The sequence below is a fragment of the Pristiophorus japonicus genome, unplaced genomic scaffold (assembly GCF_044704955.1).
Source record: "Pristiophorus japonicus isolate sPriJap1 unplaced genomic scaffold, sPriJap1.hap1 HAP1_SCAFFOLD_162, whole genome shotgun sequence".
Lineage (NCBI taxonomy): Eukaryota > Metazoa > Chordata > Chondrichthyes > Pristiophoridae > Pristiophorus > Pristiophorus japonicus.
In genome coordinates this window covers 219,003-291,091 of record NW_027251299.1, presented here as the reverse complement: position 1 = coordinate 291,091, position 72,089 = coordinate 219,003, and positions in this window count along the sequence as shown.

Sequence of the window (72,089 nt, the reverse complement as noted above, 5' to 3'; positions counted from 1 at the left end):
CGGGGCAGTGTGATTAGTTTCGGGATTGATACAGGACTATGGGGAGAGAGCGCGGCAGTGGGATTAGTTTGGGGATTGACACAGGGCTATGGGGAGAGAGCGGGGCAGAGGGTTTAGTTTGGGGATTGATACAGGGCTATGGGGAGAGAGCGGGACAGTGGGATTAGTTTGGGGATTGATACAGGGCTATGGGGAGAGAGCGGGGCAGTGGGATTAGTTTGCGATTGATACAGGATTATGGGGAGAGAGCGGGGCAGTGGGATTAGTTTCGAAATTGATACAGGGCGATGGGAAGAGAGCGGGGCAGTGGGATTAGTTTGGGGATTGTTACAGGACTATGGGGAGAGAGCGGGGCAGTGAGATTAGTTGGGGATTGATAGAGGATTATGGGGAGAGAGCGGGGCAGTGGGATTAGTTTTGGGATTGATACAGGACTATGATGAGCGAGCGGGGCAGTGGGATTAGTTTGGGGATTGATACAGGGCTATGGGGAGAGAGCGGGGCAGTGGGATTAGTTTGGGGATCGATCCAGGGCTATGGGGAGAGAGCGTGGCCGTGGAATTAGTTTGGGGATTGATACAGGACTACGGGGAGAGAGCGGGGCAGTGGGATTAGTTTGGGATTGATACAGGACTATGGGGAGAGAGCGGCGCAGTGGGATTAGTTTGGGGTTTGATACAGGACTATGGTGAGAGAGCGGGGCAGTAGGATTAGTTTGGGGTTTGATACAGGACTATGGGGAGAGATCGGGGCAGTAGGATTAGTTTGGAGATTGATACAGGACTATGGGGAGAGAGCGGGCAGTGGGATTAGTTTGGAGATTGATACAGGACTGTGGGGAGAGAGCGGGGCAGGGGAATTAGTTTGGCGATTGATACAGGGCTCTGGTGAGAGAGCGGGGCAGTGGGATTAGTTTGGGGATTGATACAGGTCTATGGGGAGAGATCGGGGCAGTGGGATTAGTTTGGGGATTGATACAGGACAATGGGGAGAGAGCGGGGCAGTGGGATTAGTTTGGGGTTTGATACAGGACTATGGGGAGAGAGCGGGGCAGTGGGATTAGTTTGGGGATTGATACAGGACTATGGGGAGAGAGCGGGGAAGCGGGATTAGTTTGGAGATTGATACAGGGCTATGGGGAGAGAGTGCGGCAGTGGGATTAGTTTGGGGATTGATACAGGACTATGGGGAGAGAGCGGGGCAGTGGGATTAGTTTGGGGATTGATACAGGACTATGGGGAGAGAGCGGGGCAGTGGGATTAGTTTGGAGATTGATACAGAGCTATGGGGAGAGAGTGCGGCAGTGGGATTAGTTTGGGGATTGATACAGGACGATGGGGAGAGAGCGGGGCAGTGGGATTAGTTTGGGGATTGATACAGGACTATGGGGAGAGAGCGGGGCAGTGGGATTAGTTTGGAGATTGATTCAGGACTATGGGGAGAGGGCTGGGCAGTGGGATTAGTTTGGAGATTGATACAGGGCTATGGGGAGAGAGTGCGGCAGTGGGATTAGGTTGGGGATTGATACAGGGCTATGGGGAGAGAGCGGGGCAGTGGGCTTAGTATGCGGATTGTTACAGGACTATGGGGAGAGAGCGGGGCAGTGGGATTAGTTTGGGGATTGATACAGGACTATGGGGAGAGAGCGGGGCATTGGGATTAGTTTGGAGATTGATACAGGACTATTGGGAGAGAGCGGGGCAGTGAGATTAGTTTGGAGATTGATACAGGATTATGGGGAGAGAGCGGGGCAGTGGGGTTAGTTTGGAGATTGATACAGGACTATGGGGAGAGAGCGGGGCAGTGAGATCAGTTTGGGGATTGATACAGGACTATGGGGAGAGAGCGGGGCAGTGGGATTACTTTGGAGATTGATACAGGGCTGTGGGGAGAGAGCGGGGCAGTGGGATTAGTTTGGAGATTAATACAGGACTATGGGGAGAGAGCGGGGCAGGGGGATTAGTTTGGGTATTGATACAGGTCTATGGGGAGAGAGCGGGGCAGTGGGATTAGTTTGGGGATTGATACAGGACAATGGGGAGAGAGCGGGGCAGTGGGATTAGTTTGGGGTTTGATACAGGACTATTTGGAGAGAGCGGGGCAGTGGGATTAGTTTGGGGATTGATACAGGACTATGGGGAGAGAGCGGGGAAGCGGGATTAGTTTGGAGATTGATACAGGGCTATGGGGAGTGAGTGCGGCAGTGGGATTAGTTTGGGGATTGATACAGGACTATGGGGAGAGAGCGGGGCAGTGGGATTAGTTTGGGTATTGATACAGGACTATGGGGAGAGAGCGGGGCAGTGGGATTAGTTTGGAGATTGATACAGAGTTGTGAGGAGAGAGTGCGGCAGTGGGATTAGTTTGGGGATTGATACAGGACTATGGGGAGAGAGCGGGGCAGTGGGATTAGTTTGGGGATTGATACAGGACTATGGGCAGAGAGCGGGGCAGTGGGATTAGTTTGGAGATTGATACAGGACTATGGGGAGAGAGCGGGGCAGTGAGATCAGTTTGGGGATTGATACAGGACTATGGGGCGAGAGCGGGGCAGTGGGATTAGTTTGGAGATTGATACAGGGCTATGGGGAGAGAGTGCGCAAGTGGGATTAGTTTGGGGATTGATACAGGGCTATGGGGAGAGAGCGGGGCAGTGGGATTAGTTTGGCGATTGTTACAGGACTATGGGGAGAGAGCGAGGCAGTAGGATTAGTTTGGGGATTGATACAGGGCTATGGGGAGAGACCGGGGCAGTGGAATTAGTTTGGGGATTGATACACGGCTATGGGGAGAGAGTGCGGCAGTGGGATTAGTTTGGGGATTGATACAGGGCTATGGGGAGAGAGCGGGGCAGTGGGATTAGTTTGGGGATTGATATAGGACTATGGGGAGAGAGCGGGGCAGTGCGATTAGTTTGGAGATTGATACAGGACTATGGGGAGAGAGCGGGGCAGTGGGATTAGTTTGGAGATTGATACAGGACTATGGGGAGAGAGCGGGGCAGTGGGATTAGTTTGGGGATTGATACAGGGCTATGGGGAGAGAGCGGGGCAGTGGGATTAGTTTGGGGATTGTTACAGGGCTATGGGGAGAGAGCGAGGCAGTGGGATTAGTTTGGGGATTGATACAGGACTATGGGGAGAGAGCGGGGCAGTGGGATTAGTTTGGGGATTGATACAGGACTATGGGGCGAGAGCGGGGCAGTGGGATTAGTTTGGAGATTGATGCAGGACTATGGGGAGAGAGCGGGACAGTGGGATTAGTTTGGAGATTGATACAGGGCTATGGAGAGAGAGTGCGGCAGTGGGATTAGTTTGGCGATTGATACAGGGCTATGGGGAGAGAGCGGGGCAGTGGGATTAGTTTGGGGATTGATACAGGGCTATGGGGAGAGAGCGGGGCAGTGAGATTAGTTTGGGGATTGATACACGGCTATGGGGAGAGAGTGCGGCAGTGGGATTAGTTTGGGGATTGATACAGGGCTATGGGGAGAGAGCGGGGCAGTGGGATTAGTTTGGGGATTGATATAGGACTATGGGGAGAGAGCGGGGCAGTGCGATTAGTTTGGAGATTGATACAGGACTATGGGGAGAGAGCGGGGCAGTGGGATTAGTTTGGAGATTGATACAGGACTATTGGGAGAGAGCGGGGCAGTGGGATTAGTTTGGAGATTGATACAGGACTATGGGGAGAGAGCGGGGCAGTGGGATTAGTTTGGGGATTGATACAGGGCTATGGGGAGAGAGCGGGGCAGTGGGATTAGTTTGGGGATTGTTACAGGGCTATGGGGAGAGAGCGAGGCAGTGGGATTAGTTTGGGGATTGATACAGGACTATGGGGAGAGAGCGGGGCAGTGGGATTAGTTTGGGGATTGATACAGGACTATGGGGCGAGAGCGGGGCAGTGGGATTAGTTTGGAGATTGATGCAGGACTATGGGGAGAGAGCGGGACAGTGGGATTAGTTTGGAGATTGATACAGGGCTATGGAGAGAGAGTGCGGCAGTGGGATTAGTTTGGCGATTGATACAGGGCTATGGGGAGAGAGCGGGGCAGTGGGATTAGTTTGGGGATTGATACAGGGCTATGGGGAGAGAGCGGGGCAGTGAGATTAGTTTGGGGATTGATACACGGCTATGGGGAGAGAGTGCGGCAGTGGGATTAGTTTGGGGATTGATACAGGGCTATGGGGAGAGAGCGGGGCAGTGGGATTAGTTTGGGGATTGATATAGGACTATGGGGAGAGAGCGGGGCAGTGCGATTAGTTTGGAGATTGATACAGGACTATGGGGAGAGAGCGGGGCAGTGGGATTAGTTTGGAGATTGATACAGGACTATTGGGAGAGAGCGGGGCAGTGGGATTAGTTTGGAGATTGATACAGGACTATGGGGAGAGAGCGGGGCAGTGGGATTAGTTTGGGGATTGATACAGGGCTATGGGGAGAGAGCGGGGCAGTGGGATTAGTTTGGGGATTGTTGCAGGGCTATGGGGAGAGAGCGAGGCAGTGGGATTAGTTTGGGGATTGATACAGGACTATGGGGAGAGAGCGGGGCAGTGGGATTAGTTTGGGGATTGATACAGGACTATGGGGCGAGAGCGGGGCAGTGGGATTAGTTTGGAGATTGATGCAGGACTATGGGGAGAGAGCGGGACAGTGGGATTAGTTTGGAGATTGATACAGGGCTATGGAGAGAGAGTGCGGCAGTGGGATTAGTTTGGCGATTGATACAGGGCTATGGGGAGAGAGCGGGGCAGTGGGATTAGTTTGGGGATTGTTACAGGACTATGGGGAGAGAGCGAGGCAGTGGGATTAGTTTGGGGATTGATACAGGGCTATGGGGAGAGAGCGGGGCAGTGGGATTAGTTTGGGGATTGATACAGGGCTATGGGGAGAGAGCGGGGCAGTGGGATTAGTTTGGGGATTGATACAGGACCATGGGGAGAGAGCGGGGCAGTGGGATTAGTTTGGGGATTGATACAGGGCTATGGGGAGAGAGCGGGGCAGTGGGATTAGTTTGGGCATTGATACAGGGCTATGGGGAGAGAGCGGGGCAGTGGGATTAGTTTGGGGATTGGCACAGGGCTATGGGGAGAGAGCGGGGCAGTGGGATTAGTTTGGGGATTGGCACAGGGCTATGGGGAGAGAGCGGGGCAGTGGGATTAGTTTGGGGATTGATACAGGCTATGGGGAGAGAGCGGGGCAGTGGGATTAGTTTGGGGATTGTTACAGGGCTATGAGGAGAGAGCGAGGCAGTGGGATTAGTTTGGGGATTGATACAGGACTATGGGGAGAGAGCGGGGCAGTGGGATTAGTTTGGGGATTGATACAGGACTATGGGGCGAGAGCGGGGCAGTGGGATTAGTTTGGAGATTGATGCAGGACTATGGGGAGAGAGCGGGACAGTGGGATTAGTTTGGAGATTGATACAGGGCTATGGAGAGAGAGTGCGGCAGTGGGATTAGTTTGGCGATTGATACAGGGCTATGGGGAGAGAGCGGGGCAGTGGGATTAGTTTGGGGATTGTTACAGGACTATGGGGAGAGAGCGAGGCAGTGGGATTAGTTTGGGGATTGATACAGGGCTATGGGGAGAGAGCGGGGCAGTGGGATTAGTTTGGGGATTGATACAGGGCTATGGGGAGAGAGCGGGGCAGTGGGATTAGTTTGGGGATTGATACAGGACTATGGGGAGAGAGCGGGGCAGTGGGATTAGTTTGGGGATTGATACAGGGCTATGGGGAGAGAGCGGGGCAGTGGGATTAGTTTGGGCATTGATACAGGGCTATGGGGAGAGAGCGGGGCAGTGGGATTAGTTTGGGGATTGGCACAGGGCTATGGGGAGAGAGCGGGGCAGTGGGATTAGTTTGGGGATTGATACAGGACTATGGGGAGAGAGCGGGGCAGTGAGATTAGTTTGGGGATTGATACAGGGCTATGGGGAGAGAGCGGGGCAGTGGGATTAGTTTGGGGCTTGATACAGGACTATAGGGAGAGAGCGGGGCAGTGGGATTAGTTTGGGGATTGATACAGGGCTATGGGGAGAGAGCGGGACAGTGGGATTAGTTTGGGGATTGATACAGGGCTATGGGGAGAGAGCGGGGCAGTGGGATAAGTTTGCGATTGATACAGGTTTATGGGGAGAGAGCGGGGCAGTGGGATTAGTTTGGGGATTGATACAGGGCTATGGGGAGAGAGCGAGGCAGTGGGATTAGTTTGGGGATTGATACAGGACTACGGGGAGAGAGCGGGGCAGTGGGATTAGTTTGGGATTGATACAGGACTATGGGGAGAGAGCGGGGCAGTGGGATTAGTTTGGGGTTTGATAAAGGACTATGGGGAGAGAGTGGGGCAGTGGGATTAGTTTGGGGTTTGATACAGGACTATGGGTAGAGATCGGGGCTGGGGGATTAGTTTGGAGATTGATACAGGACTATGGTGAGAGAGCGGGGCAGTGGGATTAGTTTGGGGTTTGATACAGGACTATGGGGAGAGATCGGGGCAGTGGGATTAGTTTGGAGATTGATACAGGACTATGGGGATAGAGCAGGGCAGTGGGATTAGTTTGGACATTGATACAGGACTATGGGGAGAGAGCGGGGCAGTGGGATTAGTTTGGGGATTGGTACAGGGCTATGGGGAGAGAGGTGGCAGTGGGATTAGTTTGGGGATTGTTACAGGGCTATGGGGAGAGAGCGAGGCAGTGGGATTAGTTTGGGGATTGATACAGGACTATGGGGAAAGAGCGGGCAGTGGGATTAATTTGGGGATTGATACAGGACTATGGGGAGAGAGCGGGGCAGTGGGATTAGTTTGCAGATTGATACAGGACTATGGGGAGAGAGCTGGACAGTGGGATTAGTTTGGAGATTGATACAGGGCTATGGGGAGAGAGTGCGGCAGTGGGATTAGTTTGGAGATTGATACAGGTCTATGGGGAGAGAGCGGGGCAGTGGGATTAGTTTGGAGATTGATACAGGACGATGGGGAGAGAGCGGGGCTGGGGGATTAGTTTGGGGATTGATACAGGACTATGGTGAGAGAGCGGGGCAGTGGGATTAGTTTGGGGTTTGATACATGACTATGGGGAGAGATCGGGGCAGTGGGATTAGTTTGGAGATTGATACATGACTATGGGGAGAGAGCGGGGCAGTGGTATTAGTTTGGAGATTGATACAGGACTATGGGGAGAGAGCGGGGCAGGGGGATTAGTTTGGGGATTGATACAGGGCTATGGGGAGAGAGCGGGGCAGTGGGATTAGTTTGCGATTGATACAGGTTTATGGGGAGAGAGCGGGGCATTGGGATTAGTTTCGAGATTGATACAGGGCTATGGGGAGAGAGCGGGGCAGTGGGATTAGTTTGGGGATTGATAAAGGACTTTGGGGAGAGAGCGGGGCAGTGGGATTAGTTTGGGTATTGATACAGGACTATGGGGAGAGAGCGGGGCAGCGGGATTAGTTTGGGGATTGACATAGGACTATGAGGAGAAGCGGGGCAGTGGGATTAGTTTGGGGATTGATACAGGGCTATGGGGAGAGAGCGGGGCAGTGGGATTAGTTTGGGGATTGATACAGGGCTATGGGGAAAGAGCGGGGCAGTGGGATTAGTTTGGGGATTGATACAGGGCTATGGGGAGAGAGCGGGGCAGTGGGATTAGTTTGGGGATTGATACAGGACTACGGGGAGAGAGCGGGGCAGTGGGATTAGTTTGGGATTGATACAGGACTATGGGGAGAGAGCGGGGCAGTGGGATTAGTTTGGGGTTTGATACAGGACTATGGGGATAGAGTGGGGCAGTGGGATTAGTTTGGGGTTTAATGCAGGACTATGGGGAGAGATCGGGGCAGTGGGATTAGTTTGGAGATTGATACAGGACTATGGGCAGAGAGCGGGGCTGGGGGATTAGTTTGGGTATTGATACAGGACTATGGTGAGAGAGCGGGGCAGTGGGATTAGTTTGGGATTTGATACAGGACTATGGGGAGAGATCGGGGCAGTGGGATTAGTTTGGACATTGATACAGGACTATGGGGAGAGAGCGGGGCAGTGGGATTAGTTTGGAAATTGATACAGGACTATGGGGAGAGAGCGGGGCAGTGGGATTAGTTTGGGGATTGATACAGGGCTATGGGGAGAGAGCGGGGCAGTGGGATTAGTTTGGGGATTGTTACTGGGCTATGGGGAAAGAGCGAGGCAGTGGGATTAGTTTGGGGATTGATACAGGACAATGGGGAGAGAGCGGGGCAGTGGGATTAGTTTGGGGATTGATACAGGACTATGGGGAGAGAGCGGGGCAGAGGGATTAGTTTGCAGATTGATACAAGACTATGGGGAGAGAGCGGGACAGTGGGATTAGTTTGGAGATTGATACAGGGCTATGGGGAGAGAGTGCGGCAGTGGGATTAGTTTGGAGATTGATACAGGACTATGGGGAGAGAGCGGGGCAGTGGAATTAGTTTGGAGATTGATACACCACTATGGGGAGAGAGTGCGGCAGTGGGATTAGTTTGGGGATTGATACAGGACTATGGTGAGAGAGCGGGGCAGTGGGATTAGTTTGGGGTTTGATACAGGACTATGGAGAGAGATCGGTGCAGTGGGATTAGTTTGGAGATTGATACAGGACTATGGGGAGAGAGCTGGGCAGTGGTATTAGTTTGGCGATTGATACAGGACTATGTGGAGAGAGCGGGGCAGTGGGATTAGTTTGGACATTGATACAGGACTATGGGGAGAGAGCGGGGCAGTGGGATTAGTTTGGGGATTGGTACATGGCTATGGGGAGAGAGGGGGCAGTGGGATTAGTTTGGGGATTGTTACAGGGCTATGGGGAGAGAGCGAGGCAGTGGGATTAATTTGGGGATTGATACAGGACTATGGGGAAAGAGCGGGCAGTGGGATTAATTTGGGGATTGATACAGGACTATGGGGAGAGAGCGGGGCAGTGGGATTAGTTTGCAGATTGATACAGGACTATGGGGATAGAGCGGGACAGTGGGATTAGTTTGGGGTTTGATACATGACTATGGGGAGAGATCGGGGCAATGGGATTAGTTTGGAGATTGATACATGACTATGGGGAGAGAGCGGGGCAGTGGTATTAGTTTGGAGATTGATACAGGACTATGGGGAGAGAGCGGGGCAGGGGGATTAGTTTGGGGATTGATACAGGACTATGGTGAGAGAGCGGGGCAGTGGGATTAGTTTAGAGATTGATACAGGACTATGGGGATAGAGCGGGGCAGTGGGATTAGTTTGGGGATTGATACAGGACTATGGGGAGAGAGCGGGGCAGTGGGATTAGTTTGGAGATTGATACAGGACTATCGGGAGAGAGCGGGGCAGTGGGATTAGTTTGGAGATTGATACAGGACTATGGGGAGAGAGGGGTGCAGTGGGATTAGTTTGGCGATTGATACAGGACTATGGGGAGAGAGCGGGGTAATGGGATTAGTTTGGGTGAAATTGAGCACCCATTTTACATGAGATGCGTGGTGACCATTTTACACCAGGACACGTGTCTGGGTGATCTGCGAACAAACCTGGTTTACCTGCCTGGGCTCGGGGCTTTGTGTATTGGTCCCAGTCTCTGGGTCCTTCATGTGTTTGAAGAGTTTGAAGTTGGTCACATCATTTCATTCTTTCAGGGCATTGACGGTAAACAGCTTCAATCCTGTGTTTCTGTGAGGGGGCGACACAATCGTATTTACACCTTATTCAAACCAACAAAACTTGCTTCTCCATTTCCTGCCCTGCGAAGATATCCTCCCATCAACACTCCCAGGGCAGGTACGGGGGGTTAGATACAGAGTAAAGTTCCCTCAACAATGTCCCATCAAACACTCCCAAGGTCAGGTACAGGGGGTTAGATACAAGTAAAGCTCCCTCTACACTGTCCCATCAAACACTCCCAGGGCAGGTACAAGAGGTAAGATACAGAGTAAAGCTCCCTCTACACTGTCCCATCAAATACTCCCAGGGCAGGTACAGGGGGTTAGATACAGAGTAAAGTTCCCTCTACACTGCCTCATCAAACACTCCCAGGGCAGGTACAGCACGGGGTTAGATACAGAGTAAAGCTCACTCTATACTGTCCCATCAAACACTCCCAGGGCAGGTACAGCATGGGTTTGATACAGAGTAAATCTCCCTCTACACTGCCCCATCAGACACTCCCAGGGCAGGTACAGCACGGGGTTAGATACAGAGTAAAGCTCCCCCGACACTGCCCCATCAAACACTCCCAGGACAGGTACATGGGGTTAAATACAGAGTAAAGCTCCCTCTACACTGTCCCATCAAACACTCCCAGGGCAGGTACAGCACGGGGTTCGATACAGAGTAAAGCTCCCTCTGCACTGTCCCATCAAACACTCCCAGGGCAGGGACAGGTGGTTAGATACAGAGTAAAGCTCCCTCTACACTGTCCCATCAAATACTCCCAGGGCAGGTACAGGGGGTTAGATACAGAGTAAAGCTCCCTCTGCACTGTCCCATCAAATACTCCCAGGGCAGGTACAGCACGGGGTTAGATACAGAGTAAAGCTCCCTCTGCACTGTCCCATCAAACACTCCCAGGGCAGGTGCAGCACGGAGTTAGATACAGAGTAAAGCTCCCTCTGCACTGTCCCATCAAACACTCCCAGGGCAGTGACAGGGGGTTAGATACAGAGTAAAGCTCCCGCTACACTGTCCCATCAAACACTCCCAGGGCAGGTACACGGGGTTAGATACAGAGTAAAGCTCCCTCTACACTGTCCCATCAAACACTCCCAGGGCTGGTACAGCGGGTTTGATACAGGGTAAAGCTCCCTCTACACTGTTCCATCAAATACTCCCAGGGCAGGTACATGGGGTTAGATACAGAGTAAAGCTCCCTCTACACTGTCCCATCAAACACTCCCAGGGCAGGTACATGGGGTTAGATACAGAGTAAAGCTCCCTCTACACTGTCCCATCAAACTCTCCCAGGACAGGTACAGCACATGTTAGATACAGAATAAACCTCCCTCGATACTGTCCCATCAAACACTCCCAGGGCAGGTTCAGGGGGTTAGATACAGAGTAAAGCTCCCTCTACACTGTCCCATCAAACACTCCCAGGGCAGTTACAGGGGGTTAGATACAGAGTAAAGCTACCTCTACACTGTCCCATCTAACACTCCCAGGGCAGGTACAGGGGGTTAGATACAGAGTAAAGCTCCATCTACATTGTCCCATCAAACACTCCCAGGGCAGGTACAGGGGGTTAGATACAGACTAAAGCTCCCTCTACACTGTCCCATCAAACACTCCCAGGGCAGGTACACCTTTAAGCAGCTGACGTTAAATTCGAAAGTAGTCGGTCTCTGTAATCAATCTCCCAGTGTTAACATCAAATGGCGACCATTAACAAATGTAAAATGGATGACTGAAGATCGGTGTGTGCATTGTTACTGTGGTTCTGGGAGAGTTTCAGAGAGACAGAGAGAGAGAGAGGGAGAGATATACAGATAAAGATATAGACATACAGACAGAGAAAGAGAGGGAGAGATATACAGAGAAAGAGATAAACATACAGACAGAGAGAAACAGAGACAGGGAGAGAATGACAGAGAGAGAGAGGGACAGAGCGGGAGAGAGACTGTAAGAGAGAGAGAGAGAGAGACAGAGAGAGTCACAGAGAGTGTGAGAAAGACAGAGAGAGGGAGACAGAAAGAGACATGGAGAGAGAGACACAGAGAGAGAGAGAGTGAGAGAGAGAGAGAGAGAGACAGAGACAGAGAGGGAGAAAGAGAGAGAGACACAGTGAGTGAGAGACAGACAGAGATAGAGAGAGAGACAGAGAGGGATAGAGAGAGATAGAGAGTGACAAGAGAGTGAGAGACAGACAGGGAGATGGAGAGAGACAATGAGAGTCAGAGAGAGAGGGAGGGATAGAGAGAGTTAGGGTGAGAGAGTGATACAGAGAGAGACAAAGAGAGAGAGGGAGAGACAGACAGAGAGAGCCAGTGAAAGAAAGAGAGAGAGAGTGAGAGAGAGACAGACAGAGAGACAGAGAGAGAGAGAGAGACAGAGAGAAAGAGACAGAGACAGAGCGAGTGAACGAGATAGAGAGAGATAGAGAGAGAGAGCGAGTGTGACAGAGTGAGAATGGCAGAGAGTTTCAGCGAGAGGGAGAGAGAGACAGTCAAAGTTAGAGAGGGATAGAGAGAGATAGGGAGAGAGAGTGGTACAGAGAGATACGGAGAGAGAGAGAGAGAGACAGAGAGAGAGACAGAGTTAGTGAGAGAGAGATAAGGAGAGAGAGAGGGGCACAGAGGGAGGGACAGAGAGAGAGAAAGAGATGAAAAGAGACAGGAGAGAGAGACAGAGTGAGAAACTCAGAGACACAGTCAGAGAGAAAGGAAGAGAGAGACAGGAAGGGAGAGAGAGAGAGGGATAGAGAGAGAGGGATAGTAAGAGAGGGATAGAGAGAGAAACAGAGAGAGAGACAGAGAGAGAAAGAAAGACAGAGTGAGAGAGAGACAGACAGAGTGAGAGAGAGAGAGAAGACACAAAGAGAGAGAGAAAGACAGCAAGTCAGATAGACAGAGAGAGAGATAGAGACAGCTAGATAGAGCGAGAGAGAGACAGAGAGTGAGAGAGAGAGATAGAGAGAGGGAGACAAGCAGACAGACAGAGAGATGGTGAGAGAGAGATAGAGAGAGAGAGAGTGAGAGAGAGAGCGAGAGAGAGAGATTGGGAGAGAGACAGAGAATGAGAGACAAAGACAGAGAGATAGAGAGAAAAAATACAGAGAGAGAGAAACACAGAAATTGAGACAGAGAGATAGAAACACAGAGAGACAGAAAGAGAGCGATAGAGAGATAGTCAGAGAGAGACAGAGATTGATAAAGAGAGAGGGAACGACAGAGATAAAGAAATGGAGAGATACAGAGAGAGAGAGCAAGAGGGAGAGGGAGGCAGAGAGAGGGAAAGATAGAACGAGAGAGAGACAGAGAGAGAGAGAGAGAGAGAGACAGAGAGAGAGAGACAGAGAGGGAGACAGAGAGAGAGGGAGAGAGGGAGAACGAGAGAGAGACAGAGAGAGAGCGAGACACACTGGAAGACAGAGAAAGACAGAGAGATAGAGAGAGAGACACAGAGAGAGAGAGGAAAAGAGTCAGACAGAGCGAGTGAGAGAGAGAGAGAGCTAGAAACAGATAGAGACATAGATATATATAGAGAGTGAAAGAGATACAGAGAGAGAGAGACTGAGAGAGACAGAGAGAGAGCTAGTTTGGGGATTGATACAGGACTATGGGGAGAGAGCGGGGCAATGGGATTAGTTTGGAGATTGATACAGGACTATGGGGAGAGAGCGGGGCAGTGGGATTAGTTTGAGGATGGATACAGGACTATGGGGAGAGAGCGGGGCAGTGGGATTAGTTTGGGGATTGATACAGGACTATGGGGAGAGAGCGGGGCAGTGGGATTAGTTTGGGGATTGATACAGGATTATGGTGAGAGAGCGGGGCAGTGGGATTAGTTTGGCGATTGATACAGGACTATGGGGAGAGAGCGGGCCAGTAGGATTAGTTTGGGGATTGATACAGGACTATGGGGAGAGAGCGGGGCAGTGGGATTAGTTTGGGGATTGATACAGGACTATGGGGAGAGAGCGGGGCAGGGGGATTAGATTGGAGATTGATACAGGACTATGGGGAGAGAGCTGGGCAGTGGGATTAGTTTGGAGATTGATACAGGACTATGGGGAGAGAGCGGGGCAGTGGGATTACTTTGGAGATTGATACAGGACTATGGGGAGAGAGCGGGACAGTGGGATTAGTTTGGGGATTGATACAGGGCTATGGGGGGAGAGCGGGTCAGTGGGATTAATTTGGAGATTGATACAGGACTATGGGGAGAGAGCGGGGCAGTGGGATTAGTTTGGAGATTGATACAGGACTATGGGGAGAGAGCGGGGCAGTGGGATTAGTTTGGGGATTGATAAAGGGCTATGGGGAAAGAGCGGGGCAGTGGGATTAGTTTGGGGATTGATACAGGATTATGGTGAGAGAGCGGGTCAGTGGGATTAATTTGGAGATTGATACAGGGCTATGGGGAAAGAGCGGGGCAGTGGGATTAGTTTGGCGATTGATACAGGACTATGAGGAGAAGCGGGGCAGTGGGATTAGTTTGGGGATTGATACAGGGCTATGGGGAGAGAGCGGGGCAGTGGGATTAGTTTGGGGATTGATACAGGGCTATGGGGAAAGAGCGGGGCAGTGGGATTAGTTTGGGGATTGATACAGGGCTATGGGGAGAGAGCGGGGCAGTGGGATTAGTTTGGGGATTGATACAGGGCTATGGGGAGAGAGCGGGGCAGTGGGATTAGTTTGGGATTGATACAGGACTATGGGGAGAGAGCGGGGCAGTGGGATTAGTTTGGGGTTTGATACAGGACTATGGGGATAGAGTGGGGCAGTGGGATTAGTTTGGGGTTTAATGCAGTCTATGGGGAGAGATCGGGGCAGTGGGATTAGTTTGGAGATTGATACAGGACGATGGGCAGAGAGCGGGGCTGGGGGATTAGTTTGGGGATTGATACAGGACTATGGTGAGAGAGCGGGGCAGTGGGATTAGTTTGGGATTTGATACAGGACTATGGGGAGAGATCGGGGCAGTGGGATTAGTTTGGAGATTGATACAGGACTATGGGGAGAGAGCGGGGCAGTGGGATTAGTTTGGACATTGATACAGGACTATGGGGAGAGAGCGGGGCAGTGGGATTAGTTTGGGGATTGATACAGGGCTATGGGGAGAGAGCGGGGCAGTGGGATTAGTTTGGGGATTGTTACAGGGCTATGGGGAGAGAGCGAGGCAGTGGGATTAGTTTGGGGATTGATACAGGACAATGGGGAGGGAGCGGGGCAGTGGGATTAGTTTGGGGATTGATACAGGACTATGGGGAGAGAGCGGGGCAGAGGGATTAGTTTGCAGATTGATACAAGACTATGGGGAGAGAGCGGGACAGTGGGATTAGTTTGGAGATTGATACAGTGCTATGGTGAGAGAGTGCGGCAGTGGGATTAGTTTGGAGATTGATACAGGACTATGGGGAGAGAGCGGGGCAGTGGAATTAGTTTGGAGATTGATACAGCACTATGGGGAGAGAGTGCGGCAGTGGGATTAGTTTGGGGATTGATACAGGACTATGGTGAGAGAGCGGGGCAGTGGGATTAGTTTGGGGTTTTATACAGGACTATGGAGAGAGATCGGTGCAGTGGGATTAGTTTGGAGATTGATACAGGACTATGGGGAGAGAGCGGGGCAGTGGTATTAGTTTGGAGATTGATACAGGACGATGGGGAGAGAGCGGGGCAGTGGGATTAGTTTGGGGATTGATACAGGGCTATGGGGAGAGAGCGGGGCAGTGGGATTAGTTTGGGGATTGGTACAGGGCTATGGGGAGAGAGGGGGCAGTGGGATTAGTTTGGGGATTGTTATAGGGCTATGGGGAGAGAGCGAGGCAGTGGGATTAGTTTGGGGATTGATACAGGACTATGGGGAAAGAGCGGGCAGTGGGATTAATTTGCGGATTGATACAGGACTATGGGGAGAGAGCGGGGCAGTGGGATTAGTTTGCAGATTGATACAGGACTATGGGGAGAGAGCGGGACAGTGGGATTAGTTTGGGGTTTGATACATGACTATGGGGAGAGATCGGGGCAGTGGGATTAGTTTGGAGATTGATACATGACTATGGGGAGAGAGCGGGGCAGTGGTATTAGTTTGGAGATTGATACAGGACTATGGGGAGAGAGCGGGGCAGGGGGTTTAGTTTGGGGATTGATACAGGACTATGGTGAGAGAGCGGGGCAGTGGGATTAGTTTCGAGATTGATACCGGACTATGGGGATAGAGCGGGGCAGTGGGATTAGTTTGGGGATTGATACAGGACTATGGGGAGAGAGCGGGGCAGTGGGATTAGTTTGGGGATTAATGCAGGACTATGGGGAGAGAGCGGGGCAGTGGGATTAGTTTGGGGTTTGATCCAGGACTATGGGGAGAGAGCGGGGCAGTAGGATTAGTTTGGCGATTGATACAGGACTATGGGGAGTGAGCGGGGCAGTGGGATTAGTTTGGAGATTGATACAGAGCTATGGGGAGAGAGTGCGGCAGTGGGATTAGTTTGGGGATTGATACAGGACTATGGGGAGAGAGCGGGGAAGTGGGATTAGTTTGGGGATTGATACAAGACTATGGGGAGAGAGCGGGGCAGTGGGATTAGTTTGGAGATTGATACAGGACTATGGGGAGAGAGCGGGGCACTGAGATCAGTTTGCGGATTGATACAGGACTATGGGGAGCGAGCGGGGCAGTGGGATTAGTTTGGAGATTGATACAGGGCTATGGGGAGAGAGTGCGGCAGTGGGATTAGTTTGGGGATTGATACAGGGCTATGGGGAGAGAGCGGGGCAGTTGAATTAGTTTGTGGATTGATACAGGGCTATGGGGAGAGAGCGGGGCAGTGGGATTAGTTTGGGGATTGATACAGGGCTATGGGGAGATAGCGGGGCAGTGGGATTAGCTTGGGGATTGATACAGGGCTATGGGGAGAGAGCGGGGCAGTGGGATTAGTTTGTGATTGATACAGGATTATGGGGAGAGAGCAGGGCAGTGGGATTACTTTCGAGATTGATACAGCGCTATGGGGAGAGAGCGGGGCAGTGGGATTAGTTTGGGGTTTGATACAGGACTATGGGGAGAGTTCGGGGTAGTGGGATTAGTTTGGAGATTGATACAGGACTATGGGGAGAGAGCAGGGCAGTGGGATTAGTTTGGAGATTGAAACAGGACTATGGGGAGAGAGTGGGGCAGTGGGATTAGTTTGTGGTTTGATACAGGACTATGGGGAGAGAGCGGGGAAGTGGGATTAGTTTGGGGATTGTTACAGGACTATGGGGAGAGAGCGAGGCAGTGGGATTAGTTTGGGGATTGATACAGGACTATGGGGAGAGAGCGGGGCAGTGGGATTATTTTGGGGTTTGATACAGGACTATCGGGAGAGAGCGGGGCAGTGGGATTAGTTTGGGGATCGATACAGGACTATGGGGAGAGAGCGGGGAAGTGGGATTCGTTTGGAGATTGATACAGGGCGATGGGGAGAGAGTGCGGCAATGGGATTAGTTTGGGGATTGATATAGGACTATGGGGAGAGAGCGGGGCAGTGGGATTAGTTTGGGGATTGATACAGGACTATGGGGAGAGAGCGGGGCAGTGGGATTAGTTTGGAGATTGATACAGAGCTATGGGGAGAGAGTGCGGCAGTGGGATTCGTTTGGGGATTGATACAGGACTATGGGGAGAGAGCGGGGCAGTGGGATGAGTTTGGGGATTGATACAGGACTATGGTGAGAGAGCGGGGCAGTGGGAATAGTTTGGAGATTGATACAGGACTATGGGGAGAGAGCGGGGCAGTGGGATTAGTTTGGGGATTGCTGCAGGACTATGGGGAGAGAGCGGGGCAGTGGGATTAGTTTGGAGATTGATACAGGACTATGGGGAGAGAGCGGGGCAGTGGGATTAGTTTGGAGATTGATACAGGACTATGGGGAGAGGGCGGGGCAGTCGGATTAGTTTGGAGATTGATACAGGACTATGGGGAGAGAGCGGGGCAGTGGGATTAGTTTGGGGTTTGATACAGGACTATCGGGAGAGAGCGGGGCAGTCGGATTAGTTTGGAGATTGATACAGGACTATGGGGAGAGAGCGGGGCAGTGGGATTAGTTTGGGGTTTGATACAGGACTATCGGGAGAGAGCGGGGCAGTGGGATTAGTTTGGGGATCGATACAGGATTATGGGGAGAGAGCGGGGAAGTGGGATTAGTTTGGAGATTGATACAGGGCGATGGGGAGAGAGTGCGGCAATGGGATTAGTTTGGGGATTGATACAGGACTATGGGGAGAGAGCGGGGCAGTGGGATTAGTTTGGGGATTGATACAGGACTATGGGGAGAGAGCGGGGCAGTGGGATTAGTTTGGAGATTGATACAGAGCTATGGGTAGAGAGTGCGGCAGTGGGATTAGTTTGGGGATTGATACAGGACTATGGGGAGAGAGCGGGGCAGTGGGATTTGTTTGGGGATTGATACAGGACTATGGGGAGAGAGCGGGGCAGTGGGATGAGTTTGGGGATTGATACAGGACTATGGGGAGAGAGCGGGGCAGTGGGATTAGTTTGGAGATTGATACAGGACTATGGGGAGAGAGCGGGGCACTGAGATCAGTTTGGGGATTGATACAGGACTATGGGGAGAGAGCGGGGCAGTGGGATTAGTTTGGAGATTGATACAGGGCTATGGGAGAGAGTGCGGCAGTGGGATTAGTTTGGGGATTGATACAGGGCTATGGGGAGAGAGCGGGGCAGTGGGATTAGTTTGGGGATTGCTACAGGACTATGGGGAGAGAGCGGGGCAGTGGGATTAGTTTGGAGATTGATACAGGACTATGGGGAGAGAGCGGGGCAGTGGGATTAGTTTGGAGATTGATACAGGACTATGGGGAGAGGGCGGGGCAGTGGGATTAGTTTGGAGATTGATACAGGACTATGGGGGGAGAGCGGGGCAGTGGGATTAGTTTGGAGATTGATACAGGACTATGGGGAGAGGGCGGGGCAGTGGGATTAGTTTGGAGATTGATACAGGACTATGGGGAGAGAGCGGGGCAGTGGGATTAGTTTGCGGATTGATACAGGGCTATGGGGAGAGAGCGGGGCAGTGGGATTAGTTTGGGGATTGTTACAGGGCTATGGGGAGAGAGCGAGGCAGTAGGATTAGTTTGGGGATTGATACAGGACTATGGGTAGAGAGCGGGGCAGTGGGATTAGTTTGGGGATTGATACAGGACTATGGGGAGAGAGCGGGGCAGTGGGATTAGTTTGGAGATTGATACAGGACTATGAGGAGAGAGCGGGGCAGTGGGATTAGTTTGGAGATTGATACAGGGCTATGGGGAGAGAGTGCGGCAGTGGGATTAGTTTGGGGATTGATACAGGGCTATGGGGAGAGAGCGGGGCAGTGGGATTAGTTTGGGGATTGTTACAGGACTAAAGGGAGGTAGCGAGGCAGTGGGATTAGTTTGGGGATTGATACAAGGCTATGGGGAGAGAGCGGGGCAGTGGGATTAGTTTGGGGATTGATACAGGGCAATGGGGAGAGAGCTGGGCAGTGGTATTAGTTTGGGGAATGATACAGGACTATGGGGAGAGAGTGGGGCAGTGGGATTAGTTTGGGGATTGATACAGGGCTATGGGGAGAGAGCGGGGCAGTGGGATTAGTTTGGGCATTGATAGAGGGCTATGGGGAGAGAGCGGGGCAGTGGGATTAGTTTGGGGATTGATACAGGGCTATGGGGAGAGAGCGGGGCAGTGCGATTAGTTTGGGGATTGAAAAAGGATTATGGGGAGAGAGCGGGGCAGCGGGATTAGTTTCGGGATTGATACAGGGCTATGGGGAGAGAGCGGGGCAGTGGGATTAGTTTGGGGATTGATGCAGGACTATGGGGAGAGAGCGGGGCAGTGGGATAATTTTGGGGATTGATACAGGGCTATGGGGAGAGAGCGGGACAGTGGGATTAGTTTGGGGATTGATACAGGACTATGGGGAGAGAGCGGGGCAGTGGGATTAGTTTGGGGTTTGATACAGGACTATGGGGAGAGAGCGGGGCAGTAGGATTAGTTTGGGGTTTGATACAGGACTATGGGGAGAGATCGGGGCAGTGGGATTAGTTTGGAGATTGATACAGGACTATGGGGAGAGAGCGGGCCAGTGGGATTAGTTTGGAGATTGATACAGGACTATGGGGAAAGAGCCGGGCAGGGAGATTAGTTTGGGGATTGATACAGGACTATGGGGAGAGAGCGGGGCAGTGGGATTAGTTTGGGGATTGATACACGACTATGGGGAGAGAGCGGGGCAGTGGGATTAGTTTGGGGTTTGATACAGGACTATGGGGAGAGAGCGGGCCAGTAGGATTAGTTTGGGGATTGATACAGGACTATGGGGAGTGAGCGGGGCAGTGGGATTAGTTTGGAGATTGATACAGAGCTATGGGGAGAGAGTGCGGCAGTGGGATTAGTTTGGGGATTGATACAGGACTATGGGGAGAGAGCGGGGATGTGGGATTAGTTTGGGGATTGATACAGGACTATGGGGAGAGAGCGGGGCACTGAGATCAGTTTGCGGATTGATACAGGACTATGGGGAGCGAGCGGGGCAGTGGGATTAGTTTGGAGATTGATACAGGGCTATGGGGAGAGAGTGCGGCAGTGGGATTAGTTTGGGGATTGATACAGGGCTATGGGGAGAGAGCGGGGCAGTGGGATTAGTTTGGGGATTGATACAGGGCTATGGGCAGAGAGCGGGGCAGTGGGATTAGTTTGGGGATTGATACAGGGCTATGGGGAGAGAGCGGGGCAGTGGGATTAGTTTGGGGATTGATACAGGGCTATGGGGAGAGAGCGGGGCAGTGGGATTAGTTTGGGGATTGATACAGGACTATGGGGAGAGAGCGGGGCAGTGGGATTAGTTTGGGGATTGATACAGGGCTATGGGGAGAGAGCGGGACAGTGGGATTAGTTTGGGGATTGATACAGGGCTATGGGGAGAGAGCGGGGCAGTGGGATTAGTTTGCGATTGATACAGGATTATGGGGAGAGAGCGGGGTAGTGGGATTAGTTTCTAGATTGATACAGCGCTGTGGGGAGAGAGCGGGGCAGTGGGATTAGTTTGGGGTTTGATACAGGACTATGGGGAGAGATCGGGGTAGTGGGATTAGTTTGGAGATTGATACAGGACTATGGGGAGAGAGCAGGGAAGTGGGATTAGTTTGGAGATTGAAACAGGACTATGGGGAGAGAGTGGGGCAGTGGGATTAGTTTGGGGTTTGATACAGGACTATGGGGAGAGAGCGGGGCAGTAGGATTAGTTTGGGGTTTGATACAGGACGATGGGGAGAGATCGGGGCAGTGGGATTAGTTTGGAGATTGATACAGGACTATGGGGAGAGAGCGGGCCAGTGGGATTAGTTTGGAGATTGATACAGGATTATGGGGAAAGAGCCGGGCAGGGAGATTAGTTTGGGGATTGATACAGGACTATGGGGAGAGAGCGGGGTAGTGGGATTAGTTTGGGGATTGATACACGACTATGGGGAGAGAGCGGGGCAGTGGGATTAGTTTGGGGTTTGATACAGGACTATGGGGAGAGAGCGGGGCAGTAGGATTAGTTTGGGGATTGATACAGGACTATGGGGAGTGAGCGGGGCAGTGGGATTAGTTTGGAGATTGATACAGAGCTATGGGGAGAGAGTGCGGCAGTGGGATTAGTTTGGGGATTGATACAGGACTATGGGGAGAGAGCGGGGATGTGGGATTAGTTTGGGGATTGATACAAGACTATGGGGAGAGAGCAGGGCAGTGGGATTAGTTTGGAGATTGATACAGGACTATGGGGAGAGAGCGGGGCACTGAGATCAGTTTGCGGATTGATACAGGACTATGGGGAGCGAGCGGGGCAGTGGGATTAGTTTGGAGATTGATACAGGGCTATGGGGAGAGAGTGCGGCAGTGGTATTAGTTTGGGAATTGATACAGGGCTATGGGGAGAGAGCGGGGCAGTGGGATTAGTTTGGGGATTGATACAGGGCTATGGGCAGAGAGCGGGGCAGTGGGATTAGTTTGGGGATTGATACAGGGCTATGGGGAGAGAGCGGGGCAGTGGGATTAGTTTGGGGATTGATACAGGGCTATGGGGAGAGAGCGGGGCAGTGGGATTAGTTTGGGGATTGATACAGGACTATGGGGAGAGAGCGGTGCAGTGGGATTAGTTTGGGGATTGATACAGGGCTATGGGGAGAGAGCGGGACAGTGGGATTAGTTTGGGGATTGATACAGGGCTATGGGGAGAGAGCGGGGCAGTGGGATTAGTTTGCGATTGATACAGGATTATGGGGAGAGAGCGGGGCAGTGGGATTAGTTTCTAGATTGATACAGCGCTATGGGGAGAGAGCGGGGCAGTGGGATTAGTTTGGGGTTTGATACAGGACTATGGGGAGAGATCGGGGTAGTGGGATTAGTTTGGAGATTGATACAGGACTATGGGGAGAGAGCAGGGAAGTGGGATTAGTTTGGAGATTGAAACAGGACTATGGGGAGAGAGTGGGGCGTTGGGATTAGTTTGGGGTTTGATACAGGACTATGGGGAGAGAGCGGGGAAGTGGGATTAGTTTGGGGATTGTTACAGGACTATGGGGAGAGAGCGAGGCAGTGGGATTAGTTTGGGGATTGATACAGGACTATGGCGAGAGAGCGGGGCAGTGGGATTAGTTTGGGGTTTGATACAGGACTATCGGGAGAGAGCGGGGCAGTGGGATTAGTTTGGGGATCGATACAGGACTATGGGGAGAGAGCGGGGAAGTGGGATTAGTTTGGAGATTGATACAGGGCTATGGGGAGAGAGTGCGGCAATGGGATTAGTTTGGGGATTGATACAGGACTATGGGGAGAGAGCGGGGCAGTGGGATTAGTTTGGGGATTGATACAGGACTATGGGGAGAGAGCGGGGCAGTGGGATTAGTTAGGAGATTGATACAGATCTATGGGGAGAGAGTGCGGCAGTGGGATTAGTTTGGGGTTTGATACAGGACTATGGGGAGAGAGCGGGGCAGTGGGATTAGTTTGGGGATTGATACAGGACTATGGGGAGAGAGCGGGGCAGTGGGATTAGTTTGGAGATTGATACAGGACTATGGGGAGAGAGCGGGGCACTGAGATCAGTTTGGGGATTGATACAGGACTATGGGGAGAGAGCGGGGCAGTGGGATTAGTTTGGAGATTGATACAGGGCTATGGGGAGAGAGTGCGGCAGTGGGATTAGTTTGGGGATTGATACAGGGCTATGGGCAGAGAGCGGGGCAGTGGGATTTGTTTGGGGATTGATACAGGGCTATGGGGAGAGAGCGGGGCTGTGGGATTAGTTTGGAGATTGATACAGGGCTATGGGGAGAGAGCGGGGCAGTGGGATTAGTTTGGGGATTGATACAGGGCTATGATGAGAGAGCGGGGCAGTGGGATTAGTTAGGGGATTGATACAGGACTATGGGGAGAGAGCGGGGCAGTGGGATTAGTTTGGGGATTGATACAGGGCTATGGGGAGAGAGCGGGGCAGTGGGATTCGTTTGCGGATTGATACAGGACTATGGAGAGAGAGCGGTGCAGTGGGATTAGTTTGGGGATTGATACAGGGCTATGGGGAGCGAGCGGGGCAGTGGGATTAGTTTGGAGATTGATACAGGGCTTTGGGGAGAGAGTGCGGCAGTGGGATTAGTTTGGAGATTGATACAGGACTATGGGGAGAGAGCGGGGCAGTGGGATTAGTTTGGAGATTGATACAGGACTATGGGGAGAGAGCGGGTCAGTGGGATTAGTTTGGGGATTGATACAGGGCTATGGGGAGAGAGTGGGGCAGTGGGATTAGTTTGGGGATTGATACAGGGCTATGGGGAGCGAGCGGGGCAGTGGGATTAGTTTGGGGATTGATACAGGGCTATGGGGAGAGAGCGGGGCAGTGGGATTAGTTTGGGGATTGATACAGGACTATGGGGAGAGAGCGGGGCAGTGGGATTAGTTTAGGGATTGATACAGGACTATGGGGAGAGAGCAGGGCAGTGGGATTAGTTTGGGGTTTGATACAGGGCTATGGGGAGAGAGCGGGGCAGTGGGATTAGTTTGGGGATTGATACAGGGCTATGGGGAGAGAGCGGGGCAGTGGGATTAGTTTGGGGATTGATAGAGGACTATGGGGAGAGAGCGGGGCAGTGGGATTAGTTTAGGGATTGATACAGGACTATGGGGAGAGAGCGGGGCAGTGGGATCAGTTTGGGGTTTGATACAGACTATGGGGAGAGCGCGGGCAGTGGGATTAGTTTGGGGATTGATACAGGACTATGGGGAGAGAGCGAGGAAGTGGTATTAGTTTGGAGATTGATACAGGGCTATGGGGAGAGAGTGCGGCAGTAGGATTAGTTTGGGGATTGATACAGGACTATGGGGAGAGAGCGGGGCAGTGGGATTAGTTTGGGGATTGATACAGGGCTATGTGGAGAGAGCGGGGCAGTGGGATTAGTTTGGGGATTGATACAGGACTATTGGGAGAGAGCGGTGCAGTGGGATTAGTTTGGGGATTGATACAGGGCTATGGGGAGAGAGCGGGACAGTGGGATTAGTTTGGGGATTGATACAGGGCTATGGGGAGAGAGCGGGGCAGTGGGATTAGTTTGCGATTGATACAGGATTATGGGGAGAGAGCGGGGCAGTGGGATTAGTTTCTAGATTGATACAGCGCTATGGGGAGAGAGCGGGGCAGTGGGATTAGTTTGGGGTTTGATACAGGACTATGGGGAGAGATCGGGGTAGTGGGATTAGTTTGGAGATTGATACAGGACTATGGGGAGAGAGCAGGGAAGTGGGATTAGTTTGGAGATTGAAACAGGACTATGGGGAGAGAGTGGGGCAGTGGGATTAGTTTGGGGTTTGATACAGGACTATGGGGAGAGAGCGGGGAAGTGGGATTAGTTTGGGGATTGTTACAGGACTATGGGGAGAGAGCGAGGCAGTGGGATTAGTTTGGGGATTGATACAGGACTATGGCGAGAGAGCGGGGCAGTGGGATTAGTTTGGGGTTTGATACAGGACTATCGGGAGAGAGCGGGGCAGTGGGATTAGTTTGGGGATCGATACAGGACTATGGGGAGAGAGCGGGGAAGTGGGATTAGTTTGGAGATTGATACAGGGCTATGGGGAGAGAGTGCGGCAATGGGATTAGTTTGGGGATTGATACAGGACTATGGGGAGAGAGCGGGGCAGTGGGATTAGTTTGGGGATTGATACAGGACTATGGGGAGAGAGCGGGGCAGTGGGATTAGTTAGGAGATTGATACAGATCTATGGGGAGAGAGTGCGGCAGTGGGATTAGTTTGGGGTTTGATACAGGACTATGGGGAGAGAGCGGGGCAGTGGGATTAGTTTGGGGATTGATACAGGACTATGGGGAGAGAGCGGGGCAGTGGGATTAGTTTGGAGATTGATACAGGACTATGGGGAGAGAGCGGGGCACTGAGATCAGTTTGGGGATTGATACAGGACTATGGGGAGAGAGCGGGGCAGTGGGATTAGTTTGGAGATTGATACAGGGCTATGGGGAGAGAGTGCGGCAGTGGGATTAGTTTGGGGATTGATACAGGGCTATGGGCAGAGAGCGGGGCAGTGGGATTAGTTTGGGGATTGATACAGGGCTATGGGGAGAGAGCGGGGCTGTGGGATTAGTTTGGAGATTGATACAGGGCTATGGGGAGAGAGCGGGGCAGTGGGATTAGTTTGGGGATTGATACAGGGCTATGATGAGAGAGCGGGGCAGTGGGATTAGTTAGGGGATTGATACAGGACTATGGGGAGAGAGCGGGGCAGTGGGATTAGTTTGGGGATTGATACAGGGCTATGGGGAGAGAGCGGGGCAGTGGGATTCGTTTGCGGATTGATACAGGACTATGGAGAGAGAGCGGTGCAGTGGGATTAGTTTGGAGATTGATACAGGACTATGGGGAGAGAGCGGGGCAGTGGGATTAGTTTGGAGATTGATACAGGACTATGGGGAGAGAGCGGGTCAGTGGGATTAGTTTGGGGATTGATACAGGGCTATGGGGAGAGAGTGGGGCAGTGGGATTAGTTTGGGGATTGATACAGGGCTATGGGGAGCGAGCGGGGCAGTGGGATTAGTTTGGGGATTGATACAGGGCTATGGGGAGAGAGCGGGGCAGTGGGATTAGTTTGGGGATTGATACAGGACTATGGGGAGAGAGCGGGGCAGTGGGATTAGTTTAGGGATTGATACAGGACTATGGGGAGAGAGCAGGGCAGTGGGATTAGTTTGGGGTTTGATACAGGGCTATGGGGAGAGAGCGGGGCAGTGGGATTAGTTTGGGGATTGATACAGGGCTATGGGGAGAGAGCGGGGCAGTGGGATTAGTTTGGGGATTGATAGAGGACTATGGGGAGAGAGCGGGGCAGTGGGATTAGTTTAGGGATTGATACAGGACTATGGGGAGAGAGCGGGGCAGTGGGATCAGTTTGGGGTTTGATACAGACTATGGGGAGAGCGCGGGCAGTGGGATTAGTTTGGGGATTGATACAGGACTATGGGGAGAGAGCGAGGAAGTGGTATTAGTTTGGAGATTGATACAGGGCTATGGGGAGAGAGTGCGGTAGTAGGATTAGTTTGGGGATTGATACAGGACTATGGGGAGAGAGCGGGGCAGTGGGATTAGTTTGGGGATTGATACAGGGCCATGGGGAGAGAGCGGGGCAGTGGAATTAGTTTGGGGATTGATACAGGGCTATGGGGAGAGAGCGGGGCAGTGGTATTAGTTTGGATATTGATACAGGGCTATGGGGAGAGAGTGCGGCAGTAGGATTAGTTTGGGGATTGATACAGGACTATGGGGAGAGAGCGGGGCAGTGGGATTAGTTTGGGGATTGATACAGGGCCATGGGGAGAGAGCGCGGGCAGTGGGATTAGTTTGGGGATTGATACAGGACTATGGGGAGAGAGCGAGGAAGTGGTATTAGTTTGGAGATTGATACAGGGCTATGGGGAGAGAGTGCGGCAGTAGGATTAGTTTGGGGATTGATACAGGACTATGGGGAGAGAGCGGGGCAGTGGGATTAGTTTGGGGATTGATACAGGGCCATGGGGAGAGAGCGGGGCATTGGAATTAGTTTGGGGATTGATACAGGGCTATGGGGAGAGAGCGGGGCAGTGGGATTAGTTTGGGGATTGATACAGGGCTATGGGGAGAGAGCGGGGCAGTGGGATTAGTTTGGGGATTGATACAGGGCTATGGGGAGAGAGCGGGGCAGTGGGATTAGTTTGGGGACCGATACAGGGCTATGGGGAGAGAGCGGAGCAGTGGGATTAGTTTGCGGATTGATACAGGACTATGGGGAGAGAGCGGGGCAGTGGGATTAGTTTGGAGATTGATACAGTGCTATGGGGAGAGAGTGCGGCAGTGGGATTAGTTTGGGGATTGATACAGGGCTATGGGGAGAGAGCGGGGCAGTGGGATTAGTTTGGGGATTGATACAGGGCTATGGGGAGAGAGCGGGGCAGTGGGATTAGTTTGGGGATTGATACAAGGCTATGGGGAGAGAGCGGGGCAGTAGGATTAGTTTGGGGATTGATACAGGGCTATGGGGAGAGAGCGGGGCAGTGGGATTAGTTTGGGGATTGATACAGGACTATGGGGAGAGAGCGGGGCAGTGGGATTAGTTTGGGGATTGATACAGGGCTATGGGGAGAGAGCGGAGCAGTGGGATTAGTTTGCGGATTGATACAGGACTATGGGCAGAGAGCGGTGCAGTGGGATTAGTTTGGGGATTGATACAGGGCTATGGGGAGCGAGCGGGGCAGTGGGATTAGTTTGGAGATGGATACAGGACTATGGGGAGTGAGCGGGGCAGTGGGATTAGTTTGGGGATTGATACAGGGCTATGGGGAGAGAGCGGGGCAGTGGGATTAGTTTGGGGATTGATACAGGGCTATGGGGAGAGAGCGGGGCAGTGGGATTAGTTTGGGGATTGATACAGGGCTATGGGGAGAGAGCGGGGCAGTGGGATTAGTTGGGGATTGATACAGGGCTACGGGGAGAGAGCGGGGCAGTGGGATTAGTTTGGGGATTGATACAGGACTATGGGGAGAGAGCGGGGCAGTGGGATTAGTTTGGGGATTGATACAGGGCTATGGGGAGAGAGCGGGGCAGTGGGATTAGTTTGGGGATTGATACAGGACTATGGGGAGAGAGCGGTGTAGTGGGATTAGTTTGGGGATTGATACAGGGCTATGGGGAGAGAGCGGGACAGTGGGATTAGTTTGGGGATTGATACAGGACTATGGGGAGAGAGAGGGGCAGTGGGATTAGTTTGCGATTGATACAGGATTATGGGGAGAGAGCGGGGCAGTGGGATTAGTTTCGAGATTGATACAGCGCTATGGGGAGAGAGCGGGGCAGTGGGATTAGTTTGGGGTTTGATACAGGACTATGGGGAGAGAGTGGGGCAGTGGGATTAGTTTGGGGATTGATACAGGACTATGGGGAGAGAGCAGGGCAGTGGGATTAGTTTGGGGATTGATACAGGACTATGGGGAGAGAGCGGGGCAGTGGGATTAGTTTGGGTTTTGATACAGGACTATGGGGAGAGAGCGGGGCAGTGGGATTAGTTTGGGGATTGATACAGGGCTATGGGGAGAGAGCGGGACAGTGGGATTAGTTTGGGGATTGATACAGGGCTATGGGGAGAGAGCGGGGCAGTGGTATTAGTTTGCGATTGCTACAGGACTATGGGGAGAGAGCGGGGCAGTGGGATTAGTTTGGGGATTGATACAGGGCTATGGGGAGAGAGCGGGGCAGTGGGATTAGTTTGCGGATTGATAGAGGACGATGGGGAGAGAGCGGTGCAGTGGGATTAGTTTGGGGATTGATACAGGGCTATGGGGAGAGAGCGGGACAGTGGGATTAGTTTGGGGATTGATACAGGGCTATGGGGAGAGAGCGGGGCAGTGGGATTAGTTTGCGATTGATACAGGATTATGGGGAGAGAGCGGGGCAGTGGGATTAGTTTCGAGATTGGTACAGGGCTATGGGGAGAGAGCGGGGCAGTGGGATTAGTTTGGGGATTGATACAGGACTATGGGGAGAGAGCGGGGCAGTGGGATTAGTTTGGGGATTGATACAGGACTATGGGGAGACAGCGGGGCAGTGGGATTAGTTTGGGGATTGATACAGGACTATGAGGAGAGAGCGGGGCAGTGGGATTAGTTTGGGGATTGATACAGGGCTATGGGGAGAGAGCGGGGCAGTGGGATTAATTTGGGGATTAATACAGGGCTATGAGGAGAGAGCAGGGCAGTGGGATTAGTTTGGGGATTGATACAGGGCTATGGGGAGAGAGCGGGGCAGTGGGATTAATTTGGGGATTGATACAGGGCTATGAGGAGAGAGCAGGGCAGTGGGATTAGTTTGGGGATTGATACAGGGCTATGGGGATAGAGCGGGGCAGTGGGATTAGTTTGGGGATTGATACAGGACTATGGGGAGAGAGCGGTGCAGTGGGATTAGTTTGGGGATTGATACAGGACTATGAGGAGAGAGCGGGGCAGTGGGATTAGTTTGGGGTTTGATACAGGACTATGAGGAGAGAGCGGGGCAGTGGGATTAGTTTGGGGTTTGATACAGGACTATGGGGAGAGAGCGGGGCAGTGGGATTCGTTTGGGGTTTGATACAGGACGATGGGGAGAGATCGGGGTAGTGGGATTAGTTTGGAGATTGATACAGGACTATGGGGAGAGAGCGGGGCAGTGGGATTAGTTTGGGGTTTGATACAGGACTATCGGGAAAGAGCGGGGCAGTGAGATTAGTTTGGGGATCGATACAGGACTATGGGGAGAGAGCGGAGAAGTGGGATTAGTTTGGAGATTGATACAGGGCTATGGGGAGAGAGTGCGGCAATGGGATTAGTTTGGGGATTGATACAGGACTATGGGGAGAGAGCGGGGCAGTGGGATTAGTTTGGGGATTGATACAGGTCTATGGGGAGAGAGCGGGGCAGTGGGATTAGTTTGCGGATTGATACAGGACTATGGGGAGAGAGCGGTGCAGTGGGATTAGTTTGGGGATTGATACAGGGCTATGGGGAGCGAGCGGGGCAGTGGGATTAGTTTGGAGATTGATACAGGGCTATGGGGAGAGAGTGCGGCAGTGGGATTAGTTTGGGGATTGATACAGGGCTATGGGGAGAGAGCGGGGCAGTGGGATTAGTTTGGGGATTGATACAGGGCTATGGGGAGAGAGCGAGGCAGTGGGATTAGTTTGGGGATTGATACAGGGCTATGGGGAGGGAGCGGGGCAGTGGGATTAGTTTGGGGATTGATACAGGGCTATGGGGAGTGAGCGGGGCAGTGAGATTAGTTTGGGGATTGATACAGGACTATGGGGAGAGAGCGGGGCAGTGGGATTAGTTTGGGGATTGATACAGGGCTATGGGGAGAGAGCGGGGCAGTGGGATTAGTTTGGGGATTGATACAGGACTATGGGGAGAGAGCGGGGCAGTGGGATTAGTTTGGGGATTGATACAGGGCTATGGGGAGAGAGCGGGGCGGTGGGATTAGTTTGCGATTGATACAGGATTATGGGGAGAGAGCGGGGCAGTGGGATTAGTTTCTAGATTGATACAGCGCTATGGGGAGAGAGCGGGGTAGTGGGATTAGTTTGGGGTTTGATACAGGACTATGGGGAGAGATCGGGGAAGTGGGATTAGTTTGGAGATTGATACAGGACTATGGGGAGAGAGCAGGGCAGTGGGATTAGTTTGGAGATTGAAACAGGACTATGGGGAGAGAGTGGGGCAGTGGGATTAGTTTGGGGTTTGATACAAGGCTATGGGGAGAGAGCGGGGAAGTGGGATTAGTTTGGGGATTGATACAGGACTATGGGGAGAGAGCGGGGCAGTGGGATTAGTTTAGGGATTGATACAGGACTATGGGGAGAGAGCAGGGCAGTGGGATTAGTTTGGGGTTTGATACAGGACTATGGGGAGAGAGCGGGGCAGTGGGATTAGTTTGGGGATTGATACAGGACTATGGGGAGAGAGCAGGGCAGTGGGATTAGTTTGGGGATTGATACAGGACTATGAGGAGAGAGCGGGGCAGTGGGATTAGTTTGGGGATTGATACAGGGCTATGGGGAGAGAGCGGGGCAGTGGGAATAATTTGGGGATTAATACAGGGCTATGAGGAGAGAGCAGGGCAGTGGGATTAGTTTGGGGATTGATACAGGGCTATGGGGAGACAGCGGGGCAGTGGGATTAATTTGGGGGTTGATACAGGGCTATGAGGAGAGAGCAGGGCAGTGGGATTAGTTTGGGGATTGATACAGGGCTATGGGGATAGAGCGGGGCAGTGGGATTAGTTTGGGGATTCATACAGGACTATGGGGAGAGAGCGGTGCAGTGGGATTAGTTTGGGGATTGATACAGGACTATGAGGAGAGAGCGGGGCAGTGGGATTAGTTTGGGGTTTGATACAGGACTATGGGGAGAGAGCGGGGCAGTGGGATTCGTTTGGGGTTTGATACAGGACGATGGGGAGAGATCGGGGTAGTGGGATTAGTTTGGAGATTGATACAGGACTATGGGGAGAGAGCGGGGCAGTGGGATTAGTTTGGGGTTTGATACAGGACTATCGGGAGAGAGCGGGGCAGTGAGATTAGTTTGGGGATCGATACAGGACTATGGGGAGAGAGCGGAGAAGTGGGATTAGTTTGGAGATTGATACAGGGCTATGGGGAGAGAGTGCGGCAATGGGATTAGTTTGGGGATTGATACAGGACTATGGGTAGAGAGCGGGGCAGTGGGATTAGTTTGGGGATTGATACAGGTCTATGGGGAGAGAGCGGGGCAGTGGGATTAGTTTGCGGATTGATACAGGACTATGGGGAGAGGGCGGTGCAGTGGGATTAGTTTGGGGATTGATACAGGGCTATGGGGAGCGAGCGGGGCAGTGGGATTAGTTTGGAGATTGATACAGGGCTATGGTCAGAGAGTGCGGCAGTGGGATTAGTTTGGGGATTGATACAGGGCTATGGGGAGAGAGCGGGGCAGTGGGATTAGTTTGGGGATTGATACAGGGCTATGGGGAGAGAGCGAGGCAGTGGGATTAGTTTGGGGATTGATACAGGGCTATGGGGAGGGAGCGGGGCAGTGGGATTAGTTTGGGGATTGATACAGGGCTATGGGGAGTGAGCGGGGCAGTGAGATTAGTTTGGGGATTGATACAGGACTATGGGGAGAGAGCGGGGCAGTGGGATTAGTTTGGGGATTGATACAGGGCTATGGGGAGAGAGCGGGGCAGTGGGATTAGTTTGGGGATTGATACAGGACTATGGGGAGAGAGCGGGGCAGTGGGATTAGTTTGGGGATTGATACAGGGCTATGAGGAGAGAGCGGGACAGTGGAATTAGTTTGGGGATTGATACAGGGCTATGGGGAGAGAGCGGGGCAGTGGGATTAGTTTGCGATTGATACAGGATTATGGGGAGAGAGCGGGGCAGTGGGATTAGTTTCTAGATTGATACAGCGCTATGGGGAGAGACCGGTGTAGTGGGATTAGTTTGGGGTTTGATACAGGACTATGGGGAGAGATCGGGGTAGTGGGATTAGTTTGGAGATTGATACAGGACTATGGGGAGAGAGCAGGGCAGTGGGATTAGTTTGGAGATTGAAACAGGACTATGGGGAGAGAGTGGGGCAGTGGGATTAGTTTGGGGTTTGATACAAGGCTATGGGGAGAGAGCGGGGAAGTGGGATTAGTTTGGGGATTGATACAGGACTATGGGGAGAGAGCGGGGCAGTGGGATTAGTTTAGGGATTGATACAGGACTATGGGGAGAGAGCAGGGCAGTGGGATTAGTTTGGGGTTTGATACAGGACTATGGGGAGAGAGCGGGGCAGTGTGATTAGTTTGGGGATTGATACAGGACTATGGGGAGAGAGCGGGGAAGTGGGATTAGTTTGGAGATTGATACAGGGCTGTGGGGAGAGAGTGCGGCAGTGGGATTAGTTTGGGGATTGATACAGGACTATGGGGAGAGAGCGGGGCAGTGGGATTAGTTTGGGGATTGATACAGGACTATGGGGAGAGAGCGGGGCAGTGGGATTAGTTTGGAGATTGACGCAGAGCTATGGGGAGAGAGTGCGGCAGTGGGATTAGTTTGGGGATTGATACAGTACTATGGGGAGAGAGCAGGGCAGTGGGATTAGTTTGGGGATTGATACAGGACTATGGGGAGAGAGCGGGGCACTGAGATCAGTTTGGGGATTGATACAGGACTATGGGGAGAGAGCGGGGCAGTGGGATTAGTTTGGAGATTGAAACAGGGCTATGGGGAGAGAGTGCGGCAGTGGGATTAGTTCGGGGATTGATACAGGGCTATGGGGAAAGAGCGGGGCAGTGGGATTAGTTTGGGGATTGATACAGGACTATGGGGAGAGAGCGGGGCAGTGGGATTAGTTTGGGGATTGACACAGGGCTATGGGGAGAGAGCGGGGCAGAGGGATTAGTTTGGGGATTGATACAGGGCTATGGGGAGAGAGCGGGGCAGTGGGATTAGTTTGGGGATTGATACAGGGCTATGGGGAAAGAGCGGGGCAGTGGGATTAGTTTGGGGATTGATACAGGACTATGGGGAGAGAGCGGGGCAGTGGGATTAGTTTGGGGATTGATACAGGGCTATGGGGAGAGAGCGGGGCAGTGGGATTAGTTTGCGGATTGATACAGGACTATGGGGAGAGAGCGGTGCAGTGGGATTAGTTTGGGGATTGCTACAGGACTATGGGGAGAGAGCGGAGCAGTGGGATTAGTTTGCGGATTGATACAGGACTATGGGGAGAGAGCGGTGCAGTGGGATTCGTTTGGCGATTGATACAGGGCTATGGGGAGCGAGCGGGGCAGTGGGATTAGTTTGGAGATTGATACAGGGCTATGGGGAGAGAGTGCGGCAGTGGGATTAGTTTGGGGATTGATACAGGGCTATGGGGAGAGAGCGGGGCAGTGGGATTAGTTTGGGGATTGACAAAGGGCTATGGGGAGAGAGCGGGGCAGAGGGATTAGTTTGGGGATTGATACAGGGCTATGGGGAGAGAGCGGGGCAGTGGGATTAGTTTGGGGATTGATACAGGGCTATGGGGAAAGATCGGGGTAGTGGGATTAGTTTGGAGATTGATACAAGACTATGGGGAGAGAGCAGGGCAGTGGGATTAGTTTGGAGATTGAAACAGGACTATGGGGAGAGAGTGGGGCAGTGGGATTAGTTTGGGGTTTGATACAAGGCTATGGGGAGAGAACGGGGAAGTGGGATTAGTTTGGGGATTGATACAGGACTATGGGGAGAGAGCGGGGCAGTGGGATTAGTTTGGGGATTGATACAGGACTATGGGGAGAGAGCGGGGCAGTGGGATTAGTTTGGAGATTGATACAGAGCGATGGGAAGAGAGTGCGGCAGTGGGATTAGTTTGGGGATTGATACAGTACTATGGGGAGAGAGCAGGGCAGTGGGATTAGTTTGGGGATTGATACAGGACTATGGGGAGAGAGCGGGGCACTGAGATCAGTTTGGGGATTGATACAGGACTATGGGGAGAGAGCGGGGCAGTGGGATTAGTTTGGAGATTGAAACAGGGCTATGGAGAGAGAGTGCGGCAGTGGGATTAGTTTGGGGATTGATACAGGGCTATGGGGAGAGAGCGGTGCAGTGGGATTAGTTTGGGGATTGACACAGGTCTATGGGGAGAGAGCGGGGCAGAGGGATTAGTTTGGGGATTGATACAGGGCTATGGGGAGAGAGTGGGGCTGTGGGATTAGTTTGGGGATTGATACAGGGCTATGGGGAAAGAGCGGGGCAGTGGGATTAGTTTGGGGATTGATACAGGACTATGGGGAGAGAGCGGGGCAGTGGGATTAGTTTGGGGATTGATACAGGGCTATGGGGAGAGAGCGGGGCAGTGGGATTAGTTTGCGGATTGATACAGGACTACGGGGAGAGAGCGGTGCAGTGGGATTAGTTTGGGGATTGATACAGGACTATGGGGAGAGAGCGGAGCAGTGGGATTAGTTTGCGGATTGATACAGGACTATGGGGAGAGAGCGGTGCAGTGGGATTAGTTTGGGGATTGATACAGGGCTATGGGGAGCGAGCGGGGCAGTGGGATTAGTTTGGAGATTGATACAGGACTATGGGGAGAGAGCGGGGCAGTGGGATTAGTTTGGGGATTGATACAGGGCTATGGGGAGAGAGCGGGGCAGTGGGATTAGTTTGGGGATTGATACAGGGCTATGGGGAGAGAGCGGGGCAGTGGGATTAGTTTGGGGATTGATACAGGGCTATGGGGAGAGAGCGGGGCAGTGGGATTAGTTTGGGGATTGATACAGGGCTACGGGGAGAGAGCGGGGCAGTGGGATTAGTTTGGGGATTGATACAGGACTATGGGGAGAGAGCGGGGCAGTGGGCTTAGTTTGGGGATTGATACAGGGCTATGGGGAGAGAGCCGGGCAGTGGGATTAGTTTGGGGATTGATACAGGACTATGGGGAGAGAGCGGGGTAGTGGGTTTAGTTTGGGGATTGATACAGGGCTATGGGGAAAGAGCGGGACAGTGGGATTAGTTTGGGGATTGATACAGGACTATGGGGAGAGAGCGGGGCAGTGGGATCAGTTTGCGATTGATACAGGATTATGGGGAGAGAGCGGGGCAGTGGGATTAGTTTCGAGATTGATACAGCGCTATGGGGAGAGAGCGGGACAGTGGGATTAGTTTGGGGTTTGATACAGGACTATGGGGAGAGAGTGGGGCAGTGGGATTAGTTTGGGGATTGATAAAGGACTATGGGGAGAGAGCGGGGAAGTGGGATTAGTTTGGAGATTGATACAGGGCTATGCGGATAGAGTGCGGCAGTGGGATTAGTTTGGGGATTGATACAGGACTATGGGGAGAGAGCGGGGCAGTGGGATTAGTTTGGGGATTGATACAGGACTATGGGGAGAGAGCGGGGCAGTGGGATTAGTTTGGAGATTGATACAGAGCTATGGGGAGAGAGTGGGGCAGTGGGATTAGTTTGGGGATTGATACAGGACTATGGGGAGAGAGCGGGGCAGTGGGATTAGTTTGGAGATTGATACAGGACTATGGGGAGAGAGCGGGGCACTGAGATCAGTTTGGGGATTGATACAGGACGATGGGGAGAGAGCGGGGCAGTGGGATTAGTTTGTAGATTGATACAGGGCTATGGGGAGAGAGTGCGGCAGTGGGATTAGTTTGGGGATTGATACAGGGCTATGGGGAGAGAGCGGGGCAGTGGGATTAGTTTGGGGATTGATACAGGGCTATGGGGAGAGAGCGGGGCAGTGGGATTAGTTTGGGCATTGATACAGGGCTATGGGGAGAGAGCGGGGCAGTGGGATTAGTTTGGGGATTGATACAGGGCTATGGGGAGAGAGCGGGGCAGTGGGATTAGATTGGGGATTGATACAGGACTATGGGGAGAGAGCGGGGCAGTGGGAATAGTTTGGGGATTGATACAGGGCTATGGGGAGAGAGCAGGGCAGTGGGATTAGTTTGCGGATTGATACAGGACTATGGGGAGAGAGCGGTGCAGTGGGATTAGTTTGGGGATTGATACAGGGCTATGGGGAGAGAGCGGGACAGTGGGATTAGTTTGGGGATCGATACAGGGCTATGGGGAGAGAGCGGGGCAGTGGGATTAGTTTGCGATTGATACAGGATTATGGGGAGAGAGCGGGGCAGTGGGATTAGTTTCGAGATTGATACAGGGCTATGATGAGAGAGCGGGGCAGTGGGATTAGTTTGGGGATTGATACAGGACTCTGGGGAGAGAGCGGGGCAGTGGGATTAGTTTGGGGATTGATACAGGACTATGGGGAGAGAGCGGGGCAGTGGGATTATTTTGGGTATTGATACAGGACTATGAGGAGAGAGCGGGGCAGTGGGATTAGTTTGGGGATTGATACAGGGCTATGGGGAGAGAGCGGGGCAGTGGGATTAATTTGGGGATTGATACAGGGCTATGAGGAGAGAGCAGGGCAGTGGGATTAGTTTGGGGATTGGTACAGGGCTATGGGGATAGAGCGGGGCAGTGGGATTAGTTTGGGGATTGACACAGGACTATGGGGAGAGAGCGGTGCAGTGGGATTAGTTTGGGGATTGATACAGGACTATGGGGAGAGAGCGGTGCAGTGGGATTAGTTTGGGGATTGATACAGGGCTATGGGGAGCGAGCGGGGCAGTGGGATTAGTTTGGAGATTGATACAGGGCTATGGGGAGAGAGTGCGGCAGTGGGATTAGTTTGGGGATTGATACAGGGCTATGGGGAGAGAGCGGGGCAGTGGGATTAGTTTGGGGATTGATACAGGGCTATGGGGAGAGAGCGAGGCAGTGGGATTAGTTTGGGGATTGATACAGGGCTATGGGGAGGGAGCGGGGCAGTGGGATTAGTTTGGGGATTGATACAGGGCTATGGGGAGTGAGCGGGGCAGTGAGATTAGTTTGGGGATTGATACAGGACTATGGGGAGAGAGCGGGGCAGTGGGATTAGTTTGGGGATTGATACAGGGCTATGGGGAGAGAGCGGGGCAGTGGGATTAGTTTAGGGATTGATACAGGACTATGGGGAGAGAGCGGGGCAGTGGGATTAGTTTGGGGATTGATACAGGGCTATGGGGAGAGAGCGGGACAGTGGAATTAGTTTGGGGATTGATACAGGGCTATGGGGAGAGAGCGGGGCAGTGGGATTAGTTTGCGATTGATACAGGATTATGGGGAGAGAGCGGGGCAGTGGGATTAGTTTCTAGATTGATACAGCGCTATGGGGAGACAGCGGGGTAGTGGGATTAGTTTGGGGTTTGATACAGGACTATGGGGAGAGATCGGGGTAGTGGGATTAGTTTGGAGATTGATACAGGACTATGGGGAGAGAGCAGGGCAGTGGGATTAGTTTGGAGATTGAAACAGGACTATGGGGAGAGAGTCGGGCAGGGGGATTAGTTTGGGGTTTGATACAAGGCTATGGGGAGAGAGCGGGGAAGTGGGATTAGTTTGGGGATTGATACAGGACTATGGGGAGAGAGCGGGGCAGTGGGATTAGTTTAGGGATTGATACAGGACTATGGGGAGAGAGCAGGGCAGTGGGATTAGTTTGGGGTTTGATACAGGACTATGGGGAGAGAGCGGGGCAGTGTGATTAGTTTGGGGATTGATACAGGACTATGGGGAGAGAGCGGGGAAGTGGGATTAGTTTGGAGATTGATACAGGGCTGTGGGGAGAGAGTGCGGCAGTGGGATTAGTTTGGGGATTGATACAGGACTATGGGGAGAGAGCGGGGCAGTGGGATTAGTTTGGGGATTGATACAGGACTATGGGGAGAGAGCGGGGCAGTGGGATTAGTTTGGAGATTGACGCAGAGCTATGGGGAGAGAGTGCGGCAGTGGGATTAGTTTGGGGATTGATACAGTACTATGGGGAGAGAGCAGGGCAGTGGGATTAGTTTGGGGATTGATACAGGACTATGGGGAGAGAGCGGGGCACTGAGATCAGTTTGGGGATTGATACAGGACTATGGGGAGAGAGCGGGGCAGTGGGATTAGTTTGGAGATTGAAACAGGGCTATGGGGAGAGAGTGCGGCAGTGGGATTAGTTTGGGGATTGATACAGGGCTATGGGGAAAGAGCGGGGCAGTGGGATTAGTTTGGGGATTGAAACAGGACTATGGGGAGAGAGCGGGGCAGTGGGATTAGTTTGGGGATTGACACAGGGCTATGGGGAGAGAGCGGGGCAGAGGGATTAGTTTGGGGATTGATACAGGGCTATGGGGAGAGAGCGGGGCAGTGGGATTAGTTTGGGGATTGATACAGGGCTATGGGGAAAGAGCGGGGCAGTGGGATTAGTTTGGGGATTGATACAGGACTATGGGGAGAGAGCGGGGCAGTGGGATTAGTTTGGGGATTGATACAGGGCTATGGGGAGAGAGCGGGGCAGTGGGATTAGTTTGCGGATTGATACAGGACTATGGGGAGAGAGCGGTGCAGTGGGATTAGTTTGGGGATTGCTACAGGACTATGGGGAGAGAGCGGAGCAGTGGGATTAGTTTGCGGATTGATACAGGACTATGGGGAGAGAGCGGTGCAGTGGGATTCGTTTGGGGATTGATACAGCGCTATGGGGAGCGAGCGGGGCAGTGGGATTAGTTTGGAGATTGATACAGGGCTATGGGGAGAGAGTGCGGCAGTGGGATTAGTTTGGGGATTGATACAGGGCTATGGGGAGAGAGCGGGGCGGTGGGATTAGTTTGGGGATTGACAGAGGGCTATGGGGAGAGAGCGCGGCAGAGGGATTAGTTTGGGGATTGATACAGGGCTATGGGGAGAGAGCGGGGCAGTGGGATTAGTTTGGGGATTGATACAGGGCTATGGGGAAAGATCGGGGTAGTGGGATTAGTTTGGAGATTGATACAGGACTATGGGGAGAGAGCAGGGCAGTGGGATTAGTTTGGAGATTGAAACAGGACTATGGGGAGAGAGTGGGGCAGTGGGATTAGTTTGGGGTTTGATACAAGGCTATGGGGAGAGAACGGGGAAGTGGGATTAGTTTGGGGATTGATACAGGACTATGGGAAGAGAGCGGGGCAGTGGGATTAGTTTAGGGATTGATAAAGGACTATGGGGAGAGAGCGGGGCAGTGGGATTAGTTTGGGGTTTGATACAGGACGATGGGGAGAGAGCGGGGCAGTGTGATTAGTTTGGGGATTGATACAGGACTATGGGGAGAGAGCGGGGAAGTGGGATTAGTTTGGAGATTGATACAGGGCTGTGGGGAGAGAGTGCGGCAGTGGGATTAGTTTGGGGTATTGATACAGGACTATGGGGAGAGAGCGGGGCAGTGGGATTAGTTTGGGGATTGATACAGGACTATGGGGAGAGAGCGGGGCAGTGGGATTAGTTTGGAGATTGATACAGAGCTATGGGGAGAGAGTGCGGCAGTGGGATTAGTTTGGGGATTGATACAGTACTATGGGGAGAGAGCAGGGCAGTGGGATTAGTTTGGGGATTGATACAGGACTATGGGGAGAGAGCGGGGCACTGAGATCAGTTTGGGGATTGATACAGGACTATGGGGAGAGAGCGGGGCAGTGGGATTAGTTTGGAGATTGAAACAGGGCTATGGGGAGAGAGTGCGGCAGTGGGATTAGTTTGGGGATTGATACAGGGCTATGGGGAGAGAGCGGGGCAGTGGGATTAGTTTGGGGATTGACACAGGTCTATGGGGAGAGAGCGGGGCAGAGGGATTAGTTTGGGGATTGATACAGGGCTATGGGGAGAGAGTGGGGCAGTGGGATTAGTTTGGGGATTGATACAGGGCTATGGGGAAAGAGCGGGGCAGTGGGATTAGTTTGGGGATTGATACAGGACTATGGGGAGAGAGCGGGGCAGTGGGATTAGTTTTGGGATTGATACAGGGCTATGGGGAGAGAGCGGGGCAGTGGGATTAGTTTGCGGATTGATACAGGACTATGGGGAGAGAGCGGTGCAGTGGGATTAGTTTGGGGATTGATACAGGACTATGGGGAGAGAGCGGAGCAGTGGGATTAGTTTGCGGATTGATACAGGACTATGGGGAGAGAGCGGTGCAGTGGGATTAGTTTGGGGATTGATACAGGGCTATGGTGAGCGAGCGGGGCAGTGGGATTAGTTTGGAGATTGATACAGGACTATGGGGAGAGAGCGGGGCAGTGGGATTAGTTTGGGGATTGATACAGGGCTATGGGGAGAGAGCGGGGCAGTGGGATTAGTTTGGGGATTGATACAGGGCTATGGGGAGAGAGCGGGGCAGTGGGATTAGTTTGGGGATTGATACAGGGCTACGGGGAGAGAGCGGGGCAGTGGGATTAGTTTGGGGATTGATACAGGACTATGGGGAGAGAGCGGGGCAGTGGGATTAGTCTGGGGATTGATACAGGGCTATGGGGAGAGAGCCGGGCAGTGGGATTAGTTTGGGGATTGATACAGGACTATGGGGAGAGAGCGGGGTAGTGGGATTAGTTTGGGGATTGATACAGGGCTATGGGGAGAGAGCGGGACAGTGGGATTAGTTTGGGGATTGATACAGGACTATGGGGAGAGAGCGGGGCAGTGGGATCAGTTTGCGATTGATACAGGATTATGGGGAGAGAGCGGGGCAGTGGGATTAGTTTCGAGATTGATACAGCGCGATGGGGAGAGAGCGGGGCAGTGGGATTAGTTTGGGGTTTGATACAGGACTATGGGGAGAGAGTGGGGCAGTGGGATTAGTTTGGGGATTGATAAAGGACTATGGGGAGATAGCGGGGAAGTGGGATTAGTTTGGAGATTGATACAGGGCTATGGGGATAGAGTGCGGCAGTGGGATTAGTTTGGGGATTGATACAGGACTATGGGGAGAGAGCAGGGCAGTGGGATTAGTTTGGGGATTTATACAGAGCTATGGGGAGAGAGTGGGGCAGTGGGATTAGTTTGGGGATTGATACAGGACTATGGGGAGAGAGCGTGGCAGTGGGATTAGTTTGGAGATTGATACAGGACTATGGGGAGAGAGCGGGGCACTGAGATCAGTTTGGGGATTGATACAGGACGATGGGGAGAGAGCGGGGCAGTGGGATTAGTTTGTAGATTGATACAGGGCTATGGGGAGAGAGTGCGGCAGTGGGATTAGTTTGGGGATTGATACAGGGCTATGGGGAGAGAGCGGGGCAGTGGGATTAGTTTGGGGATTGATACAGGGCTATGGGGAGAAAGCGGGGCAGTGGGATTAGTTTGGGCATTGATACAGGGCTATGGGGAGAGAGCGGGGCAGTGGGATTAGTTTGGGGATTGATACAGGGCTATGGGGAGAGAGCGGGGCAGTGGGATTAGATTGGGGATTGATACAGGACTATGGGGAGAGAGCGGGGCAGTGGGATTAGTTTGGGGATTGATACAGGGCTATGGGGAGAGAGCAGGGCAGTGGGATTAGTTTGCGGATTGATACAGGACTATGGGGAGAGAGCGGTGCAGTGGGATTAGTTTGGGGATTGATACAGGGCTATGGGGAGAGAGCGGGACAGTGGGATTAGTTTGGGGATCGATACAGGGCTATGGGGAGAGAGCGGGGCAGTGGGATTAGTTTGCGATTGATACAGGATTATGGGGAGAGAGCGGGGCAGTGGGATTAGTTTCGAGATTGATACAGGGCTATGGGGAGAGAGCGGGGCAGTGGGATTAGTTTGGCGATTGATACAGGACTCTGGGGAGAGAGCGGGGCAGTGGGATTAGTTTGGGGATTGATACAGGACTATGGGGAGAGAGCGGGGCAGTGGGATTATTTTGGGTATTGATACAGGACTATGAGGAGAGAGCGGGGCAGTGGGATTAGTTTGGGGATTGATACAGGGCTATGGGGAGAGAGCGGGGCAGTGGGATTAATTTGGGGATTGATACAGGGCTATGAGGAGAGAGCAGGGCAGTGGGATTAGTTTGGGGATTGGTACAGGGCTATGGGGATAGAGCGGGGCAGTGGGATTAGTTTGGGGATTGACACAGGACTATGGGGAGAGAGCGGTGCAGTGGGATTAGTTTGAGGATTGACACAGGACTATGAGGAGAGAGCGGGGCAGTGGGATTAGTTTGGGGTTTGATACAGGACTATGGGGAGAGAGCGGGGCAGTGGGATTCGTTTGAGGTTTGATACAGGACGATGGGGAGAGATCGGGGTAGTGGGATTAGTTTGGAGATTGATACAGGGCTATGGGGAGAGAGTGCGGCAATGGGATTAGTTTGGGGATTGATACAGGACTATGCGGAGAGAGCGGGGCAGTGGGATTAGTTTGGGGATTGATACAGGACTATGGGGAGAGAGCGGGGCAGTGGGATTAGTTTGGAGATTGATACAGAGCTATGGGGAGAGAGTGCGGCAGTGGGATTAGTTTGGGGATTGATACAGGACTATGGGGAGAGAGCGGGGCAGTGGGATTAGTTTGGGGATTGATACAGGACTATGGGGAGAGAGCGGGGCAGTGGGATTAGTTTGGAGATTGATACAGGACTATGGGGAGAGAGCGGGGCACTGAGATCAGTTTGGGGATTGATACAGGACTATGGGGAGAGAGCGGGGCAGTGGGATTAGTTTGGGGATTGATACAGGGCTATGGGGAGAGAGCGGGGCAGTGGGATTAGTTTGGGGATTGATACAGGGCTATGGGGAGGGAGCGGGGCAGTGGGATAAGTTTGGGGATTGATACAGGGCTATGGGGAGAGAGCGGGGCAGTGGGATTAGTTTGGGGATTGAAACAGGACTATGGGGAGAGAGCGGGGCAGTGGGATTAATTTGGGGATTGATACAGGGCTATGAGGAGAGAGCAGGGCAGTGGGATTAGTTTGGGGATTGATACAGGGCTATGGGGAGAGAGCGGGGCAGTGGGATTAGTTTGGGGATTGATACAGGGCGATGGGGAGAGAGCGGGGAAGTGGGATTAGTTTGGGGATTGATACAGGGCTATGGGGAGAGACCGGGGCAGTGGGATTAGTTTGGGGATTGATACAGGGCTATGGGGAGAGAGCGGGGCAGTGGGATTAGTTTGGGGATTGATACAGGACTATGGGGAGAGAGCGGGGCAGTGGGATTAGTTTGGAGATTGAAACAGGGCTATGGGGAGAGAGTGCGGCAGTGGGATTAGTTTGGGGATTGATACAGGGCTATGGGGAAAGAGCGGGGCAGTGGGATTAGTTTGGGGATTGAAACAGGACTATGGGGAGAGAGCGGGGCAGTGGGATTAGTTTGGGGATTGACACAGGGCTATGGGGAGAGAGCGGGGCAGAGGGATTAGTTTGGGGATTGATACAGGGCTATGGGGAGAGAGCGGGGCAGTGGGATTAGTTTGGGGATTGATACAGGGCTATGGGGAAAGAGCGGGGCAGTGGGATTAGTTTGGGGATTGATACAGGACTATGGGGAGAGAGCGGGGCAGTGGGATTAGTTTGGGGATTGATACAGGGCTATGGGGAGAGAGCGGGGCAGTGGGATTAGTTTGCGGATTGATACAGGACTATGGGGAGAGAGCGGTGCAGTGGGATTAGTTTGGGGATTGCTACAGGACTATGGGGAGAGAGCGGAGCAGTGGGATTAGTTTGCGGATTGATACAGGACTATGGGGAGAGAGCGGTGCAGTGGGATTCGTTTGGGGATTGATACAGCGCTATGGGGAGCGAGCGGGGCAGTGGGATTAGTTTGGAGATTGATAGAGGGCTATGGGGAGAGAGTGCGGCAGTGGGATTAGTTTGGGGATTGATACAGGGCTATGGGGAGAGAGCGGGGCGGTGGGATTAGTTTGGGGATTGACAGAGGGCTATGGGGAGAGAGCGCGGCAGAGGGATTAGTTTGGGGATTGATACAGGGCTATGGGGAGAGAGCGGGGCAGTGGGATTAGTTTGGGGATTGATACAGGGCTATGGGGAAAGATCGGGGTAGTGGGATTAGTTTGGAGATTGATACAGGACTATGGGGAGAGAGCAGGGCAGTGGGATTAGTTTGGAGATTGAAACAGGACTATGGGGAGAGAGTGGGGCAGTGGGATTAGTTTGGGGTTTGATACAAGGCTATGGGGAGAGAACGGGGAAGTGGGATTAGTTTGGGGATTGATACAGGACTATGGGAAGAGAGCGGGGCAGTGGGATTAGTTTAGGGATTGATAAAGGACTATGGGGAGAGAGCGGGGCAGTGGGATTAGTTTGGGGTTTGATACAGGACGATGGGGAGAGAGCGGGGCAGTGTGATTAGTTTGGGGATTGATACAGGACTATGGGGAGAGAGCGGGGAAGTGGGATTAGTTTGGAGATTGATACAGGGCTGTGGGGAGAGAGTGCGGCAGTGGGATTAGTTTGGGGTATTGATACAGGACTATGGGGAGAGAGCGGGGCAGTGGGATTAGTTTGGGGATTGATACAGGACTATGGGGAGAGAGCGGGGCAGTGGGATTAGTTTGGAGATTGATACAGAGCTATGGGGAGAGAGTGCGGCAGTGGGATTAGTTTGGGGATTGATACAGTACTATGGGGAGAGAGCAGGGCAGTGGGATTAGTTTGGGGATTGATACAGGACTATGGGGAGAGAGCGGGGCACTGAGATCAGTTTGGGGATTGATACAGGACTATGGGGAGAGAGCGGGGCAGTGGGATTAGTTTGGAGATTGAAACAGGGCTATGGGGAGAGAGTGCGGCAGTGGGATTAGTTTGGGGATTGATACAGGGCTATGGGGAGAGAGCGGGGCAGTGGGATTAGTTTGGGGATTGACACAGGTCTATGGGGAGAGAGCGGGGCAGAGGGATTAGTTTGGGGATTGATACAGGGCTATGGGGAGAGAGTGGGGCAGTGGGATTAGTTTGGGGATTGATACAGGGCTATGGGGAAAGAGCGGGGCAGTGGGATTAGTTTGGGGATTGATACAGGACTATGGGGAGAGAGCGGGGCAGTGGGATTAGTTTTGGGATTGATACAGGGCTATGGGGAGAGAGCGGGGCAGTGGGATTAGTTTGCGGATTGATACAGGACTATGGGGAGAGAGCGGTGCAGTGGGATTAGTTTGGGGATTGATACAGGACTATGGGGAGAGAGCGGAGCAGTGGGATTAGTTTGCGGATTGATACAGGACTATGGGGAGAGAGCGGTGCAGTGGGATTAGTTTGGGGATTGATACAGGGCTATGGTGAGCGAGCGGGGCAGTGGGATTAGTTTGGAGATTGATACAGGACTATGGGGAGAGAGCGGGGCAGTGGGATTAGTTTGGGGATTGATACAGGGCTATGGGGAGAGAGCGGGGCAGTGGGATTAGTTTGGGGATTGATACAGGGCTATGGGGAGAGAGCGGGGCAGTGGGATTAGTTTGGGGATTGATACAGGGCTATGGGGAGAGAGCGGGGCAGTGGGATTAGTTTGGGGATTGATACAGGGCTACGGGGAGAGAGCGGGGCAGTGGGATTAGTTTGGGGATTGATACAGGACTATGGGGAGAGAGCGGGGCAGTGGGATTAGTCTGGGGATTGATACAGGGCTATGGGGAGAGAGCCGGGCAGTGGGATTAGTTTGGGGATTGATACAGGACTATGGGGAGAGAGCGGGGTAGTGGGATTAGTTTGGGGATTGATACAGGGCTATGGGGAGAGAGCGGGACAGTGGGATTAGTTTGGGGATTGATACAGGACTATGGGGAGAGAGCGGGGCAGTGGGATCAGTTTGCGATTGATACAGGATTATGGGGAGAGAGCGGGGCAGTGGGATTAGTTTCGAGATTGATACAGCGCTATGGGGAGAGAGCGGGGCAGTGGGATTAGTTTGGGGTTTGATACAGGACTATGGGGAGAGAGTGGGGCAGTGGGATTAGTTTGGGGATTGATAAAGGACTATGGGGAGATAGCGGGGAAGTGGGATTAGTTTGGAGATTGATACAGGGCTATGGGGATAGAGTGCGGCAGTGGGATTAGTTTGGGGATTGATACAGGACTATGGGGAGAGAGCAGGGCAGTGGGATTAGTTTGGGGATTTATACAGAGCTATGGGGAGAGAGTGGGGCAGTGGGATTAGTTTGGGGATTGATACAGGACTATGGGGAGAGAGCGTGGCAGTGGGATTAGTTTGGAGATTGATACAGGACTATGGGGAGAGAGCGGGGCACTGAGATCAGTTTGGGGATTGATACAGGACGATGGGGAGAGAGCGGGGCAGTGGGATTAGTTTGTAGATTGATACAGGGCTATGGGGAGAGAGTGCGGCAGTGGGATTAGTTTGGGGATTGATACAGGGCTATGGGGAGAGAGCGGGGCAGTGGGATTAGTTTGGGGATTGATACAGGGCTATGGGGAGAAAGCGGGGCAGTGGGATTAGTTTGGGCATTGATACAGGGCTATGGGGAGAGAGCGGGGCAGTGGGATTAGTTTGGGGATTGATACAGGGCTATGGGGAGAGAGCGGGGCAGTGGGATTAGATTGGGGATTGATACAGGACTATGGGGAGAGAGCGGGGCAGTGGGATTAGTTTGGGGATTGATACAGGGCTATGGGGAGAGAGCAGGGCAGTGGGATTAGTTTGCGGATTGATACAGGACTATGGGGAGAGAGCGGTGCAGTGGGATTAGTTTGGGGATTGATACAGGGCTATGGGGAGAGAGCGGGACAGTGGGATTAGTTTGGGGATCGATACAGGGCTATGGGGAGAGAGCGGGGCAGTGGGATTAGTTTGCGATTGATACAGGATTATGGGGAGAGAGCGGGGCAGTGGGATTAGTTTCGAGATTGATACAGGGCTATGGGGAGAGAGCGGGGCAGTGGGATTAGTTTGGCGATTGATACAGGACTCTGGGGAGAGAGCGGGGCAGTGGGATTAGTTTGGGGATTGATACAGGACTATGGGGAGAGAGCGGGGCAGTGGGATTATTTTGGGTATTGATACAGGACTATGAGGAGAGAGCGGGGCAGTGGGATTAGTTTGGGGATTGATACAGGGCTATGGGGAGAGAGCGGGGCAGTGGGATTAATTTGGGGATTGATACAGGGCTATGAGGAGAGAGCAGGGCAGTGGGATTAGTTTGGGGATTGGTACAGGGCTATGGGGATAGAGCGGGGCAGTGGGATTAGTTTGGGGATTGACACAGGACTATGGGGAGAGAGCGGTGCAGTGGGATTAGTTTGAGGATTGACACAGGACTATGAGGAGAGAGCGGGGCAGTGGGATTAGTTTGGGGTTTGATACAGGACTATGGGGAGAGAGCGGGGCAGTGGGATTCGTTTGAGGTTTGATACAGGACGATGGGGAGAGATCGGGGTAGTGGGATTAGTTTGGAGATTGATACAGGGCTATGGGGAGAGAGTGCGGCAATGGGATTAGTTTGGGGATTGATACAGGACTATGCGGAGAGAGCGGGGCAGTGGGATTAGTTTGGGGATTGATACAGGACTATGGGGAGAGAGCGGGGCAGTGGGATTAGTTTGGAGATTGATACAGAGCTATGGGGAGAGAGTGCGGCAGTGGGATTAGTTTGGGGATTGATACAGGACTATGGGGAGAGAGCGGGGCAGTGGGATTAGTTTGGGGATTGATACAGGACTATGGGGAGAGAGCGGGGCAGTGGGATTAGTTTGGAGATTGATACAGGACTATGGGGAGAGAGCGGGGCACTGAGATCAGTTTGGGGATTGATACAGGACTATGGGGAGAGAGCGGGGCAGTGGGATTAGTTTGGGGATTGATACAGGGCTATGGGGAGAGAGCGGGGCAGTGGGATTAGTTTGGGGATTGATACAGGGCTATGGGGAGGGAGCGGGGCAGTGGGATAAGTTTGGGGATTGATACAGGGCTATGGGGAGAGAGCGGGGCAGTGGGATTAGTTTGGGGATTGAAACAGGACTATGGGGAGAGAGCGGGGCAGTGGGATTAATTTGGGGATTGATACAGGGCTATGAGGAGAGAGCAGGGCAGTGGAATTAGTTTGGGGATTGATACAGGGCTATGGGGAGAGAGCGGGGCAGTGGGATTAGTTTGGGGATTGATACAGGGCGATGGGGAGAGAGCGGGGAAGTGGGATTAGTTTGGGGATTGATACAGGGCTATGGAGAGAGACCGGGGCAGTGGGATTAGTTTGGGGATTGATACAGGGCTATGGGGAGAGAGCGGGGCAGTGGGATTAGTTTGGGGATTGATACAGGACTATGGGGAGAGAGCGGGGCAGTGGGATTAGTTTGGGGATTGATACAGGGCTATAGGGAGAGAGCGGGGCAGTGGGATTAGTTTGCCGATTGATACAGGACTATGGGGAGAGAGCGGTGCAGTGGGATTAGTTTGGGGATTGATACAGGGCTATGGGGAGTGAGCGGGGCAGTGGGATTAGTTTGGAGATTGATACAGGGCTATGGGGAGAGAGTGCGGCAGTGGGATTAGTTTGGGGATTGATACAGGGCTATGGGGAGAGAGCGGGGCAGTGGGATTAGTTTGGGGATTGATACAGGGCTATGGGGAGAGAGCGGGGCAGTGGGATTAGTTTGGGGATTGATACAGGGCTATGGGGAGGGAGCGGGGCAGTGGGATAAGTTTGGGGATTGATACAGGGCTATGGGGAGAGAGCGGGGCAGTGGGATTAGTTTGGGGATTGAAACAGGACTATGGGGAGAGAGCGGGGCAGTGGGATTAGTTTGGGGTTTGATACAGGACGATGGGGAGAGAGCGGGGCAGTGGGATTAGTTTGGGGATTGATAAAGGACTATGGGGAGAGAGCGGGGAAGTGGGATTAGTTTGGAGATTGATACAGGGCTATGGGGATAGAGTGCGGCAGTGGGATTAGTTTGGGGATTGATACAGGACTATGGGGAGAGATCGGGGCAGTGGGATTAGTTTGGGGATTGATACAGGACTATGGGGAGAGAGCGGGGCAGTGGGATTAGTTTGGAGATTGATACAGAGCTATGGGGAGAGAGTGCCGCAGTGGGATTAGTTTGGGGATTGATACAGGACTATGGGGAGAGAGTGGAGCAGTGGGATTAGTTTGGGGATTGATACAGGACTATGGGGAGAGAGCGGGGCAGTGGGATTAGTTTGGAGATTGATACAGGAATATGGGGAGAGAGCGGGGCACTGAGATCAGTTTGGGGATTGATACAGGACGATGGGGAGAGAGCGGGGCAGTGGGATTAGTTTGTAGATTGATACAGGGCTATGGGGAGAGAGTGCGGCAGTGGGATTAGTTTGGGGATTGATACAGGGCTATGGGGAGAGAGCGGGGCAGTGGGATTAGTTTGGGGATTGATACAGGGCTATGGGGAGAGAGCGGGGAAGTGGGATTAGTTTGGGGATTGATACAGGGCTATGGGGAGAGACCGGGGCAGTGGGATTAGTTTGGGGATTGATACAGGGCTATGGGGAGAGAGCGGGGCAGTGGGATTAGTTTGGGGATTGATACAGGACTATGGGGAGAGAGCGGGGCAGTGGGATTAGTTTGGGGATTGATACAGGGCTATAGGGAGAGAGCGCGGCAGTGGGATTAGTTTGCGGATTGATACAGGACTATGGGGAGAGAGCGGTGCAGTGGGATTAGTTTGGGGATTGATACAGGGCTATGGGGAGCGAGCGGGGCAGTGGGATTAGTTTGGAGATTGATACAGGGCTATGGGGAGAGAGTGCGGCAGTGGGATTAGTTTGGGGATTGATACAGGGCTATGGGGAGAGAGCGGGGCAGTGGGATTAGTTTGGGGATTGATACAGGGCTATGGGGAGAGAGCGGGGCAGTGGGATTAGTTTGGGGATTGATACAGGGCTATGGGGAGGGAGCGGGGCAGTGGGATAAGTTTGGGGATTGATACAGGGCTATGGGGAGAGAGCGGGGCAGTGGGATTTGTTTGGGGATTGAAACAGGACTATGGGGAGAGAGCGGGGCAGTGGGATTAGTTTGGGGTTTGATACAGGACGATGGGGAGAGAGCGGGGCAGTGGGATTAGTTTGGGGATTGATAAAGGACTATGGGGAGAGAGCGGGGAAGTGGGATTAGTTTGGAGATTGATACAGGGCTATGGGGATAGAGTGCGGCAGTGGGATTAGTTTGGGGATTGATACAGGACTATGGGGAGAGAGCGGGGCAGTGGGATTAGTTTGGGGATTGATACAGGACTATGGGGAGAGAGCGGGGCAGTGGGATTAGTTTGGAGATTGATACAGAGCTATGGGGAGAGAGTGCCGCAGTGGGATTAGTTTGGGGATTGATACAGGACTATGGGGAGAGAGTGGAGCAGTGGGATTAGTTTGGGGATTGATACAGGACTATGGGGAGAGAGCGGGGCAGTGGGATTAGTTTGGAGATTGATACAGGAATATGGGGAGAGAGCGGGGCACTGAGATCAGTTTGGGGATTGATACAGGACGATGGGGAGAGAGCGGGGCAGTGGGATTAGTTTGTAGATTGATACAGGGCTATGGGGAGAGAGTGCGGCAGTGGGATTAGTTTGGGGATTGATACAGGGCTATGGGGAGAGAGCGGGGCAGTGGGATTAGTTTGGGGATTGATACAGGGCTATGGGGAGAGAGCGGGGTAGTGGGATTAGTTTGGGCATTGATACAGGGCTATGGGGAGAGAGCGGGGCAGTGGGATTAGTTTGGGGATTGATACAGGGCTATGGGGAGAGAGCGGGGCAGTGGGATTAGTTTGGGGATTGATACAGGACTATGGGGAGAGAGCGGGGCAGTGGGATTAGTTTGGGGATTGATACAGGGCTATGGGGAGAGAGCAGGGCAGTGGGATTAGTTTGCGGATTGATACAGGACTATGGGGAGAGAGCGGTGCAGTGGGATTAGTTTGGGGATTGATACAGGGCTATGGGGAGAGAGCGGGACAGTGGGATTAGTTTGGGGATCGATACAGGGCTATGGGGTGAGAGCGGGGCAGTGGGATTAGTTTGCGATTGATACAGGATTATGGGGAGAGAGCGGGGCAGTGGGATTAGTTTCGAGATTGATACAGGGCTATGGGGAGAGAGCGGGGCAGTGGGATTAGTTTGGGGATTGATACAGGACTCTGGGGAGAGAGCGGGGCAGTGGGATTAGTTTGGGGATTGATACAGGACTATGGGGAGAGAGCGGGGCAGTGGGATTATTTTGGGTATTGATACAGGACTATGAGGAGAGAGCGGGGCAGTGGGATTAGTTTGGGGATTGATACAGGGCTATGGGGAGAGAGCGGGGCAGTGGGATTAATTTGGGGATTGATACAGGGCTATGAGGAGAGAGCAGGGCAGTGGGATTAGTTTGGGGATTGGTACAGGGCTATGAGGATAGAGCGGGGCAGTGGGATTAGTTTGGGGATTGACACAGGACTATGGGGAGAGAGCGGTGCAGTGGGATTAGTTTGGGGATTGATACAGAACTATGAGGAGAGAGCGGGGCAGTGGGATTAGTTTGGGGTTTGATACAGGACTATGGGGAGAGAGCGGGGCAGTGGGATTCGTTTGAGGTTTGATACAGGACGATGGGGAGAGATCGGGGTAGTGGGATTAGTTTGGACATTGATACAGGGCTATGGGGAGAGAGTGCGGCAATGGGATTAGTTTGGGGATTGATACAGGACTATGGGGAGAGAGCGGGGCAGTGGGATTAGTTTGGGGATTGATACAGGTCTATGGGGAGAGAGCGGGGCAGTGGGATTAGTTTGGAGATTGATACAGAGCTATGGGGAGAGAGTGCGGCAGTGGGATTAGTTTGGGGATTGATACAGAGCTGTGGGGAAAGAGCGGGGCAGTGGGATTAGTTTGGGGATTGATACAGGACTATGGGGAGAGAGCGGGGCAGTGGGATTAGTTTGAAGATTGATACAGGACTATGGGGAGAGAGCGGGGCACTGAGATCAGTTTGGGGATTGATACAGGACTATGGGGAGAGAGCGGGGCAGTGGGATTAGTTTGGAGATTGATACAGGGCTATGGGGAGAGAGTGCGGCAGTGGGATTAGTTTGGGGATTGATACAGGGCTATGGGGAGAGAGCGGGGCAGTGGGATTAGTTTGGGGATTGATACAGGGCTATGGGGAGAGAGCGGGGCAGTGGGATTAGTTTGGGGATTGATACAGGACTATGGGGAGAGAGCGGGGCAGTGGGATTAGTTTGGGGATTGATACAGGGCTATAGGGAGAGAGCGGGGCAGTGGGATTAGTTTGCGGATTGATACAGGACTATGGGGAGAGAGCGGTGCAGTGGGATTAGTTTGGGGATTGATACAGGTCTATGGGGAGCGAGCGGGGCAGTGGGATTAGTTTGGAGATTGATACAGGGCTATGGGGAGAGAGTGCGGCAGTGGGATTAGTTTGGGGATTGATACAGGGCTATGGGGAGGGAGCGGGGCAGTGGGATTAGTTTGGGGATTGATACAGGGCTATGGGGAGTGAGCGGGGCAGTGAGATTAGTTTGGGGATTGATACAGGACTATGGGGAGAGAGCGGGGCAGTGGGATTAGTTTGGGGATTGATACAGGGCTATGGGGAGAGAGCGGGGCAGTGGGATTAGTTTAGGGATTGATACAGGACTATGGGGAGAGAGCGGGGCAGTGGGATTAGTTTGGGGATTGATACAGGGCTATGGGGAGAGAGCGGGACAGTGGAATTAGTTTGGGGATTGATACAGGGCTATGGGGAGAGAGCGGGGCAGTGGGATTAGTTTGCGATTGATACAGGATTATGGGGAGAGAGCGGGGCAGTGGGATTAGTTTCTAGATTGATACAGCGCTATGGGGAGACAGCGGGGTAGTGGGATTAGTTTGGGGTTTGATACAGGACTATGGGGAGAGATCGGGGTAGTGGGATTAGTTTGGAGATTGATACAGGACTATGGGGAGAGAGCAGGGCAGTGGGATTAGTTTGGAGATTGAAACAGGACTATGGGGAGAGAGTCGGGCAGGGGGATTAGTTTGGGGTTTGATACAAGGCTATGGGGAGAGAGCGGGGAAGTGGGATTAGTTTGGGGATTGATACAGGACTATGGGGAGAGAGCGGGGCAGTGGGATTAGTTTAGGGATTGATACAGGACTATGGGGAGAGAGCAGGGCAGTGGGATTAGTTTGGGGTTTGATACAGGACTATGGGGAGAGAGCGGGGCAGTGTGATTAGTTTGGGGATTGATACAGGACTATGGGGAGAGAGCGGGGAAGTGGGATTAGTTTGGAGATTGATACAGGGCTGTGGGGAGAGAGTGCGGCAGTGGGATTAGTTTGGGGATTGATACAGGACTATGGGGAGAGAGCGGGGCAGTGGGATTAGTTTGGGGATTGATACAGGACTATGGGGAGAGAGCGGGGCAGTGGGATTAGTTTGGAGATTGACGCAGAGCTATGGGGAGAGAGTGCGGCAGTGGGATTAGTTTGGGGATTGATACAGTACTATGGGGAGAGAGCAGGGCAGTGGGATTAGTTTGGGGATTGATACAGGACTATGGGGAGAGAGCGGGGCACTGAGATCAGTTTGGGGATTGATACAGGACTATGGGGAGAGAGCGGGGCAGTGGGATTAGTTTGGAGATTGAAACAGGGCTATGGGGAGAGAGTGCGGCAGTGGGATTAGTTTGGGGATTGATACAGGGCTATGGGGAAAGAGCGGGGCAGTGGGATTAGTTTGGGGATTGAAACAGGACTATGGGGAGAGAGCGGGGCAGTGGGATTAGTTTGGGGATTGACACAGGGCTATGGGGAGAGAGCGGGGCAGAGGGATTAGTTTGGGGATTGATACAGGGCTATGGGGAGAGAGCGGGGCAGTGGGATTAGTTTGGGGATTGATACAGGGCTATGGGGAAAGAGCGGGGCAGTGGGATTAGTTTGGGGATTGATACAGGACTATGGGGAGAGAGCGGGGCAGTGGGATTAGTTTGGGGATTGATACAGGGCTATGGGGAGAGAGCGGGGCAGTGGGATTAGTTTGCGGATTGATACAGGACTATGGGGAGAGAGCGGTGCAGTGGGATTAGTTTGGGGATTGCTACAGGACTATGGGGAGAGAGCGGAGCAGTGGGATTAGTTTGCGGATTGATACAGGACTATGGGGAGAGAGCGGTGCAGTGGGATTCGTTTGGGGATTGATACAGCGCTATGGGGAGCGAGCGGGGCAGTGGGATTAGTTTGGAGATTGATACAGGGCTATGGGGAGAGAGTGCGGCAGTGGGATTAGTTTGGGGATTGATACAGGGCTATGGGGAGAGAGCGGGGCGGTGGGATTAGTTTGGGGATTGACAGAGGGCTATGGGGAGAGAGCGCGGCAGAGGGATTAGTTTGGGGATTGATACAGGGCTATGGGGAGAGAGCGGGGCAGTGGGATTAGTTTGGGGATTGATACAGGGCTATGGGGAAAGATCGGGGTAGTGGGATTAGTTTGGAGATTGATACAGGACTATGGGGAGAGAGCAGGGCAGTGGGATTAGTTTGGAGATTGAAACAGGACTATGGGGAGAGAGTGGGGCAGTGGGATTAGTTTGGGGTTTGATACAAGGCTATGGGGAGAGAACGGGGAAGTGGGATTAGTTTGGGGATTGATACAGGACTATGGGAAGAGAGCGGGGCAGTGGGATTAGTTTAGGGATTGATAAAGGACTATGGGGAGAGAGCGGGGCAGTGGGATTAGTTTGGGGTTTGATACAGGACGATGGGGAGAGAGCGGGGCAGTGTGATTAGTTTGGGGATTGATACAGGACTATGGGGAGAGAGCGGGGAAGTGGGATTAGTTTGGAGATTGATACAGGGCTGTGGGGAGAGAGTGCGGCAGTGGGATTAGTTTGGGGTATTGATACAGGACTATGGGGAGAGAGCGGGGCAGTGGGATTAGTTTGGGGATTGATACAGGACTATGGGGAGAGAGCGGGGCAGTGGGATTAGTTTGGAGATTGATACAGAGCTATGGGGAGAGAGTGCGGCAGTGGGATTAGTTTGGGGATTGATACAGTACTATGGGGAGAGAGCAGGGCAGTGGGATTAGTTGGGGGATTGATACAGGACTATGGGGAGAGAGCGGGGCACTGAGATCAGTTTGGGGATTGATACAGGACTATGGGGAGAGAGCGGGGCAGTGGGATTAGTTTGGAGATTGAAACAGGGCTATGGGGAGAGAGTGCGGCAGTGGGATTAGTTTGGGGATTGATACAGGGCTATGGGGAGAGAGCGGGGCAGTGGGATTAGTTTGGGGATTGACACAGGTCTATGGGGAGAGAGCGGGGCAGAGGGATTAGTTTGGGGATTGATACAGGGCTATGGGGAGAGAGTGGGGCAGTGGGATTAGTTTGGGGATTGATACAGGGCTATGGGGAAAGAGCGGGGCAGTGGGATTAGTTTGGGGATTGATACAGGACTATGGGGAGAGAGCAGGGCAGTGGGATTAGTTTGGGGATTGATACAGGGCTATGGGGAGAGAGCGGGGCAGTGGGATTAGTTTGCGGATTGATACAGGACTATGGGGAGAGAGCGGTGCAGTGGGATTAGTTTGGGGATTGATACAGGACTATGGGGAGAGAGCGGAGCAGTGGGATTAGTTTGCGGATTGATACAGGACTATGGGGAGAGAGCGGTGCAGTGGGATTAGTTTGGGGATTGATACAGGGCTATGGTGAGCGAGCGGGGCAGTGGGATTAGTTTGGAGATTGATACAGGACTATGGGGAGAGAGCGGGGCAGTGGGATTAGTTTGGGGATTGATACAGGGCTATGGGGAGAGAGCGGGGCAGTGGGATTAGTTTGGGGATTGATACAGGGCTATGGGGAGAGAGCGGGGCAGTGGGATTAGTTTGGGGATTGATACAGGGCTATGGGGAGAGAGCGGGGCAGTGGGATTAGTTTGGGGATTGATACAGGGCTACGGGGAGAGAGCGGGGCAGTGGGATTAGTTTGGGGATTGATACAGGACTATGGGGAGAGAGCGGGGCAGTGGGATTAGTCTGGGGATTGATACAGGGCTATGGGGAGAGAGCCGGGCAGTGGGATTAGTTTGGGGATTGATACAGGACTATGGGGAGAGAGCGGGGTAGTGGGATTAGTTTGGGGATTGATACAGGGCTATGGGGAGAGAGCGGGACAGTGGGATTAGTTTGGGGATTGATACAGGACTATGGGGAGAGAGCGGGGCAGTGGGATCAGTTTGCGATTGATACAGGATTATGGGGAGAGAGCGGGGCAGTGGGATTAGTTTCGAGATTGATACAGCGCTATGGGGAGAGAGCGGGGCAGTGGGATTAGTTTGGGGTTTGATACAGGACTATGGGGAGAGAGTGGGGCAGTGGGATTAGTTTGGGGATTGATAAAGGACTATGGGGAGATAGCGGGGAAGTGGGATTAGTTTGGAGATTGATACAGGGCTATGGGGATAGAGTGCGGCAGTGGGATTAGTTTGGGGATTGATACAGGACTATGGGGAGAGAGCAGGGCAGTGGGATTAGTTTGGGGATTTATACAGGACTATGGGGAGAGAGCGGGGCAGTGGGATTAGTTTGGAGATTGATACAGAGCTATGGGGAGAGAGTGGGGCACTGAGATCAGTTTGGGGATTGATACAGGACGATGGGGAGAGAGCGGGGCAGTGGGATTAGTTTGTAGATTGATACAGGGCTATGGGGAGAGAGTGCGGCAGTGGGATTAGTTTGGGGATTGATACAGGGCTATGGGGAGAGAGCGGGGCAGTGGGATTAGTTTGGGGATTGATACAGGGCTATGGGGAGAAAGCGGGGCAGTGGGATTAGTTTGGGCATTGATACAGGGCTATGGGGAGAGAGCGGGGCAGTGGGATTAGTTTGGGGATTGATACAGGGCTATGGGGAGAGAGCGGGGCAGTGGGATTAGATTGGGGATTGATACAGGACTATGGGGAGAGAGCGGGGCAGTGGGATTAGTTTGGGGATTGATACAGGGCTATGGGGAGAGAGCAGGGCAGTGGGATTAGTTTGCGGATTGATACAGGACTATGGGGAGAGAGCGGTGCAGTGGGATTAGTTTGGGGATTGATACAGGGCTATGGGGAGAGAGCGGGACAGTGGGATTAGTTTGGGGATCGATACAGGGCTATGGGGAGAGAGCGGGGCAGTGGGATTAGTTTGCGATTGATACAGGATTATGGGGAGAGAGCGGGGCAGTGGGATTAGTTTGGAGATTGATACAGGGCTATGGGGAGAGAGCGGGGCAGTGGGATTAGTTTGGCGATTGATACAGGACTCTGGGGAGAGAGCGGGGCAGTGGGATTAGTTTGGGGATTGATACAGGACTATGGGGAGAGAGCGGGGCAGTGGGATTATTTTGGGTATTGATACAGGACTATGAGGAGAGAGCGGGGCAGTGGGATTAGTTTGGGGATTGATACAGGGCTATGGGGAGAGAGCGGGGCAGTGGGATTAATTTGGGGATTGATACAGGGCTATGAGGAGAGAGCAGGGCAGTGGGATTAGTTTGGGGATTGGTACAGGGCTATGGGGATAGAGCGGGGCAGTGGGATTAGTTTGGGGATTGACACAGGACTATGGGGAGAGAGCGGTGCAGTGGGATTAGTTTGAGGATTGACACAGGACTATGAGGAGTGAGCGGGGCAGTGGGATTAGTTTGGGGTTTGATACAGGACTATGGGGAGAGAGCGGGGCAGTGGGATTCGTTTGAGGTTTGATACAGGACGATGGGGAGAGATCGGGGTAGTGGGATTAGTTTGGAGATTGATACAGGGCTATGGGGAGAGAGTGCGGCAATGGGATTAGTTTGGGGATTGATACAGGACTATGGGGAGAGAGCGGGGCAGTGGGATTAGTTTGGGGATTGATACAGGACTATGGGGAGAGAGCGGGGCAGTGGGATTAGTTTGGAGTTTGATACAGAGCTATGGGGAGAGAGTGCGGCAGTGGGATTAGTTTGGGGATTGATACAGGACTATGGGGAGAGAGCGGGGCAGTGGGATTAGTTTGGGGATTGATACAGGACTATGGGGAGAGAGCGGGGCAGTGGGATTAGTTTGGAGATTGATACAGGACTATGGGGAGAGAGCGGGGCACTGAGATCAGTTTGGGGATTGATACAGGACTATGGGGAGAGAGCGGGGCAGTGGGATTAGTTTGGGGATTGATACAGGGCTATGGGGAGAGAGCGGGGCAGTGGGATTAGTTTGGGGCTTGATACAGGGCTATGGGGAGGGAGCGGGGCAGTGGGATAAGTTTGGGGATTGATACAGGGCTATGGGGAGAGAGCGGGGCAGTGGGATTAGTTTGGGGATTGAAACAGGACTATGGGGAGAGAGCGGGGCAGTGGGATTAATTTGGGGATTGATACAGGGCTATGAGGAGAGAGCAGGGCAGTGGGATTAGTTTGGGGATTGATACAGGGCTATGGGGAGAGAGCGGGGCAGTGGGATTAGTTTGGGGATTGATACAGGGCGATGGGGAGAGAGCGGGGAAGTGGGATTAGTTTGGGGATTGATACAGGGCTATGGGGAGAGACCGGGGCAGTGGGATTAGTTTGGGGATTGATACAGGGCTATGGGGAGAGAGCGGGGCAGTGGGATTAGTTTGGGGATTGATACAGGACTATGGGGAGAGAGCGGGGCAGTGGGATTAGTTTGGGGATTGATACAGGGCTATAGGGAGAGAGCGGGGCAGTGGGATTAGTTTGCCGATTGATACAGGACTATGGGGAGAGAGCGGTGCAGTGGGATTAGTTTGGGGATTGATACAGGGCTATGGGGAGTGAGCGGGGCAGTGGGATTAGTTTGGAGATTGATACAGGGCTATGGGGAGAGAGTGCGGCAGTGGGATTAGTTTGGGGATTGATACAGGGCTATGGGGAGAGAGCGGGGCAGTGGGATTAGTTTGGGGATTGATACAGGGCTATGGGGAGGGAGCGGGGCAGTGGGATAAGTTTGGGGATTGATACAGGGCTATGGGGAGAGAGCGGGGCAGTGGGATTAGTTTGGGGATTGAAACAGGACTATGGGGAGAGAGCGGGGCATTGGGATTAGTTTGGGGTTTGATACAGGACGATGGGGAGAGAGCGGGGCAGTGGGATTAGTTTGGGGATTGATAAAGGACTATGGGGAGAGAGCGGGGAAGTGGGATTAGTTTGGAGATTGATACAGGGCTATGGGGATAGAGTGCGGCAGTGGGATTAGTTTGGGGATTGATACAGGACTATGGGGAGAGAGCGGGGCAGTGGGATTAGTTTGGGGATTGATACAGGACTATGGGGAGAGAGCGGGGCAGTGGGATTAGTTTGGAGATTGATACAGAGCTATGGGGAGAGAGTGCCGCAGTGGGATTAGTTTGGGGATTGATACAGGACTATGGGGAGAGAGTGGAGCAGTGGGATTAGTTTGGGGATTGATACAGGACTATGGGGAGAGAGCGGGGCAGTGGGATTAGTTTGGAGATTGATACAGGAATATGGGGAGAGAGCGGGGCACTGAGATCAGTTTGGGGATTGATACAGGACGATGGGGAGAGAGCGGGGCAGTGGGATTAGTTTGTAGATTGATACAGGGCTATGGGGAGAGAGTGCGGCAGTGGGATTAGTTTGGGGATTGATACAGGGCTATGGGGAGAGAGCGGGGCAGTGGGATTAGTTTGGGGATTGATACAGGGCTATGGGGAGAGAGCGGGGAAGTGGGATTAGTTTGGGGATTGATACAGGGCTATGGGGAGAGACCGGGGCAGTGGGATTAGTTTGGGGATTGATACAGGGCTATGGGGAGAGAGCGGGGCAGTGGGATTAGTTTGGGGATTGATACAGGACTATGGGGAGAGAGCGGGGCAGTGGGATTAGTTTGGGGATTGATACAGGGCTATAGGGAGAGAGCGGGGCAGTGGGATTAGTTTGCGGATTGATACAGGACTATGGGGAGAGAGCGGTGCAGTGGGATTAGTTTGGGGATTGATACAGGGCTATGGGGAGCGAGCGGGGCAGTGGGATTAGTTTGGAGATTGATACAGGGCTATGGGGAGAGAGTGCGGCAGTGGGATTAGTTTGGGGATTGATACAGGGCTATGGGGAGAGAGCGGGGCAGTGGGATTAGTTTGGGGATTGATACAGGGCTATGGGGAGAGAGCGGGGCAGTGGGATTAGTTTGGGGATTGATACAGGGCTATGGGGAGGGAGCGGGGCAGTGGGATAAGTTTGGGGATTGATACAGGGCTATGGGGAGAGAGCGGGGCAGTGGGATTTGTTTGGGGATTGAAACAGGACTATGGGGAGAGAGCGGGGCAGTGGGATTAGTTTGGGGTTTGATACAGGACGATGGGGAGAGAGCGGGGCAGTGGGATTAGTTTGGGGATTGATAAAGGACTATGGGGAGAGAGCGGGGAAGTGGGATTAGTTTGGAGATTGATACAGGGCTATGGGGATAGAGTGCGGCAGTGGGATTAGTTTGGGGATTGATACAGGACTATGGGGAGAGAGCGGGGCAGTGGGATTAGTTTGGGGATTGATACAGGACTATGGGGAGAGAGCGGGGCAGTGGGATTAGTTTGGAGATTGATACAGAGCTATGGGGAGAGAGTGCCGCAGTGGGATTAGTTTGGGGATTGATACAGGACTATGGGGAGAGAGTGGAGCAGTGGGATTAGTTTGGGGATTGATACAGGACTATGGGGAGAGAGCGGGGCAGTGGGATTAGTTTGGAGATTGATACAGGAATATGGGGAGAGAGCGGGGCACTGAGATCAGTTTGGGGATTGATACAGGACGATGGGGAGAGAGCGGGGCAGTGGGATTAGTTTGTAGATTGATACAGGGCTATGGGGAGAGAGTGCGGCAGTGGGATTAGTTTGGGGATTGATACAGGGCTATGGGGAGAGAGCGGGGCAGTGGGATTAGTTTGGGGATTGATACAGGGCTATGGGGAGAGAGCGGGGTAGTGGGATTAGTTTGGGCATTGATACAGGGCTATGGGGAGAGAGCGGGGCAGTGGGATTAGTTTGCGGATTGATACAGGGCTATGGGGAGAGAGCGGGGCAGTGGGATTAGTTTGGGGATTGATACAGGACTATGGGGAGAGAGCGGGGCAGTGGGATTAGTTTGGGGATTGATACAGGGCTATGGGGAGAGAGCAGGGCAGTGGGATTAGTTTGCGGATTGATACAGGACTATGGGGAGAGAGCGGTGCAGTGGGATTAGTTTCGGGATTGATACAGGGCTATGGGGAGAGAGCGGGACAGTGGGATTAGTTTGGGGATCGATACAGGGCTATGGGGTGAGAGCGGGGCAGTGGGATTAGTTTGCGATTGATACAGGATTATGGGGAGAGAGCGGGGCAGTGGGATTAGTTTCGAGATTGATACAGGGCTATGGGGAGAGAGCGGGGCAGTGGGATTAGTTTGGGGATTGATACAGGACTCTGGGGAGAGAGCGGGGCAGTGGGATTAGTTTGGGGATTGATACAGGACTATGGGGAGAGAGCGGGGCAGTGGGATTATTTTGGGTATTGATACAGGACTATGAGGAGAGAGCGGGGCAGTGGGATTAGTTTGGGGATTGATACAGGGCTATGGGGAGAGAGCGGGGCAGTGGGATTAATTTGGGGATTGATACAGGGCTATGAGGAGAGAGCAGGGCAGTGGGATTAGTTTGGGGATTGGTACAGGGCTATGGGGATAGAGCGGGGCAGTGGGATTAGTTTGGGGATTGACACAGGACTATGGGGAGAGAGCGGTGCAGTGGGATTAGTTTGGGGATTGATACAGGACTATGAGGAGAGAGCGGGGCAGTGGGATTAGTTTGCGGTTTGATACAGGACTATGGGGAGAGAGCGGGGCAGTGGGATTCGTTTGAGGTTTGATACAGGACGATGGGGAGAGATCGGGGTAGTGGGATTAGTTTGGAGATTGATACAGGGCTATGGGGAGAGAGTGCGGCAATGGGATTAGTTTGGGGATTGATACAGGACTATGGGGAGAGAGCGGGGCAGTGGGATTAGTTTGGGGATTGATACAGGTCTATGGGGAGAGAGCGGGGCAGTGGGATTAGTTTGGAGATTGATACAGAGCTATGGGGAGAGAGTGCGGCAGTGGGATTAGTTTGGGGATTGATACAGAGCTGTGGGGAAAGAGCGGGGCAGTGGGATTAGTTTGGGGATTGATACAGGACTATGGGGAGAGAGCGGGGCAGTGGGATTAGTTTGAAGATTGATACAGGACTATGGGGAGAGAGCGGGGCACTGAGATCAGTTTGGGGATTGATACAGGACTATGGGGAGAGAGCGGGGCAGTGGGATTAGTTTGGAGATTGATACAGGGCTATGGGGAGAGAGTGCGGCAGTGGGATTAGTTTGGGGATTGATACAGGGCTATGGGGAGAGAGCAGGGCAGTGGGATTAGTTTGGGGATTGATACAGGGCTATGGGGAGAGAGCGGGGCAGTGGGATTAGTTTGGGGATTGATACAGGACTATGGGGAGAGAGCGGGGCAGTGGGATTAGTTTGGGGATTGATACAGGGCTATAGGGAGAGAGCGGAGCAGTGGGATTAGTTTGCGGATTGATACAGGACTATGGGGAGAGAGCGGTGCAGTGGGATTAGTTTGGGGATTGATACAGGGCTATGGGGAGCGAGCGGGGCAGTGGGATTAGTTTGGAGATTGATACAGGGCTATGGGGAGAGAGTGCGGCAGTGGGATTAGTTTGGGGATTGATACAGGGCTATGGGGAGAGAGCGGGGCAGTGGGATTAGTTTGGGGATTGATACAGGGCTATGGGGAAAGAGCGGGGCAGTGGGATTAGTTTGGGGATTGATACAGGGCTATGGGGAGAGAGCGGGGCAGTGGGATTAGTTTGGGGATTGATACAGGACTATGGGGAGAGAGCGGGGCAGTGGGATTAGTTTGGGGATTGATACAGGACTATGGGGAGAGAGCGGGGCAGTGGGATTAGTTTGGAGATTGATACAGAGCTATGGGGAGAGAGTGCCGCAGTGGGATTAGTTTGGGGATTGATACAGGACTATGGGGAGAGAGTGGAGCAGTGGGATTAGTTTGGGGATTGATACAGGACTATGGGGAGAGAGCGGGGCAGTGGGATTAGTTTGGAGATTGATACAGGAATATGGGGAGAGAGCGGGGCACTGAGATCAGTTTGGGGATTGATACAGGACGATGGGGAGAGAGCGGGGCAGTGGGATTAGTTTGTAGATTGATACAGGGCTATGGGGAGAGAGTGCGGCAGTGGGATTAGTTTGGGGATTGATACAGGGCTATGGGGAGAGAGCGGGGCAGTGGGATTAGTTTGGGGATTGATACAGGGCTATGGGGAGAGAGCGGGGAAGTGGGATTAGTTTGGGGATTGATACAGGGCTATGGGGAGAGACCGGGGCAGTGGGATTAGTTTGGGGATTGATACAGGGCTATGGGGAGAGAGCGGGGCAGTGGGATTAGTTTGGGGATTGATACAGGACTATGGGGAGAGAGCGGGGCAGTGGGATTAGTTTGGGGATTGATACAGGGCTATAGGGAGAGAGCGGGGCAGTGGGATTAGTTTGCGGATTGATACAGGACTATGGGGAGAGAGCGGTGCAGTGGGATTAGTTTGGGGATTGATACAGGGCTATGGGGAGCGAGCGGGGCAGTGGGATTAGTTTGGAGATTGATACAGGGCTATGGGGAGAGAGTGCGGCAGTGGGATTAGTTTGGGGATTGATACAGGGCTATGGGGAGAGAGCGGGGCAGTGGGATTAGTTTGGGGATTGATACAGGGCTATGGGGAGAGAGCGGGGCAGTGGGATTAGTTTGGGGATTGATACAGGGCTATGGGGAGGGAGCGGGGCAGTGGGATAAGTTTGGGGATTGATACAGGGCTATGGGGAGAGAGCGGGGCAGTGGGATTTGTTTGGGGATTGAAACAGGACTATGGGGAGAGAGCGGGGCAGTGGGATTAGTTTGGGGTTTGATACAGGACGATGGGGAGAGAGCGGGGCAGTGGGATTAGTTTGGGGATTGATAAAGGACTATGGGGAGAGAGCGGGGAAGTGGGATTAGTTTGGAGATTGATACAGGGCTATGGGGATAGAGTGCGGCAGTGGGATTAGTTTGGGGATTGATACAGGACTATGGGGAGAGAGCGGGGCAGTGGGATTAGTTTGGGGATTGATACAGGACTATGGGGAGAGAGCGGGGCAGTGGGATTAGTTTGGAGATTGATACAGAGCTATGGGGAGAGAGTGCCGCAGTGGGATTAGTTTGGGGATTGATACAGGACTATGGGGAGAGAGTGGAGCAGTGGGATTAGTTTGGGGATTGATACAGGACTATGGGGAGAGAGCGGGGCAGTGGGATTAGTTTGGAGATTGATACAGGAATATGGGGAGAGAGCGGGGCACTGAGATCAGTTTGGGGATTGATACAGGACGATGGGGAGAGAGCGGGGCAGTGGGATTAGTTTGTAGATTGATACAGGGCTATGGGGAGAGAGTGCGGCAGTGGGATTAGTTTGGGGATTGATACAGGGCTATGGGGAGAGAGCGGGGCAGTGGGATTAGTTTGGGGATTGATACAGGGCTATGGGGAGAGAGCGGGGTAGTGGGATTAGTTTGGGCATTGATACAGGGCTATGGGGAGAGAGCGGGGCAGTGGGATTAGTTTGCGGATTGATACAGGGCTATGGGGAGAGAGCGGGGCAGTGGGATTAGTTTGGGGATTGATACAGGACTATGGGGAGAGAGCGGGGCAGTGGGATTAGTTTGGGGATTGATACAGGGCTATGGGGAGAGAGCAGGGCAGTGGGATTAGTTTGCGGATTGATACAGGACTATGGGGAGAGAGCGGTGCAGTGGGATTAGTTTCGGGATTGATACAGGGCTATGGGGAGAGAGCGGGACAGTGGGATTAGTTTGGGGATCGATACAGGGCTATGGGGTGAGAGCGGGGCAGTGGGATTAGTTTGCGATTGATACAGGATTATGGGGAGAGAGCGGGGCAGTGGGATTAGTTTCGAGATTGATACAGGGCTATGGGGAGAGAGCGGGGCAGTGGGATTAGTTTGGGGATTGATACAGGACTCTGGGGAGAGAGCGGGGCAGTGGGATTAGTTTGGGGATTGATACAGGACTATGGGGAGAGAGCGGGGCAGTGGGATTATTTTGGGTATTGATACAGGACTATGAGGAGAGAGCGGGGCAGTGGGATTAGTTTGGGGATTGATACAGGGCTATGGGGAGAGAGCGGGGCAGTGGGATTAATTTGGGGATTGATACAGGGCTATGAGGAGAGAGCAGGGCAGTGGGATTAGTTTGGGGATTGGTACAGGGCTATGGGGATAGAGCGGGGCAGTGGGATTAGTTTGGGGATTGACACAGGACTATGGGGAGAGAGCGGTGCAGTGGGATTAGTTTGGGGATTGATACAGGACTATGAGGAGAGAGCGGGGCAGTGGGATTAGTTTGCGGTTTGATACAGGACTATGGGGAGAGAGCGGGGCAGTGGGATTCGTTTGAGGTTTGATACAGGACGATGGGGAGAGATCGGGGTAGTGGGATTAGTTTGGAGATTGATACAGGGCTATGGGGAGAGAGTGCGGCAATGGGATTAGTTTGGGGATTGATACAGGACTATGGGGAGAGAGCGGGGCAGTGGGATTAGTTTGGGGATTGATACAGGTCTATGGGGAGAGAGCGGGGCAGTGGGATTAGTTTGGAGATTGATACAGAGCTATGGGGAGAGAGTGCGGCAGTGGGATTAGTTTGGGGATTGATACAGAGCTGTGGGGAAAGAGCGGGGCAGTGGGATTAGTTTGGGGATTGATACAGGACTATGGGGAGAGAGCGGGGCAGTGGGATTAGTTTGAAGATTGATACAGGACTATGGGGAGAGAGCGGGGCACTGAGATCAGTTTGGGGATTGATACAGGACTATGGGGAGAGAGCGGGGCAGTGGGATTAGTTTGGAGATTGATACAGGGCTATGGGGAGAGAGTGCGGCAGTGGGATTAGTTTGGGGATTGATACAGGGCTATGGGGAGAGAGCAGGGCAGTGGGATTAGTTTGGGGATTGATACAGGGCTATGGGGAGAGAGCGGGGCAGTGGGATTAGTTTGGGGATTGATACAGGACTATGGGGAGAGAGCGGGGCAGTGGGATTAGTTTGGGGATTGATACAGGGCTATAGGGAGAGAGCGGAGCAGTGGGATTAGTTTGCGGATTGATACAGGACTATGGGGAGAGAGCGGTGCAGTGGGATTAGTTTGGGGATTGATACAGGGCTATGGGGAGCGAGCGGGGCAGTGGGATTAGTTTGGAGATTGATACAGGGCTATGGGGAGAGAGTGCGGCAGTGGGATTAGTTTGGGGATTGATACAGGGCTATGGGGAGAGAGCGGGGCAGTGGGATTAGTTTGGGGATTGATACAGGGCTATGGGGAAAGAGCGGGGCAGTGGGATTAGTTTGGGGATTGATACAGGGCTATGGGGAGAGAGCGGGGCAGTGGGATTAGTTTGGGGATTGATACAGGACTATGGGGAGAGAGCGGGGCAGTGGGATTAGTTTGGGGATTGATACAGGGCTATGGGGAGAGAGCGGGACACGTGGAATTAGTTTGGGGATTGATACAGGGCTATGGGGAGAGAGCGGGGCAGTGGGATTAGTTTGCGATTGATACAGGATTATGGGGAGAGAGCGGGGCAGTGGGATTAGTTTCTAGATTGATACAGCGCTATGGGGAGAGAGCGGGGCAGTGGGATTAGTTTGGGGTTTGATACAGGACTATGGGGAGAGATCGGGGTAGTGGGATTAGTTTGGAGATTGATACAGGACTATGGGGAGAGAGCAGGGCAGTGGGATTAGATTGGAGATTGATACAGGACTATGGGGAGAGAGCAGGGCAGTGGGATTAGTTTGGAGATTGAAACAGGACTATGGGGAGAGAGTGGGGCAGTGGGATTAGTTTGGGGTTTGATACAAGGCTATGGGGAGAGAGCGGGGAAGTGGGATTCGTTTGGGGATTGATACAGGACTATGGGGAGAGAGCGGGGCAGTGGGATTAGTTTAGGGATTGATACAGGACTATGGGGAGAGAGCGGGGCAGTGGGATTAGTTTGGGGTTTGATACAGGACTATGGGGAGAGAGCGGGGCAGTGTGATTAGTTTGGGGATTGATACAGGACTATGGGGAGAGAGCGGGGAAGTGGGATTAGTTTGGAGATTGATACAGGGCTCTGGCGAGAGAGTGCGGCAGTGGGATTAGTTTGGGGATTGATACAGGACTATGGGGAGAGAGCGGGGCAGTGGGATTAGTTTGGGGATTGATACAGGACTATGGGGAGAGAGCGGGGCAGTGGGATTAGTTTGGAGATTGATACAGAGCTATGGGGAGAGAGTGCGGCAGTGGGATTAGTTTGGGGATTGATACAGTACAATGGGGAGAGAGCAGGGCAGTGGGATTAGTTTGGGGATTGATACAGGACTATGGGGAGAGAGCGGGGCACTGAGATCAGTTTGGGGATTGATACAGGACTATGGGGAGAGAGCGGGGCAGTGGGATTAGTTTGGAGATTGAAACAGGGCTATGGGGAGAGAGTGCGGCAGTGGGATTAGTTTGGGGATTGATACAGGGCTATGGGGAGAGAGCGGGGCAGTAGGATTAGTTTGGGGATTGACACAGGGCTATGGGGAGAGAGTGCCGCAGTGGGATTAGTTTGGGGATTGATACAGGACTATGGGGAGAGAGTGGAGCAGTGGGATTAGTTTGGGGATTGATACAGGACTATGGGGAGAGAGCGGGGCAGTGGGATTAGTTTGGAGATTGATACAGGAATATGGGGAGAGAGCGGGGCACTGAGATCAGTTTGGGGATTGATACAGGACGATGGGGAGAGAGCGGGGCAGTGGGATTAGTTTGTAGATTGATACAGGGCTATGGGGAGAGAGTGCGGCAGTGGGATTAGTTTGGGGATTGATACAGGGCTATGGGGAGAGAGCGGGGCAGTGGGATTAGTTTGGGGATTGATACAGGGCTATGGGGAGAGAGCGGGGTAGTGGGATTAGTTTGGGCATTGATACAGGGCTATGGGGAGAGAGCGGGGCAGTGGGATTAGTTTGGGGATTGATACAGGGCTATGGGGAGAGAGCGGGGCAGTGGGATTAGTTTGGGGATTGATACAGGACTATGGAGAGAGAGCGGGGCAGTGGGATTAGTTTGGGGATTGATACAGGGCTATGGGGAGAGAGCAGGGCAGTGGGATTAGTTTGCGGATTGATACAGGACTATGGGGAGAGAGCGGTGCAGTGGGATTAGTTTGGGGATTGATACAGGGCTATGGGGAGAGAGCGGGACAGTGGGATTAGTTTGGGAATCGATACAGGGCTATGGGGAGAGAGCGGGGCAGTGGGATTAGTTTGCGATTGATACAGGATTATGGGGAGAGAGCGGGGCAGTGGGATTAGTTTCGAGATTGATACAGGGCTATGGGGAGAGAGCGGGGCAGTGGGATTAGTTTGGGGATTGATACAGGACTCTGGGGAGAGAGCGGGGCAGTGGGATTAGTTTGGGGATTGACACAGGACTATGGGGAGAGAGCGGGGCAGTGGGATTATTTTGGGTATTGATACAGGACTATGAGGAGAGAGCGGGGCAGTGGGATTAGTTTGGGGATTGACACAGGGCTATGGGGAGAGAGCGGGGCAGTGGGATTAATTTGGGGATTGATACAGGGCTATGAGGAGAGAGCAGGGCAGTGGGATTAGTTTGGGGATTGGTACAGGGCTATGGGGATAGAGCGGGGCAGTGGGATTAGTTTGGGGATTGACACAGGACTATGGGGAGAGAGCGGTGCAGTGGGATTAGTTTGGGGATTGATACAGGACTATGAGGAGAGAGCGGGGCAGTGGGATTAGTTTGGGGTTTGATACAGGACTATGGGGAGAGAGCGGGGCAGTGGGATTCGTTTGAGGTTTGATACAGGACGATGGGGAGAGATCGGGGTAGTGGGATTAGTTTGGAGATTGATACAGGGCTATGGGGAGAGAGTGCGGCAATGGGATTAGTTTGGGGATTGATACAGGACTATGGGGAGAGAGCGGGGCAGTGGGATTAGTTTGGGGATTGATACAGGTCTATGGGGAGAGAGCGGGGCAGTGGGATTAGTTTGGAGATTGATACAGAGCTATGGGGAGAGAGTGCGGCAGTGGGATTAGTTTGGGGATTGATACAGAGCTGTGGGGAAAGAGCGGGGCAGTGGGATTAGTTTGGGGATTGATACAGGACTATGGGGAGAGAGCGGGGCAGTGGGATTAGTTTGAAGATTGATACAGGACTATGGGGAGAGAGCGGGGCACTGAGATCAGTTTGGGGATTGATACAGGACTATGGGGAGAGAGCGGGGCAGTGGGATTAGTTTGGAGATTGATACAGGGCTATGGGGAGAGAGTGCGGCAGTGGGATTAGTTTGGGGATTGATACAGGGCTATGGGGAGAGAGCGGGGCAGTGGGATTAGTTTGGGGATTGATACAGGGCTATGGGGAGAGAGCGGGGCAGTGGGATTAGTTTGGGGATTGATACAGGACTATGGGGAGAGAGCGGGGCAGTGGGATTAGTTTGGGGATTGATACAGGGCTATAGGGAGAGAGCGGGGCAGTGGGATTAGTTTGCGGATTGATACAGGACTATGGGGAGAGAGCGGTGCAGTGGGATTAGTTTGGGGATTGATACAGGGCTATGGGGAGCGAGCGGGGCAGTGGGATTAGTTTGGAGATTGATACAGGGCTATGGGGAGAGAGTGCGGCAGTGGGATTAGTTTGGGGATTGATACAGGGCTATGGGGAGAGAGCGGGGCAGTGGGATTAGTTTGGGGATTGATACAGGGCTATGGGGAAAGAGCGGGGCAGTGGGATTAGTTTGGGGATTGATACAGGGCTATGGGGAGAGAGCGGGGCAGTGGGATTAGTTTGGGGATTGATACAGGACTATGGGGAGAGAGCGGGGCAGTGGGATTAGTTTGGGGATTGATACAGGGCTATGGGGAGAGAGCGGGACACGTGGAATTAGTTTGGGGATTGATACAGGGCTATGGGGAGAGAGCGGGGCAGTGGGATTAGTTTGCGATTGATACAGGATTATGGGGAGAGAGCGGGGCAGTGGGATTAGTTTCTAGATTGATACAGCGCTATGGGGAGAGAGCGGGGCAGTGGGATTAGTTTGGGGTTTGATACAGGACTATGGGGAGAGATCGGGGTAGTGGGATTAGTTTGGAGATTGATACAGGACTATGGGGAGAGAGCAGGGCAGTGGGATTAGTTTGGAGATTGATACAGGACTATGGGGAGAGAGCAGGGCAGTGGGATTAGTTTGGAGATTGAAACAGGACTATGGGGAGAGAGTGGGGTAGTGGGATTAGTTTGGGGTTTGATACAAGGCTATGGGGAGAGAGCGGGGAAGTGGGATTAGTTTGGGGATTGATACAGGACTATGGGGAGAGAGCGGGGCAGTGGGATTAGTTTAGGGATTGATACAGGACTATGGGGAGAGAGCGGGGCAGTGGGATTAGTTTGGGGTTTGATACAGGACTATGGGGAGAGAGCGGGGCAGTGTGATTAGTTTGGGGATTGATACAGGACTATGGGGAGAGAGCGGGGAAGTGGGATTAGTTTGGAGATTGATACAGGGCTCTGGGGAGAGAGTGCGGCAGTGGGATTAGTTTGGGGATTGATACAGGACTATGGGGAGAGAGCGGGGCAGTGGGATTAGTTTGGGGATTGATACAGGACTATGGGGAGAGAGCGGGGCAGTGGGATTAGTTTGGAGATTGATACAGAGCTATGGGGAGAGATTGCGGCAGTGGGATTAGTTTGGGGATTGATACAGTACAATGGGGAGAGAGCAGGGCAGTGGGATTAGTTTGGGGATTGATACAGGACTATGGGGAGAGAGCGGGGCACTGAGATCAGTTTGGGGATTGATACAGGACTATGGGGAGAGAGCGGGGCAGTGGGATTAGTTTGGAGATTGAAACAGGGCTATGGGGAGAGAGTGCGGCAGTGGGATTAGTTTGGGGATTGATACAGGGCTATGGGGAGAGAGCGGGGCAGTAGGATTAGTTTGGGGATTGACACAGGGCTATGGGGAGAGAGCGGGGCAGTGGGATTAGTTTGGGGATTGATACAGGGCTATGGGGAGAGAGCGGGGCAGTGGGATTAGTTTGGGGATTGATACAGGGCTATGGGGAAAGAGCGGGGCAGTGGGATTAGTTTGGGGATTGATACAGGACTTTGGGGAGAGAGCAGGGCAGTGGGATTAGTTTGGGGATTGATACAGGGCTATGGAGAGAGAGCGGGGCAGTGGGATTAGTTTGCGGATTGATACAAGACTATGGGGAGAGAGCGGTGCAGTGGGATTAGTTTGGGGATTGATACAGGGCTATGGGGAGCGAGCGGGGCAGTGGGATTAGTTTGGAGATTGATACAGGGCTATGGGGAGAGAGTGCGGCAGTGGGATTAGTTTGGGGATTGATACAGGGCTATGGGGAGAGAGCGGGGCAGTGGGATTAGTTTGGGGATTGATACAGGGCCATGGGGAGAGAGCGGGGCAGTGGGATTAGTTTGGGGATTGATACAAGGCTATGGGGAGAGAGCAGGGCAGTGGGATTAGTTTGGGGATTGATACAGGGCTATGGGGAGAGAGCGGGGCAGTGGGATTAGTTTGGGGATTGATACAGGACTATGGGGAGAGAGCGGGGCAGTGGGATTAGTTTGGGGATTGATACAGGGCTATGGGGAGAGAGCGGGGCAGTGGGATTAGTTTGGGGATTGATACAGGACTATGGGGATAGAGCGGGGCAGTAGGATTAGTTTGGGGATAGATACAGGGCTATGGGGAGAGAGCGGGGCAGTGGGATTAGTTTGGGGATTGATACAGGGCTATGGGGAGAGAGCGGGGCAGTGGGATTAGTTTGCGATTG